The sequence below is a fragment of the Tenrec ecaudatus genome, chromosome 2, assembly GCF_050624435.1.
Source record: "Tenrec ecaudatus isolate mTenEca1 chromosome 2, mTenEca1.hap1, whole genome shotgun sequence".
NCBI lineage: Eukaryota > Metazoa > Chordata > Mammalia > Afrosoricida > Tenrecidae > Tenrec > Tenrec ecaudatus.
Window position 1 is genome coordinate 266,113,954 of NC_134531.1, and position 72,089 is coordinate 266,186,042.

The following is a 72,089-nucleotide window of genomic DNA, read 5'->3' on the forward strand; positions in this document are numbered from 1 at the left end:
ATTTATTCATTTCATAAAATTTCATTTATTTAAAAATTATTTTCAGGAAACATGCACTGTTATTTATGTGCATTTGTTACTTATGTAAACAAATATATACTGTAAAGAGAAAAGGTGCCAAACAAACGAAGGTGACACTGTCATTCAGTCTAGCTTTTTGTTATACCCCAAATTCCCACAAAGTATTCTGAGTGAATTATGCAATTCTTGCAGGTGTTCAAAGAACTGAAAAAATATACTCAGAACAATTGCTCTAAGTTCAGCAGAAGTGGAAAAGGATTTTAAAAAAATGAATTTATGTTCAGAGAAGAGAACTTGCTTAACTGTTTCTAATATATCAAACACAATGACAATTCTCTAACTGTCCTACCTCAAAAGGAACGTGATCTTTCTCTTGTAGTGAAAAGATGGTTAAGTGTACATCACACAGCAGATGATGCTAAGATATAAACAAAGACTATTGCAAGTGAGGATGCAAATAAAAAATCAATATTGAAGCATCTTAATAGCAGTTGTTTTTGTTTGTTTTAGTCAGGTATTATTTAATATTTTAATAGTATTTTTAAAATTGCATAATCTAGTTTTGTGGACCTCTTTTATTGTTCTTATTTAAATATCAATTGCGTGAAATAATAAACTACCTTTCATTCTATACTTTTATTTTTAGAAACATATTTTAGAAACATTACAAAGAGTAGTTGCGTGCTTCAAAAAATAGAAGGAAAATATATATTTTGCTTTAATTACATTTTTTCAGAACATTTTGAATCCCTTTCATAGAATTAGGTTTGCAAAAGTACAGACTCATTACATTTAAGTGTTGAATTAAGTTAAGTCCCATTTATAATTTTTGTGTACCACAGTCTATGATGCTTGTTACTGAAATATTTTATCTGACACTAAACAAAAATTGCTTTCACTATGTGACTACGAAATATCAACTCCACTACTTCCCAATAAGGAGTCAATGCACTAGGTGATTAAAATCATGGGCATAAGGCAGGATCAAGTGAGATTTCCTTTGCACTTAAGATCAATCCATTATAAACAAATACCACCCCAGAAGCTAAATTCCAAAAGAAGTGTGTGGAGTGAAATCGAATCAAGACACAAACGTGAAGACAAGGGCACTGGCTGGCTATGCGTGCAGATGGATGAGTAATGGGCAAGACGTGACACCATAGGCCTTCATAAATTAATAAATGAGTCACCTCATTTCTTTCAGGATGTATGACCAGCTATCTTGTGTCAATAACAGAAAGCTCTGCTTCAGACGGATCATGCTTCTTAGACAGTGATCAAAGAGCCTTGATAATCAATTCCCGAAAGGTATGCTTAGTTGTCTACTTCTGTTAGCGTCCCTGCATTCTTCAGCACAAGCAAAGAAATCATTCCAGGTCATTGATGAGCCCTGGGGGTCCGCCTAGAAAGACTTTGGCACAATCTCCCATCTCTTCCTTGCTTCAAATCTCCACGCAAGTTTCTTCTGTTTGTGAACCACCTGTGTAATTGCCTGTTTCCTTGATGGCTTTTACAATGTTGTGACAAGTGATCATTTGGGTGATTTTAACACCAAGCTTTGGAGCAGCCAGGCGGTTATTGCGTTCCTCGGCCTTCTCAATATTCCACTCATCCCTAGCCTGGCCAAAGCTCTTTTCAAAACCTGACTTGTCAATTTATTTTCTTTTGCACAGAAGGGTCAAACCTATTATTGACTCCAAAATATGAAGTGAGTTCCTTCTACTGGGTTTCACGTTGCAAAGTTTCGTCATTCTTTAATTTACCCTTCCTGAAGCGTTTTCTTCTTTTCCTCCAGAATATTATAGTTGAACTTTTCTCTTCAGTATGTTTTTTATGTAATTCTTGAAATTTATTCCACATATTCAAGGAAATCCCTGAATGACACTCTTCATAGGAATTTATTTGAATTTAATTTTTCTTTCCATTGACTAGTTTTATATTTAATTTATAATTTTTCTATTGATAATACCTGAGTCTTTGGAGTTAAGGATTTCTCATTTAAAATTTTTCCATTATAGTTCCATATATTGAACAGAAAAGGTCAAAGGTGACTGTGGTAGTCACCTAATCTGGTGTCAATTTAAGGATTCAGAGTGTAGGGGTGGAATCTAGACTGTCAATCTGGAGATAGACAATGAGACTTCTGAGGGTATGGCATTCTCCTGAGGATTCTGGGAAATCTGGGACTTCCTCCTTCAAGGGTTGTTAACCTTCTCTCTCTCTGCCACTTCCTGGGAGACAAATCACATGGACGCAACCAGGCCAGAGAAGCCACAGAGAGACCCCTGCCAGCTCTAAGATGATTACAACGCCACTGAATCCAAAGACTTCCTATGCACTGGCATGTGGTCTTCCTGCATTTGGCTTCATTGCATGTGTTTCATGAGTCTGAAGAGGACTTTATAGATTTATATCAGACATATGGGCTAATACAAAACTCATGGACTTGATCTGGCTTGGCTGGGCTGTTCCTTAATGTACAATTGCTCTTGCATGTAAACCTCTTTCATTTACACATATGTGTGTCAGTGGATTTATTTCTCTAGGCTACCCAGACTGACACAGTGACTCAGGAAGACAAAGTAAAATATTTTAATGAAATGTCCAAAACTTAGAGTTACAACACAAAAAGAGAAGAATATGTTCAGCATATCTTACACTGAGAAAGTCAATAAAAAGTTCAACCACAAATTGTAATGCTGAAAAATTCTATGAAACGAAACTGATTGATGCAGAAAGCAAAGAAGATGGAAAGAATACTCAGTCTCTGCACCAAGAACAATTAGCTTACAATCCACAATTTGATGAAGTTACATATGAGCAAGAACAAATAGTACTAAAAGAAGTATAAGCTACACTGAAAGCATTAGCCAAAAACAAGTCTTCAGGAATTTAGGGAATGCCACTTGGAATATTTTAACAGGTTGATGAAGCCCTGGGAGAATGTACTCTTCTGTGACAGGAAATTTGGACAATAGCTACTTGCCCTTCTGATTGGAAGAGATCGTCATTTGTACCCATTACAAAGAAAAATAACCCAATAGAATGTTCAAATTATACAACAGTACTATTCATATTACTTGTAAGTAAAATGTTGCTAAAGATCATCCAAAAAAGGTTGCAGCTCTTCATTAACAGAGAGCTGCCATTGGCTCATTCCGGATTCAGTAAAGAATATAGAACAAGGGACATCATTTTGACATCATATGGATCTTGGATGTAAGAACAGAATACCAGAAAGATATTTGCTTGTGTTTCATTGATTATCTTAAGGCATTCAACTATGTGGTCATAGCAAACGCTAGTTAACCTTGAGAAGAATATGAATTCCACAACACTTCTTTGTGTTTATGTGGAATTTGTTCATGAATCAGCAGCACTTGTGGCAATGGAACAGGAATATTGCATTGTTTAAAATCAGGAAGGGTTGAATGCTCCTGTCATGCTTACTTAAACTATATGCTGAGAATATTATCAGATAAGCTGGGTTATATGAAGATCAATGGGGCATCAGATTTGGAAAAAAGGCTTACTACCAAGCTGTGATGTGCAGATAAAACAACCTTAATTACTGAAAGTGAGTGGAACTTGAAGCACTTGATGGTGCAGATCAAAGATTGCTACGTTTAGTATGGATAGCAACTCAATGTAAGGAAGACCAAAATCCTCACACCGGGACCATTAGTTATTATCATGATAATACATGAAAATTTTGAAGGATATTGTCCTGCTTTGAACCACAATCTCTGCTCCTGGAAGCATCAGACATGAAATCAAAGAGGAATTGCATTGGGTAAATCTGCTGTTCAAACCTTTTTCACATTTAGAAAACCAAGATATTGCATTGAGGATTAAGGTGCACCTGATCGAGCCATGGCATTTTCAATTCCCTCACAATCATGTGAAAAAATGGACATCGGGTAGATACGACCAAAGGTGAATTTCTGCATATGAATCATGATGTTGGCAAATATTGAAAGCACCATGGACTGCTCAAAGAACCAACAAATCTGTCTTGGAAGCAGTACAGCATGACTGCTCGTGAGGCAAGGTTGGTGAGAGCTTGTCTACTGTACATGTCTCATATGACTTCATATTTACAGGAGAGGTCAGTGCCTGGGGAAGGGCCTCATGCTTGGTAAAGTGGAGAAGCAGCGAATGAGAGGAGGGCCCTTGACAACATGAATTGACAAGGTCCTGCAATAAAGGGCTGTAATGGAAGAAGAATTGTGAGGAGAGCAACGTAACAATGGTGCTTCGCTCTGTGGTACATACGCTAGCTATGAGCCGGAGCCAAACGAATGGCGCCGAACAACACCTCCACAGCAACAAATGAGACGCCATTGTGAAAGATGTCTATTTTGACGATCAGCTCCTGCCTTTTCAGTCTTGATGGCGAATTTTCTGGCTCCCTTATTCATTTTTTACTTTTTTCTGATAGAGGGATTACATCAAAACTCCAAACTGATGTCACCCTAGTCCCACATAAAAGACTGACCATATCTTGGATGTCATCAAAGTGATTCATACTCTTATCTACTCAATAGAGCGGAGTAGATTTACCCTATTTTGGTTTCAGAGACTATTTATCTTTAAAGGAGCAGAAAGACCCCTCTTTCTTTCATGGATAGCCTGGAGAGTTGGAAGTGCTACCCTCTGCTTAGCAGTGCAAGTCAAAGTTCATAAGCCACAGGGATTCTTAGAGATAACACAGACTCTGAGAGATAACAGAGTCAAGGCCTATCTTAGAGATAACACTGACATACACTTGCATTTTCACCTCCTTTCAATATATCTCTCTAATTATATTGATTTTTAAGATTCTTAAACAATGTACTTGATGGTTTAATCAAACAACGCATCCCAAATCACTCATAAAGAAATATGCCACTTATTATAGTGGCTTTATATTGCTACCCATCAATTTAGTCAAATATTTGACTAAAGTATATATTCATTAAGTATAGATAAATTCTGAGTGGTAAACTTACACTTTATATTTTAGTCCAAATTTTTCATTTTCATGTAATACTGATTTTCATTTAACGACCTGCTCTTTGAAAGTTCACCATGTCAACAAATGAGGAGCAAGTGGAATTAAAAACAAAAGAAAATATTTTAGTTTTATTAATTAAGCATCCTGGAACTGGATTTCTTGTTATTAGCTTTAATTTTAGCTATGTTACTTGCTCTAGTTCTAACTAAACTTTAAAGCATTTAAGACTTTAGTGATTATGAAAATTAAAGCAAATTATTCATTTTATTTTTACAAATATGGTTTGGCAATTAACTTTTTAATACAGTTGGTAAAATCTTATTGTTGTAACTAAATATGTAGTAATTGGGTACATTGGTTAAGAAAATAATAGCTTAAGAGGCTATGAATGATGCAATTAGAAATCATAGTCCCATATTAAAGACTGACGATATCTAGGAGATACATAAATAAAAGTTTTTTTTCTAAATGCATAAATTCTGATTGTCAAATAACTTTAATGTTGACTGTAAGGGATTTTATTCTATATTTTGTTAAATATATCATCAGTCATTGGTTTTCTGTGCTGTCAGGCCTATTATGACTCATTATGACTCTTCATAACAGAGTGAAACTGTTCTGTCTAGTTTCCAAGTGATCTTTACTTTAGTAGATTTCCACATCTTTACTCCTGTGGAGCCACTGGGTGGTTTAGAGTCACTGAGTTTTCAGTAGCCAGTCAATTATTTTCAATTACTTTCCCTTTTTGTCAACACAGCCACGGTGTCAAGCCATCTGCTGGAGAGCCTTTCTTTGTGTTTGCTTCCTCTTCACCTTACCAAGCATGATGTCCTCTCCAGGGACTTGTTTCTCCTAGCAACATGTCTAAAGCATGGAAGATGAGGTATCACCACCATTCCCTGTAAGGAGCACTGTGGTTGCACTTTTATTAATCTTTTAGTTACCAGTTATTTTATCTTTCTGCCACCACAGCTCTGTAGTCATCTACTAGCGATAATATATTCCTTACATAATAATTACTAAAAACATAAATAAATGTAATAAGTTAAATGACTCAAGAGTACTGGCTATTATTTCTTTAAGTTACATCTTTATGAATTAGAGAAATAAAAGAAACATTCTTCGTATCTCATATTCTATACTGACATTCAGCTAACAGTACTGAGAGCATTTTAACTAATATATAAAAACAACCTTTACAAAATTTCACTTGACATAGTTTTAAAAATCAAATTATACATGTGAATCAGATTAATGTCTTAAATATTATTCAATCTCTTTCATGATTATATCATCACTATGAGAACATTCAATTCTCAAAGATTAAACTACAAAGATCAGTAAGTTGAAAAGATCAGACAATTTTTCATTGCTAGACCTATCTGATTAAAGTAAAGCAACAAACCAGCCTTTAAAAATTTTGTAAATGGCTATTGAATGAAACATAGATACTTTATTATTTTAATTCAGAAAATTATGTAATGTCTTTATGTTTTTAAATTTATTTTTAGATTATGGATATTAAATATTTTCTTGACAGCTTAAATAATACACATGTAATCTGATATTAAAATAGTATAGTTTATTTTATGTGAAGCAATGTTCTACCATACTATGTAAAAATATGTACATATATATGTGGATATAGTATGCACAATTGCGTACTAATCTTAGAATGATAATAATTTAATCATAAACATTTTCACATGAAATTAGGTTGATTTTTGTAATAAAAACATTTTCACGTAATTAAAAGAACTTAGAAATCTTATAGGGTTAAGAGTTCATATCACAATTACGAAGAAAGGTAAAAGCCCAGGCTTTACCACTTATTAGAATTGGTGTTTCATTTGTTTTCTTAACATTCATGAGACTGCAAAAGAACAATAACGGGACTCTACATGTCATTTTAAAAATTATAGGTATCCTAAAATTAATGAATTCTTTTGTATAACATTTTTGTTGTCAGGTGCCATCAGATCAGTTTCTACTGACTTAGCGTCTTTCTGCACTACAAAATGAAATGCGTTCCCATCTTGCACCATCCTTATAAATGTTCTGATACTTGATCTCAGTGTTGCAGCCATGGTGTCAATCCATCTCCTTGAATCCCTTCCTCTTTTTTAATGCCACTCACTTTAGCAAGCATGATGCCCTTCTTTTCAGATATTTTACTTCTTTATTTCTTCCTTTACATGACATATTCTGTGTTCTAGAACACATTTCAGAATCTCCTCTGATATGGATTTTGATCTTTAATTTTGGTCCTATCTTTTTAGTTGTCCTTTGCTTCTTTACATAGGCTGTCTTTGGCATGATCCAACTCATCTGATCTTTGGTCATTAAAGTTCATTAAGCCAAATATATTCTTATGATTGGTTCTAGATTAAGCTAGTGTACTCTCATATTCTGGCTCTCATGGACTTGTTTTAATTGCTACAGCTTCAACTTGAACTTACATATGAACAATTGATGTTCCACAGTTACTTCCTGCCCTTGCTCTGCCTGCTAATATTGTATTTTCATGGATTTTGTCAACAAATGTTGTGGCAGGTATTATTGTGTATACTATCTGATGAGATTTGTGTTTCTAGTCACTACTCATACTATGGAAAAATTAGATTTACAATGAACAAGTGGTTTGTCTTGAAAAACTCTGTCAGATAATCTCCACTGTATGTCTACCACCAGAACCATCCTTTTCGACTACTGATCCTACTTTTTCTTTTTTATACAAATTTTGCATCCCAAACACCAGTAATATTGTTACATTTTTATTGTACTTTAAATCAATTTCAAACTGTAAACGTGTGTAAAATTTTTAATCTCTCTTCCTTTAGTTGGCTGCTGTAAAATTGCATAATAATTTGTAGTGAGTGTGTGAAATTTCATAAACAACATATTTTATTAATTAAATGTTATGCATTTCATAAATGTTGTAATTTTAAAATTATTTTTCTTATCCCAATATGATTCATAACTGCTATGTTTTAGGGGGATGTAATCTGCTACATATATCTGTGTGTGTTTTTATAAGCCTGGTTAATAATAACTACTAAGACCGGCAGACTACATTGGAAAAGCTGCACTACCTGCATAGATTTGGGCATTGGAAAAATCCTTTGCATATCTCCATCCATAGTCCTATTGCCAACATATAAATGTCTTCTATATAATGGTTGGTTAGAAGATGTGCACATGTTCCCCCACCGTATCTTCCTTAGTTTGGGAATAAAAGATGAACAACAAAACCCCCACATACCCACTGCCATCAGGTGCGTAGCATCTCCTAGTAATCCTAAATAGATTTTTTTCAAGTTTGCGAATATTTACCATAATATATAGCTTATCTTTCTTCCATGGAACATCTGGTGGGTTTGAACAGCTGACTTTCTAGCACTCCTTCCCATACCTGGCAGTAGCACCAGGAGTCGTTATTTATTGAAATAGGGAAGAAATGTTTAGATAATGTATGTCATTCTGACTCAAAATTTTGTACTTTTCCACTCCTAGATATTCTCTGAAATCTATTTCCCTGCCTCTGGGTCCCCTTAATCTGTAAGTTCCTTTTGTCAAGGTTTGCTGAACTAATTAATGTTGATCTACCCTGGCTAGATATCACTTGTCAGTCACTTTGTTGTATTGTGGCTGCTTGTGCATTGCTGTGATGCTGAAAGCTAGGTCATTGGTATTTCAAATACCAGCAGAGTCACCCACAGTGAACCGGTTTCAGCAGAGCTTGCAGAATAAAAACAGACTGAGTATACAGGAGGATTAGGGTGTCTACTTCAGAAAAATTAGCCTTGAAAATGCTATGGTTAGCATTGAAACACTGCATTGCAAATTACTACAAACCTAATGAAGAGAAGTGGTATAGGTCCTTTAGGGACAGGGTGAGTCCCTGAGGTCAGAAGGAATTCAAACTAGGATTCAAGAAGATTGCCTTCTCAAAGTGAAATCAACCATAATGATGCAGAAGGCGTACAGCCTCTGGTGTAAAGTCGTCAGGAGCGTCCTTTGTCAATAGGGCAAAATTCAAAATGAGAAGACACAGCTGAAACCATTAATTAATCATTGAAAGTTGGAATGTACAAATATGAATATAGGAAGATTTGAAGGTGTCAAAATAAAATGGAACACAAAGATATTATAGGGTTTTATGAGCTGAAATGTACTGGTATTGGCCATTTTAAGTCAGAAAATCATATAGTTACTATATGTGGAATGAAGTAATCAAAACGGTCATTTCCCTAAGACAGAGTCACATGGACAAACCCTGAGAAAGAATGAGTCTTTTTGAACTGAGATGGTAAGGAGTAAAGATTTTTTTCTTATCAAACAAAACAAAACAAAAACAGACCATTTCCAGATCTATTTTGAAGTACAATTCTGTCTGTGATAAAATAATGTCTACCTGCATTCAAGAAATTCTAATCAATATGAGTATTATTCAATTTTATACACCAACCAATATAGCTGGTGATCCAGATATTGAAGTATTCCATCAGTGACTTCAGTCAGAAATTTATTATACATGAATTCAAGATACATTGATAATTCTTGGCTATTGGATTGCAAATGTTGAAAACAAAGTGGAAGGAATAGCAGTTGGAAAATCTGGTCTTGGTGATGGAAATGAAGCTGGAGATTGCATGATAGAATTTTGAAGACGAACAACTTTTTCAGAGAAAAGGCCTTTTTTCAATAGCACAAAAGACGTGGACTTCTCCAAGTGGAAGCTACAGAAATTAAGTTGACTACATCTGTGGGAAGAGATGATGGAACAGCTCAATATCAGCAGGTAAAACAAAGTCAAAGGCTGACCATTGAAGAAAATTAAAGCAAATCTAGGAGAGCCAAAATGTGACCTTGAGTAAATCCCACAACATTTGGAAGACATCTCAAAAACACATTTGACACATGGAAAACTAATGATGGAGACCTGATGAGCTATGGGATGACATTAAGAACATCACTCCTTAAGAAAGCAAAATTCCATAAAAAAATACAGTAAAGAAAGAAACATCAAACTGAATTCAGAAGAGACTCTGAAACTTATTCATAATTGTACAGTAGCTAAGGCAAATTGAAGAAATAGTGAAGTAAAAGAGATAAACAGAAAATTTGAAATAGCGACTCAAAAATACAAAGTGAAATATAATGAAATGTGAAAAATCGAGAAATAGAAAACCAAAAATTAAAAACACATTTAGTATATCTTAAATTGGAAAAAATGAAAGCCTTGAGTTATAATTTTGAAATATTTTATGGGAAAATATTTAATGATGCAGGAAGCATCCAAAATAGATGGAAAGAATACATAAAGTCACTGTACCAAAATGAAATAGTCAACATTCCACCATTCCATAAAATAGGAAGAACCTTTTATATGAGCAAGAAACAATGATACTGAGAGACTGCACTGAAAGTATTAACCAAAAGCAAGGCTCCAGGAATTAATAGACTATCAATTAAAATGTTTGAACAAGCTGATGAAGTACTGGTAGCACATGCTAGGAAATTTGGGAAAAAGCTAGATGGCCAACTGACAGGATGTGATACATATTTATACACATTCTAAAGAAAATTGATCTGACCAAATGCTCCAATTTTAGAACAGTATTATCTTCACATTCAAGAGAAATGATACTAAAGACAATTTAAGAAAAATTTCCACAGTAAATTGACAGTTCAGGCCAGATTCAGGGGAGGACATGGAGTGAGGGATATCACTGGTGGTGTCAGATGGTTCTTGGCTGAAAATACAGAATACAAGAAAGATGTTTACGTGTGTTTTGCTGAATATGCAAAGACAATTAGCTGCTTTGGTTTTAAGAAACTATGAATACTCCTGAGAAGAGCAGGATTTCCAGAACACCTCAATGTGTTCATATGAAACTTGTGCATGCACCAAAAAACACTTGTGGATACTGAACAAGAACTATTGTATAATATAAAATCAAGAAAGGTGTGTGTCAAGGTTGTGTCCTCTCACCATATTTGTTCAATCTATATGCTGAGCAAATCCTCTTAGAAGCTGGATAAATGAACAAAAATACAGCATCAGAATTGGAGGATGGTTGTTAACTACCTTCAATATGCAGATGACGCAACTTTGCTTACTTAAGAGGAGGACTTGAAGCCCTTGCTGATGAAGATCAAGGATTGCAGCCTTCGTATAGACTGTAGCTCAATGTAAAGAAAACCCAGATCCTCGCAACTAAACTAACAGCTAACCTACAATAAAGGGTGAAAAGGTGGAAGTTGCCAAGGACTTCCTCTTACTTGGATCTGTAATCAAGGCTCATGGCAGCAACAGGAGATCAAAAGATGAATTGCGTTGAGTAGCAAGACCTCGAATGTGTTCAAATTCAAGTCTCTTACTTTGAGGACTCAAATGGGCCTGACCCATGCCATGATCTCAGCCATCATCTGACATACATTGAAAGGTAGACTAAAGAAGAAACAATGCATGTGATCTATAGGGTTGCCGAATAATATTGAAAGTACCATAGAGTGCCAAACTTCTGTCTTGGAAGAGGTTCATTCAGAATGCTGCTTTCAGGCAAGGATGGTGAGACTTCTGCTCAAGAACTTTGGACATGTTCTCCCGAGAGATGAGTCTCTGGAGAAGGACATCATGCTTGGTAAAGTGGAGGGACAGAGAAGAGGACGAATGTCTTCAAGGAGAGATTGATACAGTGCCCGCAATGATGGGCCCCAACTCTAGAACAACTGTGAGGGTCAGCTGGTGTCTAGTTCAGTTGTACATAGGGTTGTATGCGCAGGAACCAACACGATAGCACCTACCAACGACAGTAATAACTTACCTGGATGGGTTCAACCCTTTGATTGCCCTATGATTGATTGCTGTCTTGAGTGTTACTTTCACGTGTGTTGCCTTATTTAGCCATTTTCATCACTGAGAGTTCAGCTCAGGTCTTTCCACCGTAGCTTGGCTCAGCTCCAGGAAATTTCATACTTGATTTCATTAGCAAGTACAATCCCACCTATTAGTCATCAAAATATAATGAACATAATTCTTATTGTTGATGTAGATAAAACTTTGACAAGATTAAATGAAGAAATTATAGGATTAACTAAGTAGTAGCAAGCAGAAAATATCCAAAGTAATGTTTTTATATCCAAAGTAATATTTTCAAGACATTTTTAGTGGGTATTATGTAGAATATAACATTTTGAGAAAGGAAGATAAAAATAATCTCTCATTCACTCCCCCTCTTTTGGCAGAATTATACTTCAATGACACTACTAATGAGTTCACTTATAAAAGATAAAATAAAAAACCGAATTTGAATTTCCTTCTAATTTATAAATGTACACAAAATTACTAATTATTTTTTAAACCATGTTGTTTGAAAATAAAGTATAAGTACATTTATAAGTCAAATATTTTCATTTTAATCTAGCCTTCTAAACTTAGTTAATTTAAGTTTAGTCATATTGCTAATATTTAAATATTTACACAAAATATTACTATGCACTGGTAATGAGGCACCCTCATGGAATATGGTTCAGAACAACAGTTCTCAGCCTGTGGGTCACAACCCCTTTGAGAGGTCGAAAGACTCTTTCACAGGGGTCACCCAATTCATAACAGTAGCAAAATTACAGTTTTGAAGTAGTAACAAAATTAATTTTATGGTGGGGTTGTCAGCCACAACATGGTGAACTGCATTAAAGGGTTGCAGCCCTAGGAAGGTTGAGAACCACTGGTTTAGAATCAGGTTGTGCCTTGGACTTAGAACTGAGAGAGGAAACAAATGATGGACCCACAAACACTGTGGATGGGGCAGTCGGTCATTAGGTTGTGATCCTTGGTTTAGCGGGCATCCAATGAAAGGGAACCCAGAATGGGCATACATCTACTATCATAATGCCCTCCCTGTGTTAATATATGTATTTATCTGATAGGCAAATATCTACCCTTATATGAAATATTACAGATAATTTCCCCCTGGAACCAACCACCATGTTCAATGTAAACAGAAGTGAATAATTTAAGAATTCAATCAGTACAAAACAAAAACTCATGGATTTCAGTTCTCAGCTGGACTATACTCACATAACTTCCTTTTCTCAACAGGACTTTAAACTATCTGACATTGGACAAATCATCAATAAGTTATCAGTGGAACCACCCTATAACCCAAGGGGATGATTTATCATTTTTAAAGTTTATTTTTGTCTTAACATGATAATAAGACCTCTAAAATAAACCAGAGTCGTTCACGACCCATGGGCAAGCAGATGAATTCTGGGCTCTCATCTAAGACTAGCCTCATTTCAAGAAGTTAGTTCTTACAACAAAGCTCTGCTTGATACTAGCCTTCATGAAGCATTCACTGAAGCCTTGAATGCTACGGCAGAGTGTGCTAAGAAAGATGATGATGTCCCATCGCCAACTGGAATAGTGTCTGGGGTCTTAAAGACTCATTTTCAAACAAGCAGTCAACTCAGTGAGGCTTAAGTCCGCATAGAAGACTCACACCATTCGGTGTGATCCAAAGATAACAATAAAAAAATCCAAATATGATAAGGGGAAAGTATTAAAGCTTATATTGTGAACACCCAATTTGTAGAAGGCAATGGAGGGCAATGGGAATCCAAAATCCAACTGCAGAGTCCCTAGTTGAATTGAGGCTCTGGTAGATCCCTGATGGCCACAGATGAGGGAGGCAAAGAGATTTGCTATTAGACAGAGATTACTGTAAACTTGATTGTGGTGATTGAACTATGGTATAATAAGAAACCTAGTCAGTTGACTTCCCTCTTGGCCCAACTTGAGTTTTCTCTAGGCTTAAATATTTCTCACTTGTTTGACAACATAAAATTTCTTTCTGGTGTATGTTAATATTGCTGGTGATCTTTTCTTTCTTCCTTTTTATTTTTACTTTATTTCTATTTTGCTTTGTTTTTCTTATGTTTCCAAGTTTGTGAAACATAGAACAAGTAGATGCAGAGAGACAATAATTGAAGTAATGGTTTATTGTGGATGGGGGAAGAGTGAAAAGGAATTGGGGAATAAATAACAAATGTGGTAGGGTGGAGGGTACACTAGAACTGATTGTATCTGATGATGTGTACACAACCTTTAATAAAATGATTGAACTGTGGAAATGTATGATTGGGAATTTTCTATCAATAAAACTACAAAAGATGAAGAAATAGGAGAAGAAGACAACAAATTCGGCTGTGATCTGCAAGGTCAGCAATTCTAAACCACCAGCACTTCTCAGAAGAAAGACTGGCCTTTCTACTTTCACAAAAAGTTAGTCTTGGAAACCCACTGAGGCAGTTCTACCCTGTCCTCTAATGTTGCTCTGAGCCGACATCAACTGCATGCCAGAGTTTGTTTCTTTCGCATTACTCAGTTAAAAAGAAAAAAATACTACCGTGATATTCATTGCAAACACATCCATAACGGTCATCATCTGGAATTTTCTTGAATTTTATCTTGAGATTTATTACTGAGCATTTCAAACCGAAGCTTTCATTGAACTTACAGCCAGGAGATGACCCCAATTCTTAGAAATCCCGTAAGACAGAAGGGAACTGCCTATCTTGGCTTCTGAGAATGTAACACAGGCGTATACAGGCTCATCTCTCTCCAGAGGATTGCTGACTTTGGGGCTAGCAGTTCAACATGTAACCCACTGCACACCAAGGTTAGTAACATAAATTGAATTAAATGTAGCTTTCTAAATGAGAAAATATTTATTTTTTGTAAGTTTGTCTACAAACTTGCCAGTAAACTTAAATACTTTGATACCTGATACATTATGTTTAATAGAAGTTGTTCAGTGAATTACTATTATGTTTTAATATAATAACTGACAGTATTAAAACTTTTCATTTAAAATTACAGTTTTTATTTGGCACTGGCTGCTAAGTAGTCCAAAACCACGAGCCGCTCCACACAAGAAGAGACTTGCTACTCTCCTACAGAGCTACCGTCGCATCAACTTCAGGGACGTTTCTACGCAGTCTAGGGTCTCGGTGTCAGTGAGTTATGGAGCTTATTCTTTAAACTGTTTACCGAAGCAAATGGAAACTCTCCTTGTTTTTGTAAGATAAAAGACATTACTGAGTCTAGAGAGCATGCTGCTTAAAAATTATCATTTGAGAACTGCACAATCAGAAAAATGATAAATTCTAATTGAATGATATGTTAACTTCTTCATAATTATGCAGTTACTGAAGGATAAATTAGCTCTGGTATTCTAAAACTACATCCTAACATTGTTCTCCCTGGTACCTCACTGTGCTTTTGATGTTTTAGCTCATTTGGATCGAGTTTTCACATTCCTCTGTGACCTTTTCTATGCCTAAATGTTATGAGGTATGTATACAGAATAGTTCCCTGTATACTAAGTGGAACATTTCAATTATTATTAAATTTGCTTGACTTTTCAGTATGTAGAAGACAATCAATCACTCTCTATTATCTTAGTTTGTTCATTTCTAGTTCCCATTTTATATATTGTCATTTGATTTCTTCACGCAGTAGCTTTATTTCATATACCACCCAGTGCACCTGTAACCATTATAGTTTAATTTAATTTGACAATTGAAAGCAAATGGTATTGACAGATCCTTTTGGATGTAATTAATTAGCAAGAACACTCCTGAATCAATTAATCATAGTTTAACTCACAGTTAATTTTCTGATGCTCCTGGAAAGTAACCATTCATAAGTTTCCGAGAAGAAGGTGCATTCACATTCGTTTGCAGTTTTCCAGTGGTCTTGCTCAATTACTTTAACAAGTGTTATCTTTTCTTTGATTAACAACACGCTGGAAATTAAAGTTGCCCAAATGCTAATGCATTACCACTTGTAAACGGAGAAAGCACTAATAGCTCAATTGGCTCAAGAGTTGTTCATGCTTTATTTTGCCCTTCTATAGTCTTTATAATATAAATAAAATAAAGAGAGGTAATATAATTCATTTGTCAATATAAAGATTAAGTTTAAAGTTCCATTTCAAAGACACAATTTTGGCATATAATACACATGCAGTAACCATAATATCTGAATCAAAACCTAATGTGTTTACCTTAAAAACCTAGTGTTTACCATTATATATTTGTTTATATGTATAAATCTAAATATTTCTGTTTTTCCCCATGTTGACATGCCTGTAATTTTAGAAAATATTGTCAATATTTGTTGTTAGGTGACATCAAGCCAACTCTGCCTCAGAAGGACTCTGAGTAACAGAGAGAAACTCTGCACTGTCCGGTGCCATCCTCACCATTGTTCCCACGATTGAACCCATTGTTGTAGCCACTGTATCGATCCATGTCACGGAGGGTCTTCCTCTTCTTCACTGCACACCCCCTGCATTTCCAACCATGATGTCCTTTCTCGGGGATTGAGCTCTCTTGACAACATGTCCAAATTACACGAGACAAAGTCTCATCGTCCTGTCTTCAAAGGAGCATTTTGACTGTACTTCCAAGACAATTCTGATTGTGCTTTTGGTAGTCCAGGGAACTTTCAGTGCTCATGGCCAGCACTGTATTTCAGAAGATACTTTCACATGCATATGGCTTGGGTTAGGCTCACCATAGAATTTAAAGTAACGTCCTTGCTTTTCAAGACTTAAAATAAGTCTTGTGCAGCAGATTTACCCATCCAATATGCCATTTGATCTCTTGCATGTTGCTTCCATGAGCACTGATTTTGGATTTAAGCAAGATGAAATCCTTGATCATTCCAACAATTTTCCCTAATCATGATGTTACTTAATGGGTCAATTATGAGGATTTTGATTTTCTTGACATTGATTTGTAATTCATACTAAAGGCTGCACTCTTTGATCCTCATTAGCAAATGCTTCACATCCTCCTCCTTTTCAGTGAGCAAGGTTGTGTCATCTGCATTGTGCAGGTGTTGATGAGCCTTCCTCCAATCCTGATACCATATTCCTCTTCATATAACCCAGACTCTTTGAGGATGTGCTCAGCATATAGATTGGAAAGCATTGAGACAATACAACCCTGATGTGTACATTTCCTGATTTTAAACTATGCAGTAATCCCTTTTCATTTTGGCTGAGCCTGCTGGTATTTGCAAATCTCAGTGGCATAGTTTTAGCATCCCAGCAACACACAAGCTGCAACACACATAGTGCAACAAGCTGATGGGCAAGTGATGGATCCTTTACTAAGAATAATTTACTCTTGATAACATGCCGAAATTAGATCAGACAAAGACTTGTCATCTTTGCTTCTAAGTAGCAGTCTGACGATACTTGAAACAGATTTGTTTGTTCTTCTGGAAGGCTATAGTTCTTTCAAAATGCTTCCAAATTTCCCAATGCAAACACAAACATTCTTAAGTCTTCCTTATTCTTTATCTTGGCTTCACAAGCATGTCAGGTGATTGTATGTACCATCATTTGGGGAATGCTCATCTTAGTTCTCAGAATGTTTTTCTTGCCCTTTCACATTTTAAATAGCTCCAGACTGGAGACTGGTTTTCCATCTTCATCAGCAAGTGCTTCAAGTCAGAGTGGTTTTCAGCAAACAAGTTTGTGTCACCTCCATATCACAAATTATTAATGAGCCTTCATCCAATCGTGGTGTCACATGCTTTATCATATAGAATCATTTGTTCGGCAGAAGGAATGAATAAATATGGGTAGTAGCTACAACTCTGAGGCATATATTTCCTGATTTGAAATCTGCAGCATTGCTGTGTTCTGTTCAAATTATGGTCTTTTGTTCTATGTACAAGTTACTCATGAACACAATTAAGTAATCTGAAATCCCAATTCTTTTTAATGCCAACCACAGATTTTTATGATCCATAGAGTCTAATGAATTTTTATAGTCAATAAGATACATATAAACATATTTTTATATTATTTGCTTTTAGCCAAGGATCATCTGACATTAGTAATGACATATCTCATGAAACATTTTTCTCAGAATCAAGTATGAATTTCTGGAAGCTCCCTATCACTGTTCTTCTGCACCTCTTTTTGAATTATCTTCAGCAAAATTTTACTTGCATGTGATTTTAATCATATTGTTTGAAAAATAAATATAACTATCAAAATGCTGTCGGTTAAATTTCTTGGCATAAGTTAGTGAATGCTTCCAGTGCTTCATAAAGTTGTTGAACCATTTCAATTAGTACTCTCTCATTTTCCGCAGTCCTGATTTTGGCTGAAGGGCTCAGCCCAAACTTGGATCTCTTCCTTCAATATCATTAGATGTTGGTCACATGTTACCTTTGAGTTCACTGAATGAACAATGTATTCTCTTGTTTTTTTCAAAAACCATTTTCATAGAGTGTTAATAGGGATATCATAGCATCTACAGTTCAATCACATCATGCAGTATTGTACAATTGCTACCACAATAAGTTTCAAAACATTCTTTTCTTCCTGAACTCCTTGACATTAGCTCCCTTTTACAACCCCCCCCCCCAACTTTGTACCCTTCTCCCCCACCAGAAATCCTTATTATTATTGCAATCCCTGTAGGTTCATCAATCCTGGATTTCATATACTGAAAAACATGTAACAAAAGTTCAAGAAGGTCACCACCAGTGACATAACATGTCTTTAAAAAAAAACTCTATATGAACAGATTCACATACACACACAAACCAGAAATATCGATGTTTCCTGAATTGTTCAATATTTTGCACATAGAATCTTTTTTTAAAACATTTCATTAGGGACTCATACAACACTTATCACATTCCATACATACATCAATTGTATAAAGCACATCTGTACATTCTTTGCCCTCATCCTTTTCAAAGCATTTGCTCTCCACTTAAGCCCTTTGCATCAAGTCCTCTTTTTGCCCCTCCCTCCCTTGTCATATCTTGCCCTGTCCGGCGTCTCCTTAAACCCCCTTTTCTGTTGTCCGTCCCCCAGGGAGGAGGTCCCATGTAGATCCTTGTAATCAGTTCCCTCTTTCCAACCCACTCACCCTCTACCCTCCCAGTATCGTCCCTCACACCCCTGGTCCTGAAGGTATCATCCGCCCTGGATTCTTTGTGCCTCCAGCTCCTATCTGCACCAGTGTCCATCCCTGCCACATAGAATCTTTAACATTGATACTCAAGGCGTGAATTTTTCTTCCAGGGTTGGGTATGCTGAGGATGGTCCTAAGCATGTTCTCCCTCTTGAGTTTCAAATGCCAGTCCTTTGACCTTTCGTTATGATGCTTTATTTTTTTTTCTTTCCTAGAGTTGACTTTTTAAATTTTCTTTACAGTTCTTTTACTACGCACCTTCTTTCATCCAACTTTAGCTTCTCTAAGTCCAAGAGCAAGTAATTATCAATGCACCTTGATCTCATGTTTCATCATTTTCAGACAGAAAAAGTTGGTAGACTTTTCTTCAATTTCCTCATCACTCACTTTAGGGGCTGGTCCATAAATGTGCATCATAGTGGTATTAACTGGATTTCATTGTAGATGCATAGATGTTACCCTATCACAGACAGTATTGCACTTAACCATAGATATTGAACTATGTTTTGTGATGATGAGTGTGATGATATTCCCTTTGATTTTGTCATTGCTGGTATTGTAATGCATATGATTGTCTGACTCAAAATGTCCAATCCAAAGCAAGATGATCATTCCAACTCAGCTCACTGATTCCTACCATTCAACATTTTATGTGTTTCACATTGTTTTGATGATGTTTTCGTTTAAATATCCAGCAATGTAATTTTTAAAAATTGCCATTGAATCCTTTGATTTGCTTCTGTGTTTCAAGCTAAAAATAATATTGTGATCTAACGTAAAACATAATATAAATCTTCATTTAGTTTTGCTAAAAAGAAAAAAATGAAAATTATTAAATTTTCAGAATACTTTATAGTTCATTAGTCATTCAGTTTCTGAATTTATACTTTTTCCCGTTCTCCATTATCTGTGAATGCTGGTCAGTGTATCTGAAGGTTTGGAAGAATTAATTTGATAGTCTGTATTCTATATGCAGTCATAAAAAAGCCACAGTTTAAGTAAAGTGCCGAGACATGTGCTATGCATATAAATCTGGTTTGTTATTCCACATCCACAGTTATGGAAATGGCGATCCACTAGGGAGATGTATGATTGGGTGGAAAGGCATAAGAAGTACTGGAAGTACTATGTGGATAATGTTAGTGTTTTCTTATTCATTAACTCAATATTACATTAACATCGTCTTAATCTTCTAAACACAAAAGCTATGTGGGAAAAATTGAATTTATTTTATTTGGTAACTTATTTTATCTCTTAAATGACTACCAATATTTGGCCATTGACTTTTCTTTCATAAATGCTCTGCTTTGTAAAGCATCCCTGGGAGGCCCGGGCTATCCAAATTCACACTAGAATCATGTTTAAATCATGTCCATAAAAGAAAACAGATGAAGAGACTCTGGAAGTGATCTCTATGTAACCAATGAGGGAGGGCAGAGTCAAACCCGACTTAATGGCAATGCGTTTGAAATTTTTGTTTGTTTCTTTGTTTTTATTTTATTTTTCTATATCCACATGCACATCCTTTTTACACATTGGTCTCCATTTCATGTTATTCTTTTCTCATAAGTATCATAAATATTATTTTCTCGTGACTGTAGTAAAAACCATTTTTTAAGTCAATGGGACAAAGTGTTTAAGCTATCGGATGTCACAGTACATTGCATCCCATTTGTTTTCTATTTCTGCAACATAGTACTTTCTGAACGTAGCATTTCCTACTATTTATTTCCTGAAATTCTCTAACTCATTTCTCCCCTCACTTTAATATGTTTTATCACCAGCTATTGATATCTTTGTGTCCTCCTTGGGGGCTGCAGACTCATTCTGACTCATAGTGACAATGCACAACAGAAGGAAAGAGTTCTCCATCCTGCAAGATCCTTAAAATTGTTGTTATTGTTGTTTGTTGAGTCAATTGTTGTAGCCACTCTATAAATCCATCTTGTTGAGAATCTCATGTAAGCAGTTTTCATCACTTCTCTTATTTATCAGTAATAGGGAAGTTATTAAATTAAAAAGAAAGTTTTTCTTAAAAATGCATTACTCTGATTCCTGTAGCAACATTTTCTGGCTTGATTTTTATATTACTTCCCATTTTTCTTATTTTTCCTCATAGGCAGAACATGACCAAAATGATTTTCAATTATATTTTTTCCTTTATGCTTCAAACTTTACTAGAAATCTATGTTCTGATTAAGGAAGTATCCTTAATTACCCAGAGACCTCTTCTCACCCTTTCACATTTCACTTTTAAGATGGTTGTAATGTAAAAGTGTCATTGTCATTAAATTACTTATCCAGGAAGAAAATAATATATTTTTGCAAGAAGTATTTACCTTTGAAAGCATTTCCTGGATGATTAACTTTGCTACAATATATAGAATGAAGTATCCTAGTATCCTAATATTAGCATATATTGATAATTTCAAAAATGTGTATGTATGTTCCCTGTAAGTCTCACAATATCCCTATGAATAAACTAAACTGGTGATACTGTGCTTCTTAGTTAGTTCACTATTCAATTTATTCTTGGAAAATTAAAATCTAACCATTAACTTGTCTTAAGTGAGTTTTATATTTCCTCCTTGTAATTAATTTCTAAGCACATCTTGTGAATTATAAAAATTATATAAAAGAATATTATCTAGATGCTTTAATCTCATCATCTATATTGTTCTTTCGAGGAAGACTAAACATAAATATAACTATATATTACTTCAAGTAGCCTTAAATGTAAATATGTAATCTCCTTTTTATTGATGATGTTTTAATTATACAATCTTGTTAATTAATCTTAATAAGGATATAAGGAATATCTAATATGCATTATATTACATACATAGAAAAATTTTGCCATAGTTTAAATTGAAGACACGAAGAGATAGATTGGCAATTGTTACGATTATGCATTTCTCCTTTGAAACATATAATTGGGGGATTATTTGCCCATGAGGTTTTCACTGGCAATTGTGGTAAAGTTTGTGCCTATTTACTCAGTGGACAAAGTAAGCCAAATTATTTCTTTATTTCTAATCCTACACAAGTGTTTGCTTTGATATGAGATATCAAAAGGTTTATAGTAATGTTTATTTTACAATTGTTGCTTTTAAAGTTATTGAAAAAGTAAATGAGACTGTTAATATACATTGAGTGCCTGTAATAGATAATAAATCAGCTTTAATTTAACCACTAAATAACCAAAATGACCACCAAGTTTAATATGCTTATTCTTAATTATTTTCTCTTATTAATGCAGTGCATAATTACTTTAACAAGGTGATTATAAAATATTTTTCAGTGCCTCTTCTTTATCAGAATAGAAAGTTGGAGTTATATCCCTGTTTAACTATATATAACTGTGTTAAAGCATTGGAATAAAACACAAATATGTATATAATATTTTGATTTGCAAACATTGCTTTTTATGAAAAGTTTTATAGAATCTAGTTCTGCTGCACTTTTATTTTAAAGGTTTTCCTGCTATTCTAAGTCTGTGATGAGTGATGAGACAAACAGAAATAAACATAGTTATTAAACCTATAAAATTAATTTAAATTAAATATTGCAATCTTGTCAATTATATAAAATTTAGTTTATAGCCCATGCAACCTCAAAGAGAAAAGATTCCTTTAAAAACAGTACCAAATCAGTTAATTAGAGTCTAGGTGACTTTCTGAAGGAAATATAAATTTTTCAATATGATATTACATAATATTATATTAAAATGTGGTGGTTACATAATCTGGAGTCCATTTGAGGGGATTATGAGTGAAGGAGTGGAGTTTGGTCTATCAATCAAGAAATAACCAATGAGACCTCTGTGTGGGCATGGCCTTCTCCTGAGAATCCTTGGAACTCCATATTTCCTCATTGGAGGCAGGAGACACTCTCTCTCGACTCACTCCCTAAAAGATGCTCTACTGAAAAGACACATGGCGCTATGACTGGGATCTGGAGAACCCACATGGACCTACCCTGATGCAACCAGACCTCTGGAGCCAGAGAAGCCATACCTCTGCTAATGATGAGATGCTTTCAATGCCACTGGATCCACAAACTTCCAACACACTGGCCTGTGATCCTCCTGCATTCAGCATCATTTCATGCATTTTATGAGTCTGAAAAGGACTTTATAGATGGGTTTCAGATATATGAGTTTCTATTGGACTTGTGGAGTTGTTCTGGACTGGGCTGGGACATTTTCTCAAGATTCAATTGCTCTTGTATATAAACCTGTTTCTTATATACATATGAGTATCTATGAATTTGTTTCTGTAGTCTATCCAGATTAACACATAAACCATCTGAACAAATAAGAAATCAAGAAGAAATTAGTACTGGAAAGGATAAGTGTAACTTTTAATAAACAAAAAAACCCCAAATCCTTATTGCCATTGATTCAATGCCAATACATAGGAACTCTATAGAACAAGGTACAATTGACCCAGTGAGTTTCTGAGACTATAACTCTTTATGAGAATAGCAAGCCTGAACTGCTGAGAAGCTAGAGGTTATGAACTGCTGGCCTGTTGTTAGCAGACCAACATGTAATCACTATGCCACTAGTAATCTTGGAAAAAAATTTATAGTATTCAAAGCTGTAATACTAAATCCACACGCTAGCGAATTATTCTGATTTATTTGATATTATGTCTACGTGAGTCATTTTGGTCCTTCTGGGTAGACTAGAGAAACAAATTCATAGAGACACTCATATGTGTATTAGAAAGAACTTTATATAAAGGGTAATTGTACATTAAGAAAATATCCCAGCCCAATTCAGATCAAGTCCATAAGTCCAATATTAGCCAATATGTCCAATACCAATATATAAATTCCTCTTCAGACTCACAAAACACATGCAGTGATGCCAAATGCAGGAAGATCACAGACTAGTGGGTGGGAAGTCTTATGGATCCGGTGATGTTGTAAGCATCTCAGTTCTGGCAGGGGCTTCCACCCAGCGTCTCCAGCTCCCAAGGCATTAGTGTATCTCCATGTGTCTTGCCAGCTTCTATGTCTCCCACGGAGTGAGCAGAAAGGTAGAATGTCTCCTGCCTCCAAGGAGGAATACAGGAGTTCCCAGAATCCTCAGGAGAAGGCTATGCCCATGGAGAGCCCTCATTGGCTGTGACCTGATTGACAGGCTAGATTCCACTCTTTCACTCTTAATCCTCTCAAATTGACAAACGATTATATAACTACCACAGTCATCGATCTAGCTTTTGATCCTTTACATAGAGCAGCAGTTCTCAACCTGTGGATCACAGCAACTTTGGGGGTCGAACAACCCTTTCACAGGGGTTGCCCAATTCATAACAGTAGCAAAATTACATGTATGAAGTAGCCACAAAAGTTATTTTACGGTTGGGGGGGCGGTCACCACAACATGAGTAATTGTATTAAAGGGTCGCCGCATTTGGAAGGTTGAGAAACACTGATAGAGAGAGTGTGAGAGAAAGAGAGAAAGTATCAGATTGTGTGTGAGAGAGAACAAGAATCCTTATTAAAAGCTTTGTCAGAGCGTGCCAGGGAACATAGCTACAAACAAGAAGCTCAGCATGATCTCTACAACAACCACCAGAGAAATCACACCAGGAGGGACGTCTTGCACTCCCTGAAGACCAGAAAAACAATTTAAAAGCTAAGTATGCCAAAATTTCTTTGTTTTAATTTATTATTGTTTATAAATAATTTTATTAAGGGCTCTTACAACTGTTACATCATTTCATACATCAATTGTATCAAGCATATTTGTACATATGTTGACATAATCATTTTCAAAACATTTCCTTTCTACTTGACCTCTTTGTATCAGCTACTCTTTTTGCCACGCCCACACATTCCAGGAGCCCTAGATAGATTATAAACTATTATTGGTTTCATATCTTACACCATCCACTGTCCCTCTCCAGTCATTTCTATTATCATTCCCATCGTGGTAGGGCGGGGGATAAACATCATCATTGCAATCATTTCCCCCTTTCTCCTCCTCTCCCCACCTTCCCCCAGGTCCTCATGGCATTGATACTCCCATTATTGTTCTTGACCTGGTGTGGAAAAGCAACACTGAGGGAAATATGACTAGGACTGTGTTCCCTGACTTACAACAGAGGGAATCTGGAAAGCTACATGGTAGGAAAGATACCACTTTGGTAAACTAGAGATAAAGCCAAGCACATTATCCTGCTTTAAACATCTTCCCCAATGTAGGCATTAGGTTTCTTCACCTGTGAACTCAGGGATTTTACTGTGATTGCCACACACCTGTGATGTATGTAACTTCTGAATATTCATGACTAATGTCTACCTATGAAAGTCCCAAAACGGTAAATTCACTCCTCCTTTCCTCCTCCTGCTTGCTGCACATACCTGACTGTTGAGATCATGGCTGTCCCAGAGGTGAGCATGCTACCGTAAAATGTTTCTGACTCCTTTATTTTGCCTTCTCTCCTAACATCTATGACTTTACTATGATCTTTATATAGTATCACCTTACAGTTTCACCTATGGATCCACACAGATGGTAAAAGCTGGTTTACTCCAATAAATGGTGTTCAATGTTAGGCATTGTGGGAAAAGAACTCTTCCGAGTTATAACCCGTGTAACAAATGTAAGGCTCCACTAGAAGGTGGAGATGAATCAGGGAAATTGTTTTTTGTTTTTTAATGTAGGCTGGGAACAAAGTGAATAGAATAATATTTTCTACCCAGTCATTTTCCCAAGCCTGTTTTAATGTCCCAAAGTTTAATTAAGGGAAATTGTTTTAAGTGAGGAACCAGTTGGGGGATTGGTAGGTAAGTATTAGAAATATTGATAATAATAAAATAATTATTGTAAAGAGGATAAGGGAGCAAGGTAAAAGTAAACCTAAAAATATGCTACGCTCATCCATTTTCTGAAAAGACAGGGCATAAAAGCAACAAATAAAAAGCTGCAAAGTTATCTAAAAGTAGTTATCGATATAATCCTTGGTTCCCAGAGGAAGGAACTTTTCATCTAGAGACCTGGGAGAAAGTCATTGTAAACTTAAAGAAAGCATATAAAGATAGGGAGACTATCCCCAAGGAGACATGGTCTCTGCGGGCTCAAGTTAAGATGGTTTTAGAACCTCTGCAGGAGGAGAGGAAAGAGGAACATCACTGAAAGGAAAGGCCTAAAATTAACCAACCAACATTGCCAAAGCAAGCAAAAATGATCCAAAACGAGCAGGCAGATGAGAATATTTTAGACAGAGCTGAGAAAACTAAGCCAGAATCAGAAGGGGACATCATAGGACAAGCATCTGCAACCCTGCTGGAATTTAGTGTAGAAAAGACTAGAGATGGTAAAATAATAAAGCAAGCGAGTACAGGAGGTAGAGGTGAGGGGATTAGCCCCAAGGAAATACAGCCTCAGAAAGCTAACATGGAACATGAGGTTTGGGAAGTCAAGTTTAGTGATCTATCAGTTGAGAAAACCAGCACAGGAAATAGAATCAAAGAGGCAAAGTGTAGAAAGGCACCTTTACTTTCAAAGGTGGGAAGAGGGATTGCAGAAGAAGGAGGTTTAGAAAGTAGGATTGCTTTTACTGTCCGAGTTATTAACACACAGCCTGACAAGCAACACCCACAGCACAGTCCTCTTTGAGTTGCTAAAAGATCTCAAGCAGGTGGTCCCTGCCTATGGCTCAGACTCTTCTTTTGTAATTAGCATGATAAGGTCTTTTGCAGAGTCTGAATGCAGGATTCCTGCTGACTAGAAGAGTGTGACAAAGCATGCATTTCTCCTTCAGAATCTTACAATATTAGATCTGGTGGAATGAGACAGCCTATTCACAAGCTCATACAAATACTGAGGATGAGATAGATATAGGAATTCATCAGTTGCTAGGGGATTAAAATTATATCATAGTTGAGTCACAACTTCAGTTTACTGAACTGCCATTCGCACAGATATGCAAAGTTTGCCTAAGGGTCTGGGGAAAAAAAAATACCTACCATGCATGTCCTCCAGGAGACAGACTTACCTACCATGTCTGCCCTCTAGGGGGCAGACTTACCTACCATGCATGCTCTCTAGGAGACAGACCTGCCTTCACTTCAAGCTTCCAGAGCCAAAAACCTCTGCATCCACTCCAAAGACACAGGTTTTCTCTTCTCTTCATTAACTCGGTACTCTTTCCGTTTTCATCTTTTCCCTTTTCCCTTATTGATTGTCCTAACTTCCCTTTTTCTTTTCCTTTTAACTTTATTTCTCCTCTTTTAATTTTTTTATATTATACTTCACTTCTAAATTTATATGTATAAAAATATTTCTCTTCTGTATACTTTACTTATTTTCTGCTTATTTACTTATACTTTCCTCCTGCCACGCCACCTGCTCTCTCTGTCCTTTTCCTGGTGAAATGTTTTTCCAAGATACCTATTAATTCTTACTATAACTCTTGTAATACATATTCACATTATTTTAAAGAAACTCTTAGTCCACTCCAATGAATTATATTATTATCATTTTATTCGATTATTCTCCATTACTGTCTTCCCTTATATATCTGTATCCCTTTCCATGATCTACTGTAAGTTTTCCTGTCCTATGAGCCGTTTCTCATGGCACTCAACAGAACCACTATCCCTAAACGACCCAGTAACTCCCTCCCCACTGACAGCTTTACCCTGAGGTCACAGAAACAAATCAATGACAGTACACCCCCAAACTCAAAATGAAACAAATAAAATAACCCCAGTTCGTTCAAATCCAATGTGGTACTCTGAAAAGAAATCTTGAGCTTATTTAAATAGAGTTCAGAAAAATACTTTCAAAAGATGTGAGGAATGCTCTTGAGAACAATGGAAGGAATTGAAGAGCTGGATCCCCTACACCAAAATGAATATGATTATATCAACAATAAGGTAACATAATTAGATGACATGGTTAAAAACCTGAGTACTAGAATGCAATAAATGGAAAATCGAATAAATTTGTTAGAAGAAAGTTGGTCTGACAATAACTGACAACACAGATAATTAACAGATAAAACAAGAGTTCCAAGAAGGACTGAAAATGATGTGGGATTATCAAGAGAAACAACTTATCTTGGGATCACAGATCAAGAAAATGAAATACACACACAAAAAGCAAAGTCTCATGTTTCTCCCACAGAGCCCTTGGTGGATTCAAACTGAAGACCTTGCACTTAAGAAGCCCCTCAAGCTTCCCTTGTCGAGAGCCTCAAGAAAGCGGCAGAGACTGGGTTACACTCTCAAGTAATTTCTGAGAAGCTTGTAGAACTTAATTCAATTTTCTGGGGGTTTCTACTTTATCATCTAATTATTGTCTATTATATACAATATATCTCATCATTTCCTTATATTTTGTACTACCTTTTATAGATCCATATTGTTGTATGTATACCTAGTTTACAATTAATATGTACAAACTTTTGGTACCCCCGTACCGCATTTTAAATTCTTCTTTTCCCAGGCAGAATAATATGTTTCATCACTTTTATACATATTTTTCATAAACAAATGTGAATTTATCATTGGAAATATTGATCATGACATATTTCTCTAGATCATTTGTTGTTCTGGTATCTAATTTGACTAAGTAAGAGCAGACAACACTCGAGGATAGCTACACAAGCAGTACACAAGGGGTTGTACAACACCAAGTCTCAGCTAAACTCAATGTTGCCTTACTTAATGTATTATATACTTGATAATGAATTATGAAATATAATATGTTTTCTACTCCTCTTTTATGCATTTCCTATTTACCTTCTTGGCACATTTATTTCTATTTAGAATGTCATTGTGTATTATTATATAATTAATTTCCATATCTTAGTTTATATTTTTATATACTCCGTATATTAAATTTTTTACCTTACTAGTTTTGCTAGTTATTGCATCTTTTGTTTTCATAATGTCTTGAATTAGCATCATTTTACCTTATCTTTTTTGTTTGTTTTGTTTAATTCTTTATAATCCCATTGCTGTCAAACCATAGTGCTCTACAAGAGAAAATAAAATCTCTCTATTGGGGTTCCACGTCTAAGTTTTATAGAACCAGCTGGTGGTTTTAGAAAAACAAACCTTCAGTTAGCAGCCAAGCACTTCACCACTGCACAACTAGAGATTCTGTTCCATGCTTCATGTTTTCAAAATCTTGTTTAAGAATTTTTTAAAACTCCTTAGTAACAAAGTGAATCTTAAACATTTTGTTTATTGATTTTATAGTTTTACTTTTCATTAAGTATTTAAACCATCTGGTGTCCACCTTTCTATGTGGGGTTAGGTAAATCCGAGTATATTTTTCTGCATGTAATGCGCCAATTTCCCTCATCTTATCTAATAAACAATCTGTTCTTTCTGCATGAACTTGAAATGCCACCTTTATCATGGATTCAGTTTTCATATATTTGTAAACATTACTGTGAGGAACATTCAAAAGAGATAGTTTGCAAAGTTTATGATCCAGAGGTAAAAAAGTAAATATGGATGCTAGCCAGGCTGCACCATTTGCTGTAATTTCACCATTTTATGATTCTGATATTACCCCTGTTGTCTCAGATTGTTAGATGGTGAGTCAGACAGGAAGAGAAGAGTAAAACTTAGGATGTTTTTTTCCAAATGATTTCTCACTGCTCCTCCCAAACAAATTTGGTTGTCACCAGTTTACCACATACACTTATTGTAGAGCAACTCGGTCTCCTAAAATACGTTTCAAGTTAATTACGGTTGCTGCTGTTATGAAGATGATTCCCATTTACTTCTAGCTTTTGTCTTTTCTCCTGGCTTCTCAGCAGAAAACACTTGCTAGCTATTTTCTCTCTTTAATGGATTAATGGCATGCTCCTCTCTTGCTACCATCTCTGCTATCCTTTCTACTACATGAGAGAATGTTCTTTTTTTAGTTTCAATAATCCATTTCTTGTCAGTTCTGCTTTTGGAAGGCTTAAGCCTGAGGAAAACAACAGCAACATTCTATGAGATCTGAACAAAGCAAGAGGATTTGCCATCTGATTAAATACTTGATAAAATTATAAACAGAAAAGTGTGTTTGGGGTGAGGTTATTAAAAAATGCTTTCCATATTGTGGCAGTTAAATAATCTCCTGACAATTTGAAAAAAGGTGGAGTCTAGTCTTCCAATCTGGTCGTAGCTTGATGATCTCATTTGGAGGCATGAAGCAGATAGAGGCATGAAGCCAGATGCACACAGACTCTCTGCTTCATCTTCCCCATGACAAGACACATGGAGTCACACTAGAGCCCTGGAGCTGGAAGAGCCACATGGAGACCCCTGCCAGTGTTGAGATACCTCTACTGCTACTGGATCCAGAAGACTTTCCACCCATTGGCTATGATCTTCCTGCATTCAACGTCATTGCATGTGTTGAGTGAGTCTGAAGAGGAATTTATAGATTGATATAGAACATATGGGGTAATATTGGACTTATGGACTTGATCTATACTAGGCTGGGATGTTTTCTCAATATACAATTTCTCTTTTAAATAAAGCTCTTTCTTATACACACATGAGTGTCCATGAATTTCTTTCTCTGGTCCACCCAGACTAAAACACATATTTATAAAAGTTCATTAGGAAAGAATTGCGCCAACATTTACTTATAAAATACTTTACAATCTACCAAATAATTTTTGCATATACTGAATCACAATAACCCAGGCTAGATTTGCATATCCATTTCAATTATATTTGTATCACTTTCAGTATATTACAAGGTAGGACAAGTTTTCTTAATTTCGCCAGTTTTTTGTGTCACTTTCTTTACCAACAAACATTCTCAACCCTCCACATATGGATGTATTGCTTATGGAAATTTTCATGTTAACAAAAACAACTAAAACAAAAACTCGCTGCCATCAAGTCTAAAGTGCCTACTTTCCCTTATCACATATTTTTTACAGAACTATCTTATTGTACCCCGAGAAAAGAATGCAAAGCAAATTAATTTTATTAGTAGCCTAGGTACCACACTACGAGGAAGTTAAATCTACAACAGAAAATCGCTTCATATAAATTCTTTTAAAATTAATTGCAATTTGAGATTATTCATAGCACTGCTCTCCTCCAATAGCATGGATAAGTGAAAGTTGATGGAATTGCTAAATTGAGCTCTTCAGTACAGAAAGCTGGAATCTTTCCAGGAAGTTAACACTTTTCTTGATTGAAGATCAAATAATTTATTTTAAGGAATAGTCTCTTCACAGTATCACCCCAGAGCATTTGAACTGGGGGTTTTGAAATCACAGTTTGAAATTTCTAATCTCACCAACTCCCACATCAAAGGTTGGGTCAAATATGTTGAAGTTATGAAACAATATACTATAAAAACTAGAACAGAACAGAAAAGAAAAGGGTAATTTGTAGGAAAATCAAGCAAACATGCATGTCTTGGTGCTTTTTCACTTGACAACGTTTAAACTTTAAAAAGGAATATCTCCTTTTATACCTGTAATTACCTATAAGTCTGGCCTCATGATTCTTTAATTATTTGATAGAATTGTTTACATATCTTTTAAAGTATCTGGCTTAACTCTATTAAAATAAACAATTTCTGGATTGACTTGGAAAAGTGATTATTTGTTTTGAGCTACTATAGACAATCACATCATATTGGTCTATGTTCATTATTTTGACACTTCAAATTCTATCACAATATCACCAGTTTTTTTCTGTCTTGTTTCAGTATCTTAGTTTCAAAAGAATTCTAATCATTTCAATTAATTTAATTAGAAAATATCATCCCTTTTTTTAAAAAAAGTAATTCAACTGAAAGGCACAATTCATTCCCTCCCAAATTTTCTCTAGTGATACATTTGCCCATGGAGGGCTTTTCCTGGTACCTTAATGATTCCGGTAGTAGCTGTAAGTCAATTATTTTGAATAGGGGACATTATTTATTGTTTCCTTGGGTTTCCCAGGTTATGACTTTTCAGAACCAGATTTCAGATCTTGCATTCAAGGTACCTCTGGGTGGATTCAAAACACTAATTTTGGGGTGGCAGTGTAATGCTAAACTGTTTGCCCCATCAAGGGAGTCCACTGACACCACAGAAAGTATGTTACTGGCAAGTTCTGCACGACACTATTCAGCAAGTTCTCTGGGAGCCCTTTGGTGAGCCAAGACTCTGCACTAGTCAGTATTTTTGCTCTTCATTTTTCCATTTGCTTTGGCTTCTCTAAATTCAAGAGTAAGTTTCATAGTCTCTTCTGATACTACTTTATTATTTTCTCTAAATTACCTTTTGCCTTCTCATGTAAGATGTTTTTAAGGTAATTCAACAATTCTTCAGGTTACCTGTCATTAGTTCAAAATGAAGCAAATATAATCTTGAGATATTCTATAAATTCAGGTAAAATATACTCAAGGTTATAAAGCTTCCTGGAGTAGCTTTCACAAAATAGAACAAACCAGAGTGATTCTAGGTAACAAAATTTAATCTCTTGCAGAAACTGACATCTGACATCTCTCAAAGAAAGAAAAGAAATCTGAAATTAAGGTGTTTACAGAATTGTGTTCCTTCTGAAGGCTCTTGGGAAAAATCCATAGCTTCTGGTGGTTACTAGAAATCTGATTTTTTTTGAGGTTTCTAACTTCATCACTCAAATCCCTACTTTAATCTTCACATGGTATTCTTTTCAATATTTTGTCCTGTGTCTCTGTGTTAAAATCTCCTCCTTTATCTTAAAAACAATGGTCAAGATACGAAAAAATAATAATTTATAAATTATCAATGGCTCAGGAAGGAGGGGGAGTGGGGAGGGAGGGGAAAATAAAAAGAGGACCTGATGCAAAGGGCTTAAGTGGAGAGCAAATGCTTTGAAAATGATGAGAGCAAGGAATGTACAGATGTGCTTTACACAATTGACATATGAATGGATTGTGATAAGAGTTGTATGAGTCCCTAATAAAATGTTTAAAAAATAAATAAAAGCCATGCCAATAAAAACAAAACAAAAAAACAGCACTGGATTTTGAGTTTAGGTCCAATCCATTAAGAAAGACCTCAAGCAAAGACTCATTACCAAGTAACACTAGTTAGGACTTGAACATGTTGATTATTGGCAAGGAGCCACATCTCAACTCATGATAAGGAATCTCAGCAAATATGATAAGGAATTCGACCAGAGTCATACTCTATTGCTTATTGTCTAAGATCAGCAACATATCTGGTTTGTTCCTCAGAAATGGAGATTAGGTTAGTTATTTTCCTAATACTCATCATATTGTTGACACAAAATATAACTCTTTGGATACCTAAATTCTACTGATCCCATATGTTCTAATAATTGACTTGCAAATAAATTTTATTAGGAAATGTAATCTCATACGTTATAGTTAGAGGTATAGTTAGAAATCATAGAGTAATAAATCATTTCCTATCCTAAATTTTCAGTCTTGACACAAGGCCCAAATTAGCAAATCAATATTATATTCTGTTTCACATACACCTATGTGGACATAAGTACTGCTCTTCTCAAAGTTATATATTTCCTCTTCATTCCCCTTCCAGCTTAAGAAAATGTAATTTTCATTTGGTAATTTTTAGTGAAGTATTCTAAATATTTTACCATGGAACACTAAATACTCCCAATTTTATCTCCTCTACAATACCAGTAATCTTTGTTTCTACTATGTCTAATCCAGGACTTTTATAGTGTTCAGGAATGGTCACCAAAATTATCACTATCCCAAATATTGAGGTAGGGTATGTCTGAGGAATATTTGCATGTAATACTCGGCAAGAAGCATTAATATGCAGAGGTGGGCTTTTGAGGAAGTAGCGTCAGTGTACACTAAATGGGGTCATCACTGTGAGGCAGGGCAGTCCCTTTTTTAGTAGTACCCCATTCCACTCCCAAGAAAAGTGACCCAAAAAATGAGGAAATTATCAAACAGTGTCACTAATACTGTATGCAAGTGAAGTTTTGCTGAAGATAATTATATATAGGTATATTTTTAATTATATATATATGAGATTTTTATTTACTCTAGTCACGAATCTATGATATAAAGCAACAAAAAACTTACTGGCATTTAGTAAACTCCAATGCATAGGTAGACAAATGATTGAGAGATTGATAAGTAAATAATTAGAGTTCTAGTAAGCATTCTATTAGACATCAAAAGGAACATGGACAAAACAGCAGAGAGATGTTTAGTAACAGAATATTAGAGGAAAATCTAATGGTTCATCTATTTTTTACCTGTATAAGTTTATTGCTAATGTAATCACATAGAGTTTGATAGCAGTATCGTTGAAGTAAAATCTGAAAAAGCAGATCCTATGTATAGTGCAGTCGATTGTTTACTGTGATTGTTCTAGCCACAGTCTTTGTTACAGCAACCAAGCAACCTTTTCCTAGCATGTCTAGGTAAGACAGGTGGGGGGCGACACTGAAAAGATGTAGTTGCTATCTAAGTTACAGATTGTTTACGAGATTAGCTGTGTTGTTAACCTGGTGCATCTAAAACACGGCATCACCGAAACAGGAAGGAGTAGCTCAAGAGAAGAGAGTCTAAGAACGGTGTACACTTGGGCCCCGGGATCCCTGAGCAATGACTTTCTTTGATCTGAGAGGCAACTGGGCCACCAAAGGAATGGGAGAGAGCACCAGGCAGAGCAGTGCATTTTCCAATCCGTGGTGCAAGGCAGGAAGTTGGCTCGTGGATTGGGATGGCTGCAGACCTTCAACTGAGGGCGTTAGGTTTGCTGATCCACAAAACTAGATTTGAACACTTTTGTGTGGTTTATGATAGATTGTTGTGCCCTTTGGGCATTCACTGGCAGTCCTGAAAAAAACAGTGTAACATTTTTCAAACAGAATAAAAGTCAAACCAAGAAGCTGAGGGTCAGAGAAAGGTCTGTCTGTGGGCAAGGAAAAAGAGCCTATTCTGACTGAGTAACTGTATTCTGAGTATTTCTCACCTAAATAGTAACCTGTTGAGTTCCCTAGTAAAGACCATACTCATGAGTATCGTCTCTTAGTTCTGTGTGACCATTGCAATGGATTCCTAACATAGCTGGGAAGGAAAGAGTGCGTGGGAGAGACAGCTAGTGTCAGAATTGGTAAGGAAGGTTGAAAGGATGGGGACAAGTTTGACACTAGCCGCACTGCGGTCAGTTTGGATTTTCCTTCTCCCTGGTGAAGTTAGAGGTGGCCAAACACCACCGCTACATCATGTTTCTTTCTTTCGGTTTACAATATGTAAGGCAGGAAACTATTAGAGAAAGAAAATTAAAATATTTTCCACTGATAGAAATAGAAAGGAGGTAAGACTACACCCTGCAAAATGAAAACTTGTGAGAGTTGGTTAAGTAAGAAGCCCATTGAGTTCTGCCTCTCACAGAACTCATTATTGTGTAACCTATAATGTCATTAAGTCACTGTAAGATTAAGTATTTGATAAATTGTTAAGAATCAAATGAAGGTTTCACATAAAATTGTGTCTAAATTATAAGAACTCTTAATGTAGACTTATTAGAATTTTATAATACTATCCTGATTCACTTTATGAAAATGCTGACTACCAAGCTGCTGTTTGGTAAAAGAATTGAGTTTATTAGAAATCACTCAGAAGAAAAGCCTGGCGATCTACTTCCAAAACAGCCAACCATCAGACTCCCCAAGAATCATAGTTCTACTCTGGCATGGCATGGTTTTACCATAAGCTAAAATGGGCTCAGCAGCAATTGGTAATAAGAATAGCTAGAAGGTGTCGAGCATCTGTAAAGGACAGTTTAGTGTTAGATGAAGATGAACACTACCAATCCATTAATTTAGCCTATGTGATATGCTTTAGAGTGTCCACAGATACAGGTCCCTGTATGTTTTTGGGAAGAAAGAATTGCCATATTGTCATACTTAAATGTTTTTCATGTGGAACAAAATTATATTTATATAAAGCACTACATGACTACATGATATTTCCCCCATAAACGTATTTCTTATAGATCCATCAGGTAGAATATAGACTGTATGAAATCTATAAATTGCATGAAATAGAAACATGGAATTTCAATAATGATATTTTTAATGGTAAAATAGTAGACAAAAGTAGCTTTTTACTTCTAATGCCATTAATTCATGAATTGCAATGCCACTGTATGTGCAGGGAATCAATTATCTTGGAGGAAATACATCAAAAATTCTTTTTAAATGTGAGCATGGAAAGAGTTTTTCTCATAGTTTAGACATCAAATCTGGAAGGCTTTGTCCATGAATAATGACATAATGCCTGGGAAAGCAGAGGGTCGTTGGAAAAGAGCAACACATTCTAAATGAATTGACACAATGACTGAGAATAGTGGACAGCAGTGTTTTGTTTTGCTGTACATAGGGTAGGTGACTCGATGACAGTTAGAACCTAGCAACAATTTGTTCAAACCAAATCATGTCCTAAGACTGATTAAACTAGCTTAATATTTTATAATTTACTAAGCACAGTATGTTATTTAGTCACTAATTATGGAACTTTATAGACCGGGTGGATTAGCAGATGCAGAAGCTCTGTGTCTTTGCACTCCTGGTTTATATAAAGTTAACAGGGACTGACTGTTGACAGTGCTGTGGACTGCTAAAAAGACAAACTGATCTGGCTTGCAAGAGGTATGGCCAGAGTTCTCATTAGAGGCAAGGGCTGCGAGACTGTGTCGTACATGCATAGGTTGCCAGGAGATACCATTTCCTGGAGAAGGGTATCCTGATAAAGTAGAGGGGCAGCAAAAAAGAGGAAGACCCTAAAGTAGATGGATTGAAACAGTGGCTACAACCATGGGCTCATAATAAGAACAATTATGAGGTTGTCACAGGACCAGGAAGTGTTAGGATGTGTTGTGCATAGCACTGTTATGGGTTTTAACTGACTCAATGGCGACTGGCAACAGCAGCAATATCATGTTGCTCTCTGACTAAGAACATTTATTTTTCCATGTTTTCTTGTCATGGCATAACATGCAAGGAGGAACTGCCCCCAAATCGATTCTTATTTGTTTTTGTTTTTTTTAATGTGAGAAGTATAGTACATTTGGGGTTTTTTCCACCAGGTCAGGCTGTTAATCAAACTTTCTATTTAGAGGTTCTGAAAAGATTGCATAACAGAGTGTGACGAAAAAAGCCTGGTTTGTGGCAGATGGGGAACTGGTTTTGCCACCACAATAATGCACCTGCTCACTCAGGCATCTCAGTGTGCCAGGATTTGGCAAAAACAGCATGCCTCTCTTGCCCTACATACCTTACTCACCTGACCTCATTCTGTGCGACTTCTTTTTGTTTCCACGAATGCATGGAGGAATGAAAGAACAGCAATTTGACAACATAGAAGAGGTCAAGGGAAAAAGATGAGGGAGGCGCTGTCAGCCATCCAGACAGATAAGTTTGAAAAATGTTCCAAGAATGGAATAGCAGATTTGACTAATGCATTAAGTGAAAGGGAAAGTACTTTAAAGGTGTTAAGGTCACTTTTGATTTTTTAAAAAATATATTGCTTTGAAAGAAAAATCCAGTTTTTGGTGGTACCTCCCATATTCACCCACTTTTGACTTAAGGTATTTGTCTGTTGTTTTCATTGCAATATTAAGTATCACATTTAACTGAAATACAACCTAGTGTCATATCCTAAAACATATTTCTTCTAGTAAGATTTCAATTCAGATGAAAGAACTCAGTGTCATCATTACCGAGACCATAGGTACCAAATTTTTAGGCATAATATTTTTCTAGCAAATGCTGCTTAGTTTCCCTGCTCTTTATTGCCAACTGTGCCCTCCACCAATTTACCTCTTTAATTATCAGTCATTGTTTAGGCAGTGTTAATAATTTTAACTCCTTTTACTTTGTTAATATAAATGGAAATGCCACAACTTTTCACGGTATTCTTAACCACACCTAGAATTGGAGAACCTGGAATTTCATTGAGTGATTTAGAGGCACTCTTTTGCATGTTATTAAAAAAAGACAAAATAATGTTTAAGAAAGGGAACAAAAATTAAAGTCAAGAAACTAGGAATAGAAAGGGAGGAAAAAATAGAAAATGAAAACAAGGGAAAGAAAAAATAAGAAGAAAAATCTCAATTAAAGAAAAGCTAGCCACTATCACAGAATTAATGTTATTTTGCATTATGATTTATGAAGCATAACTAAACACTGTTAAGTTGGTATCCTCGAGACAGAATATATTGATTAATCTACCAGAAATATTTATTAGATCATGCTTGCATGCTTTTAAATAACTTTAGAAATATATATTCATGTCATATGGTTTAGTTCAAACATTTTTAATGCATGTGACACTGGTGTTTTAAATGCATTTTACCAGATAAGTTTCTGTATAGTAAACTCCAATTCTAATTTGTTACCAGTATCGATTCAGATATTTTGTATGAATAGTTTGTTCAATAAATTATGAACTTTTCCCCTTATTTTCTTCTTCCCCACCACTCTTTATTTCTTTTTTAAATCCATTTGTCTTTGTTTTTTTATACGCAAGACAACAACTCTATGTACAACAAACTTACACACCTACTGACCCTGCTACATTCTCACAATTGTTCTCATGCTTGAGCCAATTGTTGCAGCCACTGTGTCAGTCCACCTCATGGAAATCTTTCCTGTTCTTTGCCGCCCCTCTGCTCTACCGGGAGTGACCTCTTTTTCCAGAATCTGGTCTGTCCTAGTAACATGTCTAAAATAAGATGAGACATGTCTCGCCATCCTTGCCTCTAAGGAGCTTTCTAGCTGTACTTCTTCCAAGGAGAGCTATCTGTTTAATCTTTGGCAATACATGTTATTTTCAATATCCTTCGCCAATATAACAGTTCAAATAGTCGTCCTTATTCAATGTCCAAATTTCATATGCTTATGGAGCAGTTGAAAGTACCATGTCTTGGGTAAGGCATTCCTTGGTGCTCAAAGTAGCAGCTGTGCATTTCAATACTTTAGAGAGGTCTTGAGAAACATATTTAAATAATGTGTTGGTCTCTATAGACTGCTGCTTATATGAACATTGATTGTTAATACAAGCAAGATGAAACATTGATAATTTCAATATTTTCTCCATTCATCATGATGCTACCTGTGGGTCCAGTTGTAAGGATTTTGGTTTACTTTACAATGAATTATAATCTACACTAAAGGGTGCACTCTTTGATCTTCAGCAATGAGCACTTCAAGGCGTCCTTACATATAGCAAACAAGTTTTGTCCTTGCACATTGCAATTTGTAAACAAGTCTTCCTCATATCCTGATGCCAAGTTCTTCTTCATAAAACCAGCCATCTCTGATGATGTGCTCACCGTCCAGATTGAATAAGAATGGCTAGAGAATTCAACCATGATGCAAAACTTTCCTAATGTTAAGCCATGCAATATTCCCTCACAATGAAGTGTTCTGGGATTCTCATTCTTCTTAAGGCAATTCATAATTATCATTGTTATGATCTATACAGTCTAATTCCTTTGCATTGTCAATGGAACACACTATTAGCCAAGGTCTATTCGACATCAGTGTTGATACTGCTTATTACCTGCCCCCTCTGAATTTGCCCAGACCTCTAGAAACTCCCTACCAAAGAACCATTTTTGGATGATTTTCAACAACTTTTTCCTTGCACATGATATCAATGATTTTTCACTATAGCTTGAGCCACATTTCTTTGGAATGGGTACAGATATGGCTCTCGTCCAGTTAATTTGCTAAGTAGTTGACTTTCAAATTTCCTGTTATAGATTAGTGACTGGGTCCAGAGCTTGATCAGCCTGTTGAAGCATTTCAATTGGTATTCCATCAATTCCTGGAGCCTAGTCTTTCAGTGTAGCTTAACCTTCTAGTTTCTGAATCATTCTTTCCTGCTCATTCACTACCTGCTGAAATGGCGGGCCGTCGACTAGTGCCTTTCAATACAATTGCTCTGAGTATTCTTTCCATCTGCTCTTGATGCTTCCTTTGTCATTAATTTTTTTGCCGCAGAATCTTCCAGCATTGCAATTTAAGGCTTGACCTTTCTTGAGTTCTTTCAGTTTCGGATATGCTGACCTTATTCATCCTTTCTAGTTTTGTAACTCTAGGTCTTTACATATTTCTTCATCTTTTAATTTAACTTCTTTTTTTTTCCAAAACCATTTTCTTTGGAGCCAATACAGATACCATAACATTCCATACTTCAATCATATCAAACAGTATTGTACGAATGCTACCACAGTCACTTTCCAGAAATTCTCTTCCTTCCTTAAATTCTTGACAATGGCTCTACCCTCTTCCTTCACCGCTGTAACTCTGGGAACCATTATTCTACTTGCTGGCACCATGGGTTCATCAACCTTGAGTTTCAAATACTGAAAAGGGAAAAGCATCTTCCAAACATTCAAGAGAGTCGCCCCAGTGCCTAAATATATGTGAGGTAAACCCCAATATGAAAACAAAACAAAAACCTAGAAAATGTTGAAAACCAGATCAGGCCCAACATGTATTTGAGAGGGAATCAACTGATAAGGTTGGAACCATTCAAGTTAAGTTTATCATTTCAATATCCTATATTCATCCCTCCAATGACTCTGCCTGGTGACTAGTTTATCCCCATCCTTCTCTTATGGGCAGAAGGAAATCCCCAGAGTCGTATTTCCTTTGTAGATCTCACTGTCATCCATAGCCTTCTGCAAACCAGAATCTCATAAATTTTGTCTCTGATAACTATTCCCTCCTTTGGCTCAGATTATATGATTTACAATCTTTTGGTCACTGATGCTAGTGTACCTTTTTCATGTGGACTTAATTGACATTTCTGATAGTTGCTTGTTAGGAAACAAGCCTTTATGTCTCCAGACATACTTTAATTTCTTAAGCTACCTTCATCATTTCTTCCATTTGCCTTAGCTCCTCTCTGATTAAAAGCATGTTTGTGAGTCTTTTCTGCCACACACTTTATCCTTTCTTTCTTACCTGTATTTTTAATAACCTCTGTTTCTTCATATATCTTGTTCATAAAGTATCCCACATTCTCATGAGATCTTCTGTCATTAGTGTTTAATGCTTCAAATCTGTTCTTGAGATGTTCTACAAATTCAGGTGGGATAGACTTAAGGTTGTATTTTGGCCTCATGATCTTGTTTTTAGTTTCTTCAACTTCAACCTGACATAAGAGTCTTTTTTAGCTACTGAGATTGAACTGCATCATTTGTTTCCACAGATGTCATCAAGTTGATTTCTGCATCTACTGTCTTGAGAAGTCCAATTATATAACATCCTCTTTTGTTGTTGAAAAATATATTTACGAATAAGACGTCTTTGATCTTGCAAAACTCTATCATCCAATATTCAAGTTCATATCTATCACTAAGACCATCATTTCCAACTACTATTAGTTCCTCTTTGTTTCCAACTTTTGCATTCTAACTTCCATTAATTAGCAATGTATCTTGATTGCATATTTGATCATTTTCCAACTGAAGATGTTGGTAGAATCCTTTAATTTCTTCATCACCAGCATATATGTTTGGGGCATAAATTTGAACAATGTTTGCACTGATTAGATTTATTAAAATGTGCACAGGAATAATCCTAGCATAGACAGCAATGAACTACAACATAGATCTTGAAATACCATTTTAGATGCTGAATGCAAACCCAATCCTCTTGAATCTCTCATTTCCATCATAGTAAACCATATGGTTTTCTGGTTTACAGGGGCCAATACCAGAACTCTTCAGCTCACTGACACCTTTATGGATCTTTATGCATCCTTTTTAATTTTTTATTTTCAATTTTCCTAGACTTGTACTTTGTACATTTCAAGTTCCTATTATTATTTTATATATTGAGTTACCATAGATACTCGTGCATAAGCTGAGTTTTTCAGCACATTTTATATGCAGTTTTTGTGGTAAAATTGGGTGCCTTGGCTGATATCAGGGCTGACTTATGATCAAGTATATACAGTATTAATTTTTTTATTAAAATATCATTTTAGTGGGGCCTATTCTAGTTCTTACAACAATACATACATCAATTGTATCAAACATATTTGTACATATGTGTCCATCATTCTTTTCTAGACATTCACTTTCTGTTGAGCCCTTGGTATCAGTGCTCAGGACTCCTCTCCCTCTCACCTCGTGACCCCTTGAAAAACTATAAACTATTATTATTTTCCTATTTCACACTGACTGCTGTCTCCCTTCCCCCAGAGGTTCTTTTGCTTTTCCCCTGGAGGGTGTGTGTGTGGTTTTATGTTGATCATTGGTCATTGTGATCATTTCTCCCTTCCTCCCCTAATGTCCCCACCTTTCCCCACCCTTTTGGTATTGCTATTCCATTCCTACTCCTGGATTCTCTGTGTTGTGAGTTCTTATCTCTTATCTGACCCTGTACACATGCTCCAGTCTAACCCACAGTTAGAGGCAGTACTGGGGTCATGAAGAAGTCTCTAGGAAGCAGAGGAAAGTTCCCATCATTAACTCATGTTCGCTGCTGTTCCTTCTTATTTTGAGTCATGCCTCATAAGCAAATGGAGGGTCCAGAGACTTTATTTCTCCAGGCTTTACTCCATCTGTCACTACGGTCTCCTCGACTTTGAGAAGGCAGATGTTCCTGAGTCATATTTTGAATGCCTTCAGAACTGAAGGACTTATATCCTGATAAACACAATACAATATATTAAGTACAATATTCTTCTACTATATGCTTTGCATATTATAATTTCAAGTTAGGATACTTACAATATTATAACTTCAATTAGCACAGTATAAAATTTCCAACAATTAAAGAGCTATGTGGATATTTCTTTTCCTTGATCATGAAAAACTAATGCAGAATTCTAAGTATTGCCTTTTAATCAGAATTCTGAATCATTCTGTGGGCATGGATGGAAGGTGTGTTTACTATACTTCTTTATAATCCAGATTTAAGCCTCAGAGAAATTTATACATTATTATTCATTGTCAAAGTTCATTCATTGAACTCTATGCTAAAAAAAGATGCAAACTTTATGACATTTTGTAGTCCACTTGCTCTAGATCTCCAAAGTAGAAAAATACATTATTTTTCTTTTTTTATGCTCTATGGTTCGTGAAAATTTTTTATCTTCTATCTCCTACAACACAGTAAGACTTTTAAGTTAGTTAGTTTATTGCGCCAACCTGGCTGATAAACACATGTAGGATTAATTGAAGGGTGGAGGGATAAATGGCTTGGTGAGCCTTGCTTTTCTATTTCTTGGGTCTATTGCTTTATGGTGGTCGCACCAGGGTGCAGCTGTCTTAGCAATTCCCCACTTCATCCTGCAAGGCTGACTTTCTGCAAGACACCCCCAAGGAGAAGCCACATGGACCTACCCCTAAGCAGCCCTGGTGCTGGAGCAGCTGTGTGGAGACCCCTGCCAGCGCTGAGATGTTTCCGCATTCACTGATGTGGCTTTCCTCCTGCGGTCACCATCATTACGTCTATTTTGTGAGATGGAAAAGACTTTGTGGAATGGTGGACATATGGGTTCATGGGTTAATGTTGGACTTGAGGACTTGGGCAGCACTGGGTTAGGATGGCTTTTTTTGATGTGCACTTAACCATAATATAAAGAAGCTCTCTCTTATAATGATTTTCTGTGGATTTGTTTCTCTAAAGTACCCAGACTAACACACTTTGTAAGAAATGTAGAAAACGCATGACCCCGAATGCACTTGAATGAGTAGTTCTCAATTGTTGACGTGTTGTCCACTTCCACTGTGTCACACTTCTTATACTTATCCTCACATGCGAATCTGTTGCGTATCCCATGTGGCAATTCGGTCCTTCGGAGAGAATCTAGACAGCTGGATGTTACCAAATAGGTTGGGTTCAAAATGCTCCAAAGATCTAGAGTACAAAAATGTCAGCTATTCAAACTTATTAAATAGAAGTGTTGAAATGAGCAAAATTCTACTGTTTTTAAAAAGAAAAGAAAATGCAACAAACCAAGAAATTTAAAGAAAAAACAAAAATCTATCATCATGATGCAGAACTCTGACGTATACAAGACTAGCAATGATTACAGATATAGTTCAGGAATACTCGGTATGCAGCAGTTAAAAAACGCATTGTACCATAATTCTGAATAGAGTCAACTAGATTAGAAGTTATGTTAAATAGAAACTAACATTTGATCTTTAGCCGCATTCATGTCTTACTGCTCAAAATAGATATTTATAATTGTATCATTATTTTCATTAAAATGAACTGACATTTTAGAGAAAATGAACTTAATCCAAAGTATCGCACCTTATGAAATGCAATTACAGAGAGAGAAAAATGGAAGGGTCATTAAAAGTCATTTAAAGGTTCAAATCCTTTCAAGCCCTTTAGGAGGTTTAAATTAGTTATCTGAAGAGAATTTTCTAACAGAGTTAAACAGTAGCTATTTTATTAAAATATCATTGTAGTAGTGACAATGACAGTCTTTCTGGTTTTTTTATAGTTCTTCTTATAACAAAATAGAAGATTGACTGTTAATTCTTAGCCTGAAATATACATTTCCTTATACTCCTTTTTTCTCCCTTAAAAATTACTGCATCATTATTATTAAAAATAATAAGAATAAGAGCTACACTCTGTTTAAAGTTCCTTGTTTGAGTATTACAATTTAAAAAAGAACATTATTCCTATTCATTGGCTCTCCTAGCTATCCGAAATACTACACATGTGGGATTCCTTACTCCGATGTGATTCTCAGGCATTGGGTGACTTTGACTTTGTTATTTGATGCAGATAAATAATAGACGTTCATGGAGTAATTTCAGTACTTTACTAGTTGAAAGATCTGTCATAACATATTTTAGTAAAAAATGCCCCACAAAATAGCAACACCAAATAAACCTCTGTCATTGCTTTGTTTCATGAAAAGCCCAAGTATCTTCACAATATTCATAAGACCTTGTGATTTGATTGCCCTATTTCTTAAATTGTGGCTCACTTCACACAGAGATATCACCTAACCAAAGATCGCAGACAGTAATTTATATATGTATATAAATTTCCCTAAAGTTTCCATAACCTTGTTTCTTTAATAGAAAGGAATTTAATTTCCATTTTTACTTTCAACTTCAAATCTTCCAAGAATGTTCCCCCAGAGCTCCAAGTTTAGCTTTCTTGTCATTCTACACTTATCACTTATATTGGAGCATTTAGTGGCATGGCATTATGACCAGTGGGTTGTGTTATTTATGGAGTAACCTCTTTCTTGTTGATCATTTACCTATGTGAGCATTTAGCAGCACGCTTCAGTTGTATCTCTTTAGCTTCTTGCAGGTGGTTGTGTTTCATCATTCCTGACCAATGTGTTCTGTCACTTTAGCCAGCTATTCATCCAGACCATTTCGCTCAAACTCTGTCCAGATTATTTGCAATAATTCTGATATTTCTGTTCCTTGCATATATGTGTGTGTGTGTGTGTGTATTCCTGAAAGATATGTTGACCATTCTTCACTCTATTCCCTACCATGTTTGGAATCTTAATTTTTCAATTAATAACACTAAGGAAGATTGTCAAAGAAAACATGAAATTACTGAATTTTTAATTTTAGAAGAAAACCTCTAGTGCTTACATTGAAAACAAAAATCCAAAGGTTAAAAAGAAACATTTGAATATATAAAATTATTTATCATCCCTACAACTGACTTCTAAAATTATTTTATCAAATTATTATACAATATATCAGTTTTAAGCACATACAAGGGAACAAAATACTATACAGTCTAACTTAAACATAGCCTGAGAATGGTGATTTTAATCTTATTCCACATGCTTCATATCCCATGTTGTTTACAAGAAGAAAGATGGAAAGTGAAATCAAACTTTGTAAATGAACACTGGCAGAAGCTTTGTCAATAAGAAAAAAATGACAGAAATAAATAGAAGCACTAATGTCAATTATTGTTTGGAGAAGTTGAATAATTAAAATGCATGAGACAATAGAGTTCAATGATACCTTTACTTCATACATAGAAATTAAAAATAGAAGGAAATTTATGTGGGAAAAATGTGCAAGACTGCAACAGCAAGAGCAGGGAAAAAGCAATGGCAAATAAACAGAATTAAACTAAGGTAGCTTTTTGTTTTGTTTTATTTAGAGTCCTCTCTGTGACTTTTGTTTTAAGGAGGTTAAAAATGGTTTTAGGAAGAACAGAGTAAGCTAAATGAAACAAAATACTGAGGAATTTTGAAACAGAGAAGAGATAATGATAGTGCTTTTAAAAATATGTAAAAAATAAGGTTTTCTGCTTTGGGAAAAGGATTAGGAGAACATTTGGGTGACAGAAAACATGGGAAAGTTTTAAAACACGTATCACAAGAAGTTCCGTAAACAGAAAATATTAAAAAATTTAATTTAGCCATGTTGAAAATTTTTATTGTAGTTGATATAGATATATTATTTTATTTATCTATGTATTTTTTCCCTGAGAAAACCTTACAAGGCTTCAGTAGCCAATGAAACTCAATTGTCTCTGCTAAGCAATTTTGTCAGTCATAATTATTGAGTTTGGGGTATTAAGACAATGTTATATTTATAAAATGAAAAAATCATTTTAAATGTTCTAAAATGGATGAAAAATATAACAGTAATTTCATTAGATATTACATCACTTATTTTTAAACTATCTGAGCATTATTACTTGGTAAACATGGCCACAAAATGTGGGTTCTTCCCTGTGTGAAGGGAAAGGGTTTGTTTTCTTAACAAAGATTCAAGTGTGAAAGAGCAAGTGAGTGAGCTAGCAAGTGATACATGTATGTATATATATATATTTTGATACCTGAACATATACACATATACATGTTTAAAATGTTACATGTGATATAAATACATTTGTATATATAAATAAATTATATAGATATATTTCCATTGGATAGTCTAGTAATTTGCATTCCATATATTCAGAGATCACATCATGAAGGCAAGTATTAAATAGAGCAATTAGAACAAATTGTTCTTACATTAGAAAGTATAATGAATGCCAGTTCAAAATCTATTCTGATATCTGGATGGTATAGATAAAACCATAGTCTACCATAGTGGTAGTATTATCAGTTCCTTGCAAAATAATATAAGTAATCTCCACGGGACATTTGGTAATTCAAATAATATCAGTAATCTAGACAGTGGTATATAATTTAAGTTTTTAAAACTGAGAAAAGTAAAACATACATAGGAAAAAACTTAAATTAAAATATATGGAATATTCATGTATGCCCAATTGAAACCTTAAATACAAAACACTATTTAAGATACTGATGAGGGTTGGACTCAAGGCAGATTTACAATAATACGCCCTAAGGCCAAACTATGTCTGCAGGACTGCTGATGTTGTTAGGTGCCCTCCAGCAGGTGCTGACTCACAGTGGACTTAGGCAAAACAGAATGAAATGTTGCCCTGTCCTGTGCCATCCGCACAACTGTTACTGTTACTCAGCCCATGGTTACAGCAGGTGTCAATGCATCTCCTTGAGGGCTTTCCCTTTACCAGTATGATATCTGCCTCCAGACACTGTCCTCTCTTGAAAACATGTAAAGTATGTGAGATGACGTTTCTCTATCCTTGCCTCTAAGGAACACTGGCCACATTTCTTCCCTCCCCACTCACCCAGTTTTTTTACACTGAAGACAGAGAAGAAGGAAAAGAATGTGGAAAAAAATGGCAGACAGAAATAACACGAAAAATGGAAGAAGAATTTTAAAATGCAGTGCTCTGTTTGGGTGGGTGATTCCCTGAGTGCACACAGCCAGCGCATGAGTGAGCCACCACAGGAAAACCGTGGCATCATATGTCCACTGCGGGATGGGCTGGCAGAGAATGTGTGGTACCAGGGAAACCCTGATTTCTTGTGGGACCAGGAGAGATTGCTCGGCTGGGGCTGGGCTTCTTTGCTGGTAGGGTGCAGAAAGCACATCTATGCCCAGCCACATGCTGCTAGGTGCTCAGAAACGGCAAGGTCACTGGGTCAGGGCTGGGCCTTCTGGTTGGCAGGTGAGGAAGAACACTTAGATTGACCATTTCCTGTTTGCTTGGGGGGCGTGGAGCGGTCATTATACTGGGTCCGGGTCTTTTTGCTGATGGAACCGAGAATAGACCCTAAGCAGGGCTGACTTCTGCTTGCTGGTGGGATATGAAGCGAACACAGGCCAGGGATGAGTCTTCTTGCTGACAGGACGCAGGAGAAGTGCCTGACTTGGTCACTCCGCTTTGCTGGTGGGATAAAAAGAGATCAATAGACTGGGCTGTTCCTTTTTTGCTAGTGGGGCATAGAGAGATGGCCTAGCTTAGCTGGACCTGGCTTGCTGGAGGGGCACAGAGGAATCACAGGGCCATGGCTGGCCTTCATGCTGGTGGGGCCCAGAAAATGCCCCTGACTTGGCTGGACCCTACCAACTGGCAGAGCACAGAGGGCTCACTAGGGTAGGGCTAGACCTTCTTGCTATCACAGCACAGAGGAAGTGCCTATTTTGGCCAGATAGTTTCATACTTTCTGATGGGGCAAGGAGAGATCAGCAGAGAGGGGTTGGGTCTTATTGCTTATAGACTGTGTTAAGAGTACCCGGCTAAGCCAGACTGCTAGTTAATAGGGCAAGGAAGGTTCCCTGGATTGGAACTGTGCCTTTTTGCTGGAGGGATATGGAGAGAGTGCTCGGCTTGGCCTTATCCTGGTGTCTGGCAGGGCAAGAGGGATCACTGGACTGGGCGGGGGCCTTCAGAGCAGGTCTTGTCCTGCTCACTCATACGGATTCTGAGACATAGAGGTTGTTTACTTAACAATCTTCTCTGTGATGCCTGACAGCCTGATATTTTCCATGTGTTGAATCTCTCCTGGGTGTTGGAGAAAGATCCAGTTGTGTGTGTTCAGTAGCCCAGCTTACCCCAGAAGTCCTATTTTTATTCTGTTTACTTGTTTAACCTGAGTTGAATGAGACTTAAATATAAAGACAATACATATATAACGATTATATATGCATACATACAGATTATATATGTGTAAAGATTAAATATGTATAGAGATAATATATGTAAAGGTTTTATATATGTAAAGATTTATATATATATATATATATCCTTGCTTTTTGAAAGAATGAACCATTTGTTCTGTCGATCATTTCTGTCAACATTTTGGTGTTTTTATTTTTTTCATTATTCATAATATTGTTATATATATTTTTTAAATACTGAGAAATTGACATGGAGAAAATATATGATCGTTGTTATATACACAATAGGGAAGGAGAATCCAACTCCACAACTGCTCAAGCATGATTCCTATGAGATAGAAGTCAGACACATATCCACCTGCCAACTTTCTTTATCTTATTCTGGAAACAACTGTCTCTCCTATAGCACTCTACTTCTGTGTTGAGTTTAGTAATCTATTGCAATGTCTACACAGAACTCACAGATAATACAAGGGTAGGGATTTATTAGGCAACATATTAATATAAGAGCATTCAAAACCATAAGAGATGCAGTCTTATATCCACATCAACACATTTTCTTAGCTGTCCCATTTGGCATGTCTTTCTCAGGTCCTCGTTCACTCTTTTTTTTCCCTTCTTTTTTATTTTATTGGAGACTTTTTTTTTTACATTTTATTAGGGGCTCATACAACTCTTATCACAATCCACACATATACATACATCAATTGTACAAAGCACATCCATACACTCTCTGCCCTAATCATTTTCAAAGCATTTGCTCTCCACACAAGCCCCTTGCATCAGGTCCTCTTTTTTTATTACCCTCCCTCCCCACTCCCCCTTCCCTCATGAGCCCCCGATAATCCATAGACCATCATTTTGTCATATCTTGCTCTATCCGGAGTCTCCCTTCACCCCCTTCTCTGCCTTCCGTTTCCCAAGGAGGAGATCACACATGGATCCCTGCAATCGGCTCGTTCACTCTTTTGTGCATCCCTTGGCTCTGACCTACTCTAGTAAGGCACCTCACTCTGCTAACCAACCTCTTGCCTAAAGTCACGGAGATACACTCTCTGTGGACTTGGAAGCTCTGTGGCATGAACTAGCCCTCTATGCCTGTGGTGCCTCTGTTGTTACCACCACTTCAATTAGGGATAGTAAAATCACTCCATTAGGGATTTTGGCTCCTCTACCTTGATGGCCGTGGAATTTTAGGTTCCTGATTTAGAAGTTGGCTCCCTTTAAACCCAGAAGTGGAGTGTCATGATGGAGATAAATACTTATTTAAGTCTCAAATTTACATATTAATACAAAAATTTATGTTAAGGATTTTCTTTAATTGTAATTTGAGTTTCTTACAATAAATTTAAAAACACAATTTACTTTTCTTAAGGTATCTACTGTATCATTCAAAATTCCCTAAGAAGATATCCTAAATATTTAACATATACATATATGAATTTAAATATATAGGCATTATATATTATCATTAATAAAGGGATAATGATTATATGTAATCTTTAAAATATTTGAGTGACATTTGTTTATATTTTGTTTACTGTATTACCATATATACTCAAATATAAGCTGACCTGAATATAATATGAGGTACCTAATTATTACCTGGGAAACCAGAAAAACTGATTGACTCGAGTATAAGCCTAGGGTGGAAAATACAGAAGCTATTGGTGAGTTGCAGTAATCAAAACAAATGAAAATTAAATTACTAAAAATTGATACATCAGTGGGGTAATGTATTTAAATATATACTTTAAATAAAAGCATAAATAAAAGGACAACAAGTCATTTAACATTAGTAAACCAACACAGTAAGTGGAAAATAGGTTCAACAAAAACAATAAGGTATCAACAATGACACTTTAAGAGTACTATTCCCTGAGCTCAATCAGCAACCAAGCTAAAATATAAAGAGTTAAAATCCTTCAAAACTGGATTCCTCATCATCATCCATATCCCAATGCAGAGCTTCAGCTGGTGTGAGGTCATCATAGATGCTGTCCTCACGGGGATCACCGTCATCACCATCACTGCTGTCATTTTCATACAAAGCGCAGTCTTCACTGCCATCCATAGCATTACTAATTCTACATTTCTGGAAGGTACATTGCAACATGTCTTCTGGAATGTCTTCCCATGCATCTCAAACCCACTTTGCAATTAACTCTAGGTCAGCCTTCATGAGATTTCCTCCTTTTGTTAGTCAGACTTGACCAGATGACATTCATACATGCCACATCCTTCACACATGGTCTTTAAAAGGCTTATTCAAAGATACATCCAGAGACTGCAGTACAGATGTAAGCCCAACTAGAATAATGGGTAAAGTAACTTTACTAGATTTTGCCGATTTTTTAATGTCATCCAATAGGTGGGCTCAGAATATATCCCAAACAAGTAACGATGGCTTTTTCTTGAAGGCTGCTCCTGGTCGTCAGTTCCAAATTTCTTCCAGCAATTTTTTTGTTCCGTCTTCATCCATCCAGCCTTTAACATGTACACGCACAGTAATTCTGGGTGGGAATTTGATCTTTTTAGGCAAGGTCTTTCTTTTAAAAATAATGACAGGATACAGCTTAGTTTCATTAGCCAAACATGATAGAACAACTGTAAAGTGTTTTTTTTTTTTTCATTTCCTCTTGTTTTGAGAAAAATGTTTTTTTCTCCTAAACTTGTCACAGTTCTGTTGCTTGGAAGATCAAAAGTCATGGCAGTTTCATCCATATTCCCAATATCTGCCAGGTCACAATTATAAATCTTTCTTTGTTTTATAATAAATGACTGGAATGACATAATTTTCTCTTCAAGGTCTTGTGGCAATTTCTGGGAAATCTTTGCTCTTTGTCTCATAGTAAGCCAAACCTATACATGAAGCTGGTATACCATCCTGCTGACGCAGAAAATTTTTCAATGTCTGCTTCTTTATATTTGTCATCCTTAGCCATTTGTAGAGCACGTATGCTGATTCCCATGCTTGTTATGCAGTAACCATTTTGATGACACTGCATAACCCATTTATGCAATTCACTCTCTAGAGCCCCATAAAAAGACGTTAAACCATGAAGAGCTTTTTTAGCCTTTAGAATCTGTTCCAAGTCAGCCTTCATTTTCCATCACTCACTCCCTCACTTGCGTTTAGTCAACACAGAATTCCCTACTTGGAATACTGTTATTGTTCTTTTCTGCTCTTGACACAACCTTCATTTTGAACCCTGCCTCATATGACCGGCGTTTTAGTTTTGGTTCAAGAGGATCCAATTTTAATAGGATAAAAAAGCAAGACTTTGAAAAAGAAATTTCATGCTAAGGCCCTCCGTGCCCCCATGATGTATTAGCTGGGAGGTGGGGGGAGTCCGTGCAGGCAAGGATGCAGGATGTGAATTAATACAGAAACCAGAGGGGAGAGACGGAGCGCAACCACAGACACATCATTACCAGTTCAGCTGCAGGAGTAAGTGAATCACTATGGGTGCTTTTATGAATTGGAACCATCCAAGTCATAGGATGGCTCTGATTGGTTAGATGTGAGTAAACAAACATTCAAAGCCCTGCAGTATCAGCGGGGCTATGAATGAACAGTGGAGAAAAGTCAATCACCTGCGAGATAACAGGCGCTCATCCCATTACCTTGGGAGAGTGGGGCAACGAGATGCTACACCTCGCTGACCCATATATAAGCCAAACTCCAGTTTTTCAGCACATTTTTTGTGCTGAAAAACTTGGCTAATCGACGAGTATATACAGTATTTTCTGAAGTCTATTCTTATGTTGACTTGTATGCTTCACTGATCATTTATTTGGGGATCAATTATTTAAAAGGTTACATAATTATTTTAAATATATATATTTTAGCCACTAGGTAAGTATATATCATGTGACTAATAAATTCCTTTCAATCTATTATTTCTGTTCCTTTTATTTTTATCTTTTTGGTGTTGTTACTGTTCTAAAAAACTTTCAATATAAAGTATCAACTAAACTGTCACCCATAAGTATATTACATATATAGAATATTTTCTATATGTTTCTAAATTCCCCAACTAAATTTATTTTTTGTGAATAAAACTTAGCAACATACAGCTTTATCTGTTAAATTGATAACATGCTTTGAAATTAAGCTTAATAGTCCTACTGGCTCTTCTATTCTGTTTTATTTTTAATGTCTACTCTCTCATAATAAGAAACAGGTAACACATCCTGTTGATTAAGCACAGCTGATGTTACTAATTTGCTGTAGCAAAGGAAAAGATAATCTGCACAATCCCATGGTGTATCAAGAGAAAAATTGGAGAATAATCTTACAGGATTTTGGAGACTTTAGACATAAATTTTAAGATATAATTTTAGTTAAGGGATGGCATGTGATATGGTAAATTTTTCATTGAAATTAAGTTTCTAAAAAATAATTATGCCAAAAATAATAATTATGCTAAAATTCCACTCTTACTGTGAATATGACCATTTATATGTAAACAGAGTACTGGGAGCGATTATCAGTTCAATTAAAAAGAAGTAGTCTTAATCCCATCTGAGCAGTAGTCATATAAACCTAGAGAAGCAACACAAATAGATGGACAGAGAGAAGACACCCAGGTGAATATGCATCCATCATGCACCAAAATTGACTACTATTGAGTTGATTTCAATTCACAGATACTCAATGTAGGATTTCTGGATCTGTATATCTTTGGGTGAGCACACAACCTTGATTTCTTTCCTTTAGCAGTTGGTGGGTATTGAATCACCGACCTTGTGGTTATCACCCAACCAACAATGCTACCAGGATTCTAATCTATAAACCAAGGGAAACATAAACACACGATGTTCAGGATATTAGAACCTAGAAGACAAAAAAGGCGTTTTCTTCTAAAGGAAACCAGAGGGCTTTACTAATGCCCTATAGCGTTTTTGTTGTTTCAGACTTAAGAAAACAGTATAATTCACACAAGTTTTTTAAAAATGTTAAAAAAAATGTTTTCACTATTTCTAGAAATTGGATCCAAATTTTCCCAATATTTTACTTTTAGACCATCTGAAATAAGTATGTCAAAGTTACCCTTTTCCTTAATACATATGGTAGTAAAAATTGTAAATACAATCCATCTGAAAATCTCAAAAGAAAAATCCTATAGTCTTATGGTTATTTCAGTGGTCCTCTACCTTCCTAATGCTGCCACCCTTTAATACATTTCCTCATGTTGTGATGACGCCGCCAACCATAAAATCATTTTCGCTGCTACTTCATAGCTGTAATTTTACTACTGTTACAAATCGGCATCCCCTGTGAAAGGGTCATTCAGCCCCCAAAGGGGTCACGGCCCACAGGTTTGAGAACCGCTGGTCTATCTAGATGTTACTTAATATATTCTAAAGTATTTTGACTTAAATACTAAAAATATATTTTAAAGAATTATAATCAATATGTAGACTGTGTCTTTAATTTTGAATTTTGAACTATATGCGAAGGATATACTAATTATATTATTTTGCCTCTTCAAATTATCTCCATTAATTTTCAATAGAAAATCTTTTTACCTGTGCTTAATTGTCATTGTCACTTGATATAGTAGAGGCAGCATAAACATATTCATCCCAGAATAAAACACTGCCCTTCCCATTGCCATACTTACAGTTGTTGCTATTTTTGAGTCTTTTTGTAGCTAGTTTATGAATTCATCTCACAACTGCATCTCACAATTCCATAAACCATTTTATAAACTAAATTAATATATGTATGCTTTACTGAATTTGCACTCTTAGTGAACCCAGACTCAGATATCAGTATTGAGTACTTCATTTACCATTATTTATTTTTAATATCTTTCTGTAAAATAACTGTATTATCATTTTCATAAATCAGATTCACTGTGTTAGTCTGGATAAATTTGAGAAACAAATTTATACACACTTATATAAGAGATAGTTTTATGTAAAAGGTAAGTGTACATTAAGAGCATCCCAATCCAGTGCTGTCCAAGTCTGTAAATCCGATATCAGCCTATATATTTGACATCCATCTACAAAGTCCTACAAAGATCTCACAAAGCACACACAATGACACCGACTACAGGAGGAAAGCGGAGTCAGTGAATGTGTAAGCATCTCAGTGCTGGCAGGGGTGCTCCAGCACCTAGGGCTACATGGTGTATGGCATGCGGCTTCTCCTCGGGGTTGTCTCACAATGGGAGCCTTGACAGCTGAGGCAAAGAACTAGCTAAGGCAGTTGCATCCTGGTCCAACCATCAGAGAGCAAGAAACAAGCAGGAGAGACTCACGGAGCCATTTATCTCTCTGCCCTTCAATTAATTCCACATGTGTTCATCAGCCAGTTGGCACCAGAAAGCTTAACTATCACAGTCTCCAAAGAAGAATAATTCCTACTAAGGTCAGGTCCTTTAGATAATGTTTTAAGGAAATAAAGTCCAAACGTGACAAGGATATTATTGAATGTACAGATTCCCAGCGTAATTATTTTGAAGGTGCTGTGATTTCTTAAGCATTTTGTTAAAGTTAACATTATTTCTATAGCTACCATTCATAATCATTGTTATTAAAATATCTTTAAATATCATTTTGACACATAAAAAAGTCAAGATTCAAAATGCACTGTTATATTTCCCTGTATCTTTTAGTGAAATTCACAGATAGTCTCCAGAATTAGGGTATATAATTAGCAAATCAATGGGTTAATTTAAAGATATGTAATTTTCAATAATAATGAGAGTTAATGTTTCTTATGGGAACTGACTAACTGGGTTATGGGGAGGTATGAATAGATAAAATAAATTAATTATCTTTTAAATTTGGGATATTGAGATTGAATAAAATGATTCTAAAAACTCTATTAAAATATCTTTGTATGTGCAATTCAGGTCATAGATCTCAGGTTTTTTTACACTCTTTTTTCCCCCTAAATTCATATTCTAAACCATTCTAATGTAAACCATTACATGAAAATGATAACTTATAGGATTCCTGCCAATGACACTGGAACTATATTTATGGTTTCATATGACTTGATATACAAAGATGGAGAATTCTTGGACAAATGAAGCTCTTTAGAAAAAATTCTATATTTTGAACATACTTATTTTTCATTACTCATTATTTTGTAGATTCAAGATTAAAGGTAGCTATCAGCAGTGCTACCACAATCATTTTTTAATCTAAGTTGATTTATTTATTCATGAATTTATCAGGTTAAGTTGCTAAAATAGTTTAACAGGACATTTTGATAGCCCTCTATTATTTGCATAACAATTCTCAGAAGTTTATCGTAATTCACTTATATTTTTTATAGTTTCTTTTTTCTGTACCTAGCTATTGCTGTAACATCTATAGCTGTATAATTTGCACTTGGAAAGCTGGCAAGTGGCTGTCTTCCAAAACTTCCTGCCAATATAAATTAATATGTACTATAGAGGTGCCCCCCATGGTAGAGAACGCACTCTCCTGGGTTGTTTTTATAAAAGAAACTTGAAGTAAAATTGAATCCATTTGGCTCTCATACAGCGTACATGAAAACATGTGTGCCTTTAGCGTTATCCCTGATGATTTGTACTAAATTCTTCCAGTACCTATTTTAGAAAATAAATGGAGAACTAAAAAAATACATCCAATATGTATGTATGTGAATTATGAACACAAACATTTACAGAAAATCTAACTTTAGGTACCAATTTTTCTATCTACCTATTCCTATCTCCACTTGTCTTAATCATATATTTATATTTATACATAAAGACCGTTTTTGAACATTTCTTCATTCTAGCACAAAATAAATATGTAACTCTGACTAATGAATATCATGATACCATTTTCAATTAGAAATGTTTTTCTATAAATGCCACATTTTTCTTAAATATAAATTATTCATGTTGATTTTATTATATTTCATATACTTCTGTTTTGTATCTTAGCAGCCCAGTAGGAGAGAGTAGACTTTCTCTTGTGGGTTTCTAAGGCTGTAACTATCTATGGGAGTAGACATTCTCCCCCACAGAATGGCTGGGGGTTTGGAACTGCTGACCTTTAGTCAGAAGCTCATCCTGTACCTCCCTATGCCACCAGCTTCACGATTGGTCTAATAGCATTGGGTTTGGTTTTGCTTTATAGGATGAAGCCTGTGACTTGCTGACTGCAAGCTTGGTGGTTCAAATCCATCACATGATCGTCAAGAGAAAGATAAGGTTTTCTGTTTCTACACAGGTTTATAGCCTGGGAAACCCTATATGTACACTGTGAATGGGAATTAACTTTTTGGCAGTGCTTTTGCTCTGGGTATCAGATATTTTATTGGAAGATAAACATTATTCTCTTTCTCTTAGACTCAGAATATATGCTAAAATGTATTTTAAGATCATGGGTGAATTTTAAATATTAAAATAATTATTAAAATATTCTCAACAAATATTTACTATGAGGAGATAGTCTTTGTAAAGCTCATTGACTGTAGTAACTCATTTCCTTCCCTTATGGCATTCGTAGTACTCAAGATATAAAGCCTGTCCATTTGAAATATGAGCTTCTATCAGATAAGCAAGAGAACTGAAGTGATAGAATTCCACCTGGTACCCAACTTCCTAACAATACCTCAACCTGGGGTAGTCAGGTGGGAAAATATACTACAACAGGTCATGTGGTCTTTTGAATATGATTGATATTGGCTGGAGGAGGAAAACTCGTGTTCCATACTTTGTTAAGCTGGATTCCCTAGAGAAGCATCTTGTGTCTCTCACACACACACCACACACACACACACACGCACAGAGAAAAATTTAGATCAAGAAATTAATCAATATCCAGAGAGCAGCCGCACACCCCCTCCCCACCGGGCCCAAGAGTGGGCAAATCCAGTCTGGCTTAAATTCATTGGTTGGATGTTAATCTTGACTTCCTTGCCTAGTCACTTATGGTTGTAGCGCTCAATGCTTTCCTTGGCTTGAACAGTTACTGAACAGAAACCAGATCCAGGAAGGCAACGCTGGAAAGTCACAATTCGTGGATGCAGCCCTGAGAGCTCCTGGAATTGGTAGGCAATATTGCTGGCAGCTGGCCAATGTCCTAAACCCGGATCAACAGGAAGAAGATGAGGAGCAAAAGAGCTCTTTTCAGTGTCTCTTTTGTGGGTAACAATTAGGCCACATTCTCAAGAAGGTATGATCAGGCAATGAGATGAGGGAAGGGTTGTCATGCTACACAAGGCAGGCTAGTATGGTTTACATTATGTGAAGGCCAAACTGTTGAGGATCCTGGCTCAACCCAGTTGATATAAAACCTAGTCAGCACGATTGCCTACAATGCAAAGGGGGGGGGGCACTGATTTTTAAAACTCTCCAACAGCTTTGAGCCAGGGAATCATACACCATGGAACGATCCCATCTCTTTCTTGTCTATTTTCTATGAAAAATTAAATTACTTTTCATTTTCCAACATATTTTAGGTGTCTCGTGTGTTGCTTCATCAGGTATATGGATGTAGCACCCGTACAGAGCCTGCTGCTGCTGGTTGTAGGCCTTCTCCCAGCAGTCTGTTGGTGGCTCAGGACCATGGGACCGAGTCCTGCCACTCCTCATCTCTCAGAAAACCCGAAAAACAAAGCATTCTGTTATTCAGAAATGTAAACCCGTATACAATTTTATATATGAAAAAGGTAAATCATCTTTTAAAATGTGATCTTCTGGTGACATATACATATCAAAAAATAAAAAAAAAACTAGAAAGGAAAAGAAGCTTTGGAAACATCATCAAATCTGGCTACATAATGGCTCTATTAGTATACAATTGTAGTTTTTACAACTCTTTTCTTAGCTTAAATGGTACACTCCTTGTAAAATCTTTTAAATATAATTAAAATGAGAAATATATACCTTCTCTTTGTCATATAGAGTCTTAATTCCTATAACATTTTGATAAACTAAAATAATATTAACACCTCATATCTTAATTAAATTAAAGTGTCATAAAACGTTAGAAAGCAAAAATGATCATTATTGTATTAGTTTGGGTTCTTTCTAGAAAAAAAATGATGCTGTGATGTGTCTGTATATGGAAATAAATTTATAACAGAAGAAGCTTACACACTTAAGGAAGTAGAGGAGTCCTCTCTGGTTCCGTTCTGGCGTCTCCTGACTTGTGGTAGCTGGTAAACAGGAGCAGGATAACAAATCAGAGACTGTAGGAGGCACAGGCTATTGTATTCAGAGGTGCAAAATACTCTGAATGAGTCCACCGTCCCACAGCCCAATGACAGCTCTTGAGAACAGTAAGTGATGTAACAGAAGATGGAGGAATTAGATGCAGGGATCCAACCTGGTGTAGAGCAAAGGTGTCAGCTCTTCCCTGAATGCTTGGTAGAATTCACCTGTGAAGTCATCTGGTCCAGGGGCTTTTTCTGCTTGTAGCTTCTTGATAACTGTATCTATTTCTTTATTAGCCATAGGTTTCTTTATGTTCTTGATCTTGATCTGGGATAGTCTAAGGAGGGATTTTTCCCCAAGTGTTTGTCCATGTGTTCCACATTGCTGAATTCATTAGAGTACAGACTTAATAGTACTCTGTGTGATGATCCTCTAGAGGCTCAGCTTTCCCTTCATTGAAGGAGTTGTAGTCTGTAAACTAGCTCAAGACTTGGATTTGATTGAGGGGTTGTGACTCCCTATTCTGGCAACTCGATTTAGATGGTTGTTCACCTGGTCTAGAATTTTCCCACTTGTATTGGTCAAGTACATATGTAGTAGGCTTCCCATGTATTTCACTCCTAGGGAAACCCTGCCTAAGTAGCCAATGCCACGGTCCATAGGAGTCAGGTTATCATAATCCATATAATTACTGTTTCGTTTCTGCTGTCCATTACAGTAACTATGCCCACCTAGTCTCTGTCTATTGGGTGCTGCAATGTGGCCCCTGCCTTCATGCGGTTCAATCAGCCCCGCTGAAGGCAAGAGTCTTAATTCTCTTAGGGAAGTTCCAGATTTTAACCCTGGCTGACATAAACTAGCAATTACAGGAGGCTTCATAGATGCTGGGGCTCGCTTCACAGCACCAGAACAGAACCAGAGAGGACTTATCTACTTCCGTAAGTGTGTAAGCATTTGCCAAATATATATATGTATATAAAGTTTTATGAAGACACAGCATTTGCCAAGTTTGGCAAATGCTGTGTCTTCATAGAACTTCCTTTGTGGGTTTATGAATCTATTCTGATAAATCCACTCTAACATGCTAATTTTTCTAAACCTTTAACTCATTCTTCAATGTATCAAGATAGATCAGGTAATCCAACTTTACTAAGGATAGGCCATCTCACAACACATACTTCAGTAAGCCAAACAAATAGCCCATTAAGTCCTCTCCATAGAATGAATAATCTGTGATTAGTTACCCCAGGTAAACCCAGACAGGTCTGAATTTAGGTTCCTTTCACTATTATCCACCCCCTGAATACCAATTTCTCCACATATTTTTCAGGTTTCTAGATGTATGTATTAGAAAATTCTAGCATTTCTTTATGAGTGGAAAACTACTTTCTGGGTCACTATCTGGACTTCACATTTGGGGACTCTGTGTGAAATAAGTCTACTTATAGATTTAGAAAAACAAATCCAACTTATAATAACTCTATATGACAGGGTATAAACCCCCCTGTGAGTTTCTCAGACTATAACTCTTAATGGTAGTAGAAAGCTCCATCTTTCACAGAGCTGCTCGTGGTTTTGAACTGCTGACCTGGTGGTTAAGAGCCCTACCTGTAACCACTAAATCACTAAGCCATCAGGACTCTACAGCCCATAATATATGAGGAGGGTGTTCCTTGGGAACCTTAAGCAATATCTTTTACTGCTTCTGCCTCGGGCAATACTCCAGATTCAGACCATGGTGTCATATCAGCATGCATATTTGGGCTAATCTACTCAACTGTGATGGGAATAATCTCTTCAGATGTGAGCATCTCTTCAGGTGCTGATGATTGGAGTGGTTCAATGGAACCCCAGTGCTCAATGTTTGCATCTTCTGTATTATAGGCCCATAAGCCCACATCCTAACTTTTAGGCTCCCATTTCTTTCCAATCAGTGTTCTTTCCAAGTTGACAATTTAATAGGCATTGAAATTCAATTATTCATATGGTAAGACTTTGGATTAATTTTCAGCAGCATCAGTTCTGTTACTGGAAGAGATAAGATTTAGATTATGGCACAAGTGGAAGTTTTGAGATTATTTATATAGCATTTGGACTGGACTTCCAAAGTTCTCGGTTTATCTAGGAAGCAGGTAATGAAGTAAAGGCAGCAAAGGCACATTAGTGGTCTGTTAAGGGCACAGGGAATCAGCAGAAGATGAACAGGAGTTAGAGGAACCAGATACAAGATCCCAATCTGACAGAATACAAAAGATTAAAGAGGATTTCATACTGTTGGGTCTCTCTCTCTCTCATACAAAAAGGCTTATGCTCCCTAGGAGAAATCATCAGACTTCAACCCAATTGATAGGCTGGACTCTGTGCCTACACTTACATAGAAGTGTTGAGTTGACATTATTGATTAAAATAGCTGTAAAGACATTTTCCATTAGTATTTCAAGATACTTATGTGCACTTTGGAGATTATCTTAATGCAGTCATTATATCTTTTCCATATACCCCTGCTTAATATGCATGCAGCTAACAAAAATATGTCCACTACCCGATTTTCAGATTTTGAAAATATACTATTTTAAATACTTTTTTTGCAATATGGCCTTGAGATGAGTATATATACTGGTGGTAGTTACATAGTTTTGTGTCAACTTGAAGATATATAAAAGGGTTGGTATTCAAACTGTCAATCAAGCCACAGCCTAATTGTACCTCCTTGTGGGCATGTTATTCTCATAAGGAGGCCCTGAGGAAACTCCTCCTTTCTCTCTGCCTTGAGCTTCCTGCTTGCTGACCCTGAGAGCAACTGACACCCTTCCCTGTTTCCCCCAACAGCGGATCCTGCGACTTTGCATCAACAGGCCTGTGATGTTCCTGTATTCTGCATCATTGCATGCGACTATGTGAGTCTGAATAGGGACTTATGTACTAGAACCACACTATGGACTTGAGTTGGACTGGGCTAGGATATTTTCTTGATATATATTAACTTGTTGATGTAAAGCTCTTTCTAACTTATATATGCATGTCACTGGATTTGTTTCTCAAATCAATCCACTCTAACACACTGGTATTAGGAGGACGCTGGGAAATCAGTGATACAGCAAGTAAAGCAATACATATACAGAAAGCAATAAAGACTTGATATGAGTAAATATACTTTTGTTAAACTGTTTAAGTAGAAGCATATTGTATCTGATTCATAGGCATGAGTCTATTTTATACAAAAATCTACATGCTCTTTACTTTCGAATTGCTTCCTGAAATTAAGGAATGATTTTCCCTCCAAACAATAAATTCAACAAACTTTTGTTTAGAAAGTAAAACTACACAAATACATTTAGTATTCTTCTGATATCTTATAATTTATGATACCATTTTTCTGAAATCATGTAGAATAGTTGTGATGTAATCAGTAAATCCCTGACTTGTCTTTTCTTGTTATGGATTAAAATGTGTCCCACAAAAATATGTGTTGAAATCCTAACATATGCCTATAATTATAATCCCACTGGGGAATAGACTCTGTTGTTATGTTAATGCAATAGGTTTAGGGTAGAACGTGTGTGAAGTCACTCTCGTTTGAGGAATGAGTGAGTTTAAAGAAGCAATCAAGAGAAGCAGAAGTGGAGAAAGAAATGTCAGGCCACAGGAAAAAACTGCCCAGTTTGTCAGCTCCCAAGAGACAAGGACTTTCCTGCAAAGTCAACAATGAGAGAAAACTTTTCCTTAGATCTATGACCCAGATTTAAACTGTGACAAAATACGTTTCCGTTTGCTGATGCCACCTACCTGTGATATTCCTTTTATTGCAGCACTGTATAACTAAGCCATTTCTAATGAATAAAAGAAAGTAATGAGAAGCACAAAATTACTTAATAAAGGTGACTTCATTATATTTATTTTTGCTTGCAGGTTCAATTGATACTTATTACTTTTGCTACTTTAGCTTAATGAAATATTTATTGTATACCTGCTCTGAGGTTGACATCTTTCAAAAGCTGAAGTTAGTGAAGTCTCAGGTCTCCTCTTTCTTTTCTATACATTGAATTGATGAGGCAAATATAAATTTATTATTTTTCAAATTGATATATAAAACATGAGGGGGTTCTGTGGTAGTTACATAAATTGGGGTCATTTTGGGACTTGAGAGGATTAGGAATGAAGGGGTGGAGTCTAATCTGTCAATTGGGTCATAGCCAATGAGGCCTCTGTGTGGACATGGCCATGCCCTGAGGATTCTGGGAATTCCTGTATTTCCTCCTTGGAGGCAGGAGACACTAGGGGCTCCCTCCCTGAGAGAAGCTCTACTGACAAAACACATGACACTACGCTGATAGACCCCATTCCCTGGGAACTGGAGAAGCCACATGGAGACCACTGTCAGCGCTGAGATGCTTCTACCACCACTGGATCCACAAGAGTTTTCATCCACTGTTCTATGATTGTCCTGCATTCAGCGTCATTGCATGTGTTTCATGAGTCTAAAGAGGAATTTATATATTGGTATCTGACCTATGGGCTAATATCAGACTGGTGTGCTTGATCTGGACTGGGATGTTTTCTCAATATTCAATTGCTCTTATATATGAACATCTTTCTTAAACACATATGGATTTGTTTCAGTAGTCAACCCAGACTAACACAGGTCCCCAAAAAATCTGAAATTTTTTTCAAATCTATGTATTTACATTTTTTTCACAGAAAAATCTTATCACCTTCAAAATACTCTCCATGATACTTAATACATTTTTCAAATCTGCAATTCCATACATGGAAATATTTTTCAAACATCTGTTTGGATGGTTGACACACCTCTCTCTTTTTTTCTTCACCTCTTCTATGCTGTGTAATTGCTGTCCTTTTATGTCCCTCTTCATTCACAGAAACTAAAAGAAGTCGCACAGAGTGAGATCAGGTAAATACGGTGCATGGGACAAGAGAGGCATGCTGTTTTTTGCCCCGAAAATGGCACACTGAGATGGCTGTTTGAGCAAGTACATTGTCATGGTGGCAAAACCAGTCCCCTGTCTGCCACAAATAGGCCTCTTTTTGTCGCACACTGTTAAATAGAAAACTTGATTAACAGTCTGACCTGGGGGCACAAACTCCAAATATACTACGAGTCAAGATTCCCTCCATTCGGGAAGTTGATGGATATCCAGAATGAGGTTTGTCATCAATGAACATTTCATCTTTTTGGAAAGAGAAAACCACTCCTACACTTAAGTTTTACCAATACTGCTGACCTTATACGCTGTGTCCAACATTACCACAGTTTCTATGGCACTTTTCTGGAGCAGCAAACAAAATTTCACACCCACATGCTTTTCTCTTAAAAGAGTCATCACAGAAAACAAGTGTCGAGCAAACCTCTTTTACTAAAAAACTCACTGTGACCAGAGAGAACCTTCCTAAGTGACAGCACTGCATGCACTAACTCAGAGCAAGTCACTAGATGCTCACCTCACGGGAAAAATGTACACGATGAAAGCTCCTTTCCACCAAGCACAATTCTGGGTTGTTTTTGTGAATATATGAATGTGAATATATATGAATGTGGTTGTGGCAGAAATATACAGATACACAAGGAAAATGTGTATGTGGGAAAGGGAACAGCAAATACAGAAGTATATGTTCGTTTTCTGCAGCTATTGTAACAGTGTTCCAAAAACGGTGTGGCTTACAACAACAAGCATGTCTTCTCTGGCAGATCAAGGCCCAAAGCCCCAAACTGAGGAGTCATGAGACCTGCTCCTTTGGCAACTCTAGCAAAGAAGCTTCCCATTGTTTTCAACTTCTAAAGGCACTAAGTTCCCTGTGGTTTGTGGAGGAGGCATGCCTTCAATTCCTACCTTCACCTGGTCTTTTCTTTCGTTTGTTTTTATTTGTCATTGTTATTGCATATGTTTTAGATGTAGGCCTCATCAGAATAATCTGTGATTATATTATCCCTAGACACATCTTCAATGATCATTTTTCCTAAGAAAGACACATCCATGAAGCCCATGCATATAGATTTGAGGAGTCACTTTTCCATCCACCACAGACTCTAAGGAAAGGGCATACCAATGACACTCCATCATTTCTGTTAGGTTGCAGCCATATGTGGGATGAGAAAATGAGAAGGAGCAAAACTAGCAGCAACACACAGTGAATTAGAGGCAGATACAGTGTGGGATGAGGTGTATCCCTTAGATATGGATCCAGCTGCATGATGTAGAAAATGCAAATGTATGCTTTCTGAAATGACAGGAATTCAAAGACCGATAAGGAAGTCTCTGATTGATTATGAAATATTCAGGATCCTTCTAATTTTTTCCTATAACTTTCCCGGTTTTTGAACCACATGATCATGTTAATAGCTAGTGGTCTAGTATAAACCACAAACTCACACTCTAGAACGATAGATTGAGAGAAAGAGAGAGAGAGAGAGAGAGAGAGAGAGAGAGAGAGAGAGAGAGAGAGAGAAACGGCAGTAAAATAGGAGCACCAGCTAATGCTGGAGAATTTCTAAAATCCTACATCAAAAATGTTACTCTTATATAGTATTGACATCTATTTTACTTTTAAGAACCCATGATGTCATATTGGGTTAAGTATCAGTCTGCTAATAACTAATCTGTCAGTTGCTCCCCAGGAGAAGATAAGACCACTCCCCAATTGTTTATAGGTTTGGAAACCCTATAGGGCAGGTCAATTCGTATAGAGGCACCATGAGTAAGAAGAGAATAATGGGAATTTTTCGTTTCCCTCTAATACATATTACAAAATGTAATTTTTTTTAATCAAAGGAGCGACCCTTAGAAAGTTGATTCCTTTTTTTTTCTTGGTTCTTTTTTATTTATTTAAGTTTTTAAACAATTTATTAGGGGCTCATACAACCAATGTGCCATTTCTAATAAAAGCAGAATTCTATCAGTAAAAATATATGTAGAATAGGAAAAATGGCTATGGGGTTATTTCTGTACAGTAAAATGATGTGAAGGTTTATGCAGGTAAGTGTCAGACACCATTTAAGATCATTTTGAAAACAGAAAACCCAGGAAGGACCTATTGTAGAACATTTAATCTGACTGCATTATTGGGTATGGAATTTGTATGGGGAGACCAGTCAGGGCATACTGCCAAGAGATGGTAGTGATTCAATGAAGTATACAGAAATGTGACTTTTAAACTTATGTCAAAAATCTCTAATGTTTTCAATTGAAGTAGTCAATAGAAAAGGAGTCAATAATAGATATATCAAGTCTCATTTGAGATACTGAAATGTTGGCGCTGTCATTTTGCTAAACTCAGCCTAAGGATCAAACATGCTTGATGGTAGAAGTTATGGGTTTCTTTTGTAATGACAACTTTGAAATACTTACTATAATTTTAAATACAGATATCCTACGATAAAAACATTTATGGGAATGGAGTTAAAATGGATTAGAATTTAAGGTCTATTATGTGGATTTATTCATTGTTTATCGTTTTCTTTGTTTTATGTTATTCATTCATATTTATTAAGAAAATATTTCAATTACAAGACTACTAAATTTTCAAAATCCATAGTTGCTAAATAATCTATAGGCTCCTATTCATTGTAAAGTGTTATTTTAACAGTTTACAAATACATATAAAGTATTCAATTTTAGAATATAGGCATTCATAATGTGCCTTTTGGTTTATTTATATTTTTCTTCAATATTAATTTTAACACATTATTATGACATTTTATTTAATTGTTTATCATGATTCAAATGGTGAGGGGGGCATTTCATTTCAGCCTATCAACTCTTCATTCAACAGTTCAAACAACTCATCAACCACAACCCTGTCATATTCTACCCCATCCCCCTTTCTCTGATTTAATTTCTCCTGTGTGTGGTTCTCTACTCCCTTTCACCCTTTCACATCTGTGCATATTTGTGTGGCAATTAGATTTTATGTGAAAGTGTAGGAATAGAGATATATCCATCAAGTCACAGAGTGATGTTTCCTCCTGGGGGTGTGACATATTAATAAGGGAGACACTGGAAACGTCTCCTTTCTCTCTGGTTCTTCACCTTCTTCCTTGCTGGCACTCTGTGTTTACCTCTAGAGCAGTGGTTCTCAACCTGTGGGTTGCAACCCCTTTGAGGGATGAATGACCCTTTCACAGGAGTCACCTAAGGCCGTCAGAAAACATAAATATTTCATAATATATAATTACATATTGTTTTGCAATTAATCACTATGCATTAATTATGTTTAATTGTGTTCAATTTGTAACAATGAAAATACATCTTTCATATCAGATATTTATATTATGGTTCATAACAGTAGCAAAATTACAGTTATGAAACACCAACGAAAATAATTTTATGGTTGGAGTCACGACATGAGTAGGCCTTTGACTGTGGGAAGCAACCTTCAAGCTATCAATGTTCCCATCGACCTTGGATCCACACAATTCTGCTCCCATTGTCCAATAATCTTCCTGCATTCTGCTTCACCTTTCTGCATCATCGGCCTTTGACTGTTTGAAGATAAAGAGGGCTCAGACTAGCAATGGACCCATGGACTTGATTTGACCTGGCTGGTAGATAAAATTACTTCTCGATATAAATTTCTTTCATAAACACATGTGAATGTCACTTGTTTCATTTCTCTAGAAAACCCAGCCTAATGCAATATGCAAGCCTTTTCCTTGTGTTTTAAATCTTATAGTAGTGATCTAATACAAGATTGGCCTGAGATCCCCAGCATAGTGATCTCTAGATCCATCAAGCCCTAAGGTGCTTTCCAGTTTCATCATTGCTTTTTTTTTGGTGATGCATGAGTAGGGAACCCTCATGGTTTAGTGGTTATGTGTTGGGCTATAGCCTGAATGGTCAGCAGTTGAAAACCACCAGCAGCTCAGTGGGAGATAAACTTGGTTTTTTACTCCTGTAAAGAGTTACAGTCTTGTAAATACACAGGGGGTTGTTACAAGTCAGCATGGACTCAATGGGCAGTGAGTTTGGAGGTTTTTTTTTTATGAGTATAGTATTCCACCAAAGCTTCTTTATCCATTCATGTATTAATGGGTATTTGAGCAGAAAGATTCAAGTGTTTTCAAGAATACTTTTGTGGAGTCTTTGGGGTTTTCTACATTAAAAAATTCATATCACCTGTAAATAGTGGCAGTTTCACTTTTTCATTATCATTTTTGTTCTATTGACTTCTTTTTGTTGTCTAATAAATCTCATGAAGACGCCCAACACAATGTGGAACATGAAAGGTAATAAGGGGCATCCTTGTCTGATTCTCAATCACAGGAGCAATGCTTTCAGTTGTTTGCTTGCTTGTTGCTGTTGTATATTTCCTTATTGAGTGAGTTATTACCATTGGTTTTTCATATATGATCTTTATTGTGCGAGATAAAGTTTATTGTGTCAACCTGGCTGATAAACATGTTGGGGTAATTGAAGGGCAGAGTGGTAAATGGCTCTGTGAGCCTTGCCTTTCAAGTTCTCGGGTCTCTTACTTTGTGATGGTTGGACCAGGGTGCAGCTGTCTTGGCCAGTTCCCTGCTTCAGCCGACAAGACTCACTTCCTGTGAGACCTCCCTGAGGAGAAGCCACATGGACCTACTCTGATGCATCCCTGGTGTTGAAGTAGCCATGTGTAAATCCCTGCCAGCGCTGAGATGCTTACACGTTCACTGATTCAGCTTTCCTTCTGTAGTCGGCATCATTGCATGTGTTTTGTGAGATGGAGGAGGACTTTGTGGATTGGTGTTGGGCATAGGGGCTAATGTTGGACTTGTGGGCTTGGGAAGCACTGGGATGGGATGTTTTCTTGATGTGCACTTACCTTTTATATAAAACTCTCTCTTATACATGAGTTTCTGTGGATCTCTTTCTTTAATGTACCCAGACTAACACATTGTATTAAGAAGTTTTCCTTATACCTTTTATTTTTCAGGAATGGATGTGGGGTATTGTCAAATTTTTTGTAATGGTTCATTCATAGTATTATGTAGTTCTCACTTGTATTTCTAATGTTAAACTAGTTTTAGGCACCCAGTATGAATAACAATTGATCATGTTGTTTTATTTATGTTTTATATTGTTGGGGCCAGGATTTTACTGAGAATCTTTGTGTCTGTGTTCATAAGGGTTATTTTATTGTTCTGTTATTTTCTCTCTTGTGGTGTCTTTATCTAAATTTGTTATCAGGGTTATGCTACCTTCATAAAATGAGTTTGAGAGTTTGCTGTCCTTTTCTAGTATAAAATGATCTTTATTTGCTTTACTTTTCTGGTAGAAAAGTTATATTTTTGCTTGCTTGCATGCTTGTTTTATTGTTTAGCATATTGTCACCATGAGTATGTTAAATAAACATCAATTTACAAGAGTATAAAAATATTTTACTTGCAATATGATCATTAAAATTTTAGTAAGGATTATCCAGACATTTTCCATGCAATGAAGTATTAATAAAGCATATGAATATTCACTATAAACAGACATTTGCTATTAACATATACATTAATATTGTGATATTTACTTGAAGAATATAATGTACAGTAAAAAGTGTCAAGTTCTCTTTGAAAGTCAGATCAGGGGGGAAATCTATGAAAATTTCTATTTTAAAAATTATATTGTAATTAAATTTATTTATAAATATATTGTAATTGTAATATTAATTAAATTTAACATTATACAAGACATATACTTTGTCAATGAAGCTAAAATTCAAGTTTAAAAATGAGACTTTTGTGTTACCCCAACTTTCATGACTGCTAAAATTTAAAATAATTTCTATTTTAAATTGTTCTTCTGGATTATTTCCAATTTTTTTGGTCAAGCTAATATCTTACTTGATTTCAACATGTAAACAGTTGTTTAATATAAACTACACTGTGTGAAATATATGAAGCATTTTAACTAACATCTGATGCCTAGAATATTTTCTCAATAGGGAACTGGTGCCCACTGCTCTTAAGCATTTTTAAAAATTGATTGTTTTCCATTTCTTGATCTTTTGAGATATTTCCTGTAAAAGATAATTTTAAGCAGTTAAAGATTTTTAAAAATAGCCTAGGAGTTACAAAATAAATTCTTTCATTTTAGATTTTTTTTCTTTAGCAGGAAGACTAAGGTAGTGATTTCATTGCAGCTCAACGCAAATGATTTCAGTTGGAAAAATGCTCACAGCAACTATGAAACTTGAAAATATTATGCCCTGTACTCAGATATGTCTTTTTACATGAAAACAAAGCTTCTCAATGCTACAGATAGCTATAGGGATTTAAAATGCTTCTGAGATGAATCTAATACAGTAGCTACAAGCTATAAAGATTTTGTATTTTCATCATTTTCTATGAAATAAAGATTTTTTTTTTTTTTTAACAATTTATTGGGGCTGATACAATTCTTTACACAGTTCATACATATACATACATCAATTGTATAAAGCACATCTGTACAGTCTTTGCCCTAATCATTTTTTTCTCTTTTCTTCTTTTACATTTTATTAGGGACTCCAACAACTCTTACCACAATCCATACATATACGTACATCAATTGTATAAAGCACATCCATACATTCCCTGCCCCAATCATTCTCAAGGCATTTGCTCTCCACTTAAGCCCCTAGCATCAGGTCCTCTTTTCCCCCCCGCCCCTCCCTCCCCTTTACCCCCTCCCTCATATGCCCTTGGTAATTCATACCTCGTTATTTTGTCATATATTGCCCTATTCGGGGTCTCCCTTCCCCCCTTCTCTGCTGTCCCTCTCCCAGGGAAGAGGTCACATGTGGATCCTTGTAATCAGTTCCCCCTTTCCAACCCACTCACCCTCCACTCTCCCAGCATCGTCCCTCACACCCTTGGTCCTGAAGGTATCATCCACCCTGGATTCCCTGTACCTCCAACCCTCATATGTACCAGTTTACAGCCTCTGTCCTATCCAGCCCTGCAAGGTAGAATTCGGATCATGGTAGTTGGGGGGAGGAAGCATCCAGGATCTGGGGGAAAGCTGTGTTCTTCATCAATACTACCTCACACCCTAGTTAACCCATCTCCTCTCCTAAGCCCCTCTATGAGGGAAATAAAGATTTTTAAGAATGGTCATACAAAACCATTTTTAAAAGCATGAGTTCTATGTAATGCACAATCATTACCATTTAATTATCTGGAAAAAAATGACATTTAAGCATTCCAAAGGAAAATGTTTAAATGGTGATATTATTTTCATTTAATTTTAATGCACTTTGTTTTTGAGAATATACATCGTAGAACATGCATCAAACAGCAATTTTACATGTAATTCAGAATCATTGATTGTATTCTTCAAATTCTGCAATCATTCTCACCTTCCTCTTCTGAAGTGTTGTTTCTGGTTAACATAAACGCAAGGAACACTAAGTTTCCTATGTAACACTTTCATTGTTAGATTTTACCCGATATAGATTGTTCTTTTAAAACAGCAATGCGCAAGGCAGACATTCCTTAATGCTTAAGCAATCTAATCATTTGTTGTAAGGTTTACAGATTATCTGACGACATTATTGTGGGTTATCTATTCAGCCACAAGATCTTCAAACAATCTGGAATCCAAGGGAATTTGGAATTCTGTTCTATATTTTTCCCATTTGTTCTATATTTTTCCCAATTCTGTTCTATATTTTTCCCATCTGCATTTTTCCATAGAATTCTACAATAAAGCATCCTTTAAAAGTAGCTAAACTTCCTCTATTGGTTGCTAAAGGCCATCCATTGGTGGCTCCATACAACACATTCCATTTCTGCCTTGAAAGACTCTTAGGCAACATATTAAATGATGCAAGCATCAAGAGAAGATTAAAAGAATGCACAAAGATACTACCAAAAAACTAGTCGATGTTCCACCATTTCAGGAGGTGCATATGAGCAAGCACTAATGGTGTTGTAAGAACAAATTCAAGCTTCATTGAATGCAAAAGCCAAAACCATGTCTCCAGGCATCAATG

General features: G+C 36.0%; 2 pseudogenes; both read right to left on the minus strand.

Annotated features, from left to right (window-relative positions):
• Positions 1-1,423: 1,423 nt before the first annotated feature.
• LOC142440607 (protein FAM204A pseudogene) lies at positions 1,424-1,917 on the minus strand (annotated as a pseudogene).
• A 23,789-nt stretch (positions 1,918-25,706) lies between these two features.
• Positions 25,707-25,828, minus strand: LOC142442128 (small nucleolar RNA SNORA36 family; annotated as a pseudogene).
• Between the last annotated feature and the right edge of the window lie 46,261 nt (positions 25,829-72,089).